This window comes from Equus quagga, chromosome 3 (assembly GCF_021613505.1).
Source record: "Equus quagga isolate Etosha38 chromosome 3, UCLA_HA_Equagga_1.0, whole genome shotgun sequence".
Lineage (NCBI taxonomy): Eukaryota > Metazoa > Chordata > Mammalia > Perissodactyla > Equidae > Equus > Equus quagga.
Window position 1 is genome coordinate 121645950 of NC_060269.1, and position 69186 is coordinate 121715135.

The following is a 69186-nucleotide window of genomic DNA, read 5'->3' on the forward strand; positions in this document are numbered from 1 at the left end:
ACATCCTCTGAAAGGGCTGGGTGGTGAATCTGTTCCAGGCCTCTCTCCTCGTTTTCAGGTGGTTTACGGGCAATCTTTGGCGTTCCTCTGCTTGTAGACACATCACCCCGAGCTCTGCCTTCATGCTCACATGGTGTTCTCCCTGTTTGCACATCTGTGTCCAAATTTTCCTTTTATATAAGGACATGAGTCATGTTGGATTGGGGGCTCCCCCTACTCCAATATGACCTCATCTTAACTAATTACATCTGCAAGACCCTATTTACAAATAAGTCACATTCTGAAGTACAAGAGGTTGGCACTTCAACATACTAATTTTGGGTGACATTAATTCAATCCATAACACCCTCATACTTGCTCAATATATAGACATACTCTACTATCTCCCTTCTTATAAATAAAACAAAAAAATAATAATAACATCTACTATGACCTTAATTCTTTCTTCCTTTTCACAGCCAGCTTCTCAAAAGAGCAATCTCTCTCTTTATTTCTCCACTCCTTTATTCCTAAACCCGCTTTAACCTGACCTGGCACCTAATGTTCTCAGCGAAGTCACCAACAACCATCTAACTTTTAAATCATCTAACTTTTTAATCCTGATCCTGCTAAACCTCTCTGTGGTTTTTGAAACTGTGAATCACGTCCTCCTTTGGGAACTGCATCCTTTCTTGTGTCAACATCACTACCTTGAGATTCTCCTCTTTCTTGCTCTCAGGTGCCCTCTGCCACATCCTCTGGAAGCATTCTGGGAATTCTGTTCTCATGCCACCTCTCTTCTCAAGGCTTTCCAGTCACTCATCCTTGCTTGCATCATCATCCATCTCCTGTCCACTGACGTCTCAAGCCCATGAATCTAGCACACATTTCCCCTCTGAGTTCTAGGACATCTTCAAGGACTTTACTTTCCACCTTCTTCTGTGTGTCCTCAGTCACCTAAAATTCAACATATCTAAATAGAAATGTTCCTCCTCCCGTGACCTCTACATTGAGGAATGGCACCAACCCTGAGCCAGGGGGCCTGCTCAGAAATCTGGGAGTCTCCATGCCTCTTGTTAACCACTCTTACCCCCAAACAGAAATTCACATGGAATTCTACCATGTCTTCCACAAAGGCCTTGGAAATGTAATGCACAATTCAGAACAGGGCTTAGAGAAGACTCCCTGGTAGCCTGAAATCTGGATTGTTCTCACAAGGACAAACAATAAATTTGAGCTGCTCAAGGCCACTCAGTGGAGTAGATGGCATGGTCCATCTTGCCTTTTAGAATCCTACTCCTCCATGCAGCTGTCCCCAAGCCCCGGCTCCTGCACCTCTGAGCTCCCACGTAGGTCCCAGGACAGCTCCTCCATTAGGCACGGTTAGCACAGTGCCGGGGCCATGATCCTTTCAGGTGCCCACAAAAATGTTTTAATTTCTTTTAAAATCAGAAGAAAAAAATAAATATAATCCACCCTGGATTATATTCACCTATATATCAACGCAATTATGAAATACAATTTTTTACTTTTTTTATGGAAGAAGGGGCCTACAAAGCAAAAGTTCTTCGGAGACAAAGCAGCCTGCCTGGGTCTGCCTCCCCTCTCTGACTATCTTGCCAGAGGCCCTTCTCTTAGCTACCAAGAAAAAGATACTTAAATTAATTCACACTACAGCACCAAGATTGATAATTTAACTGGGTAGCCATCCAAGGAAGATTTGCTTCTAATTTGTCTGAAGCCAAAGAGAAGAAACTTTTTTTTTTTTTAACATTTAATCCTCCTTTTTCCTTTAAGTGTAGAGGAAATACATGAGCATTTTAGAAATTTCAGAGAACTCACAAAAGTTTAAAGATAGAAACAAAAACAACCCATAACGCCAGAGATAATCACTATTAACATTTGTACTTATTTTCTCCCAGTATCCATGGGTGTGTATATAGATATACATATTTACTCTTAATCAAATTGAAATCATCTTTTCTATTTTAAAGATTGGCACCTGAGCTAACAACTGTTGCCAATCTTCTTTTCTTCTTCTTCTCCTCCTTCTCCCCAAAGCCCCCCAGTACATAATTGTATATTCTAGTTGTAGGTCCTTCTGGTTGTGCTATGTGGGATGCTGCCTCAGCATGGCCTGATGAGCGGTGCCATATCCCCGCCCATAATCCAAACCGGTGAAACCCTGGGCCACCGAAGCAGAGCACACAAACTTAACCACTTGGCCATGAGGCCGGCCCTGAAATAATCTTTTTTTACTTATAATTTTATCATGAGCAATTTCCTATAGCATTAAGTATTTATGATTTTTAATGCCATAATAATATTTTTGTACAAAAATTTTTGTCTACATTTCTAATTATTTCCTTAGGACAAATAGTTTAAGTAAAATTACTGGGTCAAAAGCTATAGACTTTTTTTTTTGTCTTGCTTTTTCTCCCCAAATCCCCCCAGTACATAGTTGTATATTTTTTTAGTTGTGGGTCCTTCTAGTTGTGGCATGTGGGACACCACCTCAACACAGCCTGATGAGCGCTGCCATGTTCATGCCCAGGATCTGAACCAGGGAAACCACAGGCCACCCAAGTGGAGTGCGCGAACCCAATCACTCAGCCACAGGGCCAGCCCCGCTATAGACATTTTAAAGTTTATGATGGATATTGCCAAATATTTTACCAGAAATGTTGGTGCCAATTTTCCTATACCCCAGGCAGGACTAGATATTATGTTTGATAATCTGTAAGAGTCTGATATGCAAAAAATGGAATTTATTTGTTTTGATATGCCTATATTTGATCACTCAGGACATTAAAGGTATTTTTTTAAACACTTACTAAACAATTCAGTGAAATTTCTGTTCATGAACTTAAACTGTGATATTGGGGTGATAGTATTTTCTACTCCTAAGGTTTCTCTATATAATAAAGACACTAACTTTTACATGATTGCACATTTTGGCCCAAGTGTATATGCCTTTCAGTTGAGTATTATATTTTTAATAATATAGAAGTTCCTAATTAAAATGTAATAAAATCAATCAACTGTTCTTGTTTCTCCTTCAGTGATGCTTTTAAAAGTCCTTTACCCTCCTAAGGTATTTATTTTCTTTCTAATATTTTATGGAGCTTTGTTTTACATTACAAAATCCTCTCCAAGTGAAGTTTATTTTTATATAAGCAGTGAGAAATATTTTTTCTTTTTTCCTAAGGAATTAGAAAATGATAACAAATTGTTTTTCTTTTTGGTGAGGAAGATCAGACCTGAGCTAACATCTGTTTCCAGTCTTCCTCTTTTTGCTTGAGGAAGATTGTCTCCAAGCTAACATCTGTGCCAATCTTCCTTCATTTTGTGTGTGGGACATCACCCACAGCATGGCTTGATGAGCAATGTGAAAGTCTGCGCCTGGGATGCGAACCCACAAACCCCAGGCCGCCAAAGCAGAGCACACGAACCTAACCACTACCCCACCAGGCCAGCCCCCTCAAATTATATTTTGAATAATCCAGCCCGTCACTCCCTGATTGATACTGCTTTTCTTTACTAAACTGGAAGTGAGTCTGTTTCTTGACCTCCAGGTCTGATTCATCATCTGCTGCCTAATTCCTGGCCAAGCACTGTTTTAATATTTGTATCCTTACAATACATTTTCAGATCTACTTTTTTGTAATTTTGTTGGCCACCCTAGTACTTTTTTTCTTTCAGATGAAGGAAGGGCAACATACAGAGAAAGAAAGAGAAAGTGGAGAGAGGACACTGAAGATGAACTGATTCTAGGTCTATTTTAGGCTCTTCAGCCTGATTTGCTCCAGCTGAAGAACTTCAGAATCCATCAACATTTAACGACCACATTGTGACCCAAGCACATTTAGATAAATTATGGAAGTTCCTTCCCCTTTAGTGTCAATATCTAACTTGTAATCAATTTCGATTGTTTTTACACTTTAAGGTGCAAAGAACATAGACTGGCCTTTTATGTTCTCAGGACTATGGAATAAATTTATTAGAGCGATGAACATTCTGAGGACTGATGTTCCTAGATTTCTTGATTTTATGAGGAGAAAAACTTTGACAAACGTATCTCACTATCAGGGATTCATATCCAGGGACACATTTTGCTGGCAAGCACTATTAATATTATCTTAGAGATATCAAAGTTCTGAGATTTTATTATGTAATTTAAAAAATCTATTTCAAATGGTAAATATTCATCCCCAAAAGAACCAAAAAATGCTGAAATGTTAAGGTTCCATAACCCAAAGCATTAGGAACAGTTTCTATGTGGTTACCATACAATGGGCCCAAGTAAAGATGTTTTCACAGACGGCGCAGAGGACATGAAATTTCTCTCTCGGCCTAGAAGATCTCTTCTGGATCTAGACTCCATCTAGAGTATTCCAGATAAACCACCTTTCCCATCCTGGGAGATGGCTCGGTGCAGAGGCAAGAGGGCCAGCCTTCAGGCCCACAGATCCACCTCCCAAGCTCAACTCTACCACTCCTTTGCTTTATGACACTGGGAAAATTGCTTTACTTTCCACACTTCAGTTTCCTTATTTATGAAATGGTCAAAATAATGCCAGGTTTGGGGCCACCACAGTGGCACATTGGTTGGGTTCATGTGCTCTGCTTTGGTGGCCTGGGGTTCATGGGTTCGGATCACGGGTACAGACCTACACACCACTTGTCAAGCCCTGCTGTGGCGGCATCCCACAAAGAAGAACTAGAAGGACTTACAACTAGGATATACAACTATGTACTGGGGCTCTGGGGAGGAAAATAATAGTAATAACAATAATGCCAGGTTTGGGGTGGTTGCAGGGAATAAAAGGGTTAATGCATGCAAAATGTTCAACATAGAGTCTAGCAGGGAACAGGCTTCCTATGAATAATGACATACTTTTACTGGGGTTTTGAGTTTTCAAGGATTTATATTATTTTAAATTAATCATATTAAAAACACAGACCCTAGCATATTGTTGTCACTCAATAAATGTCAGGCAACAACTTAATAAGGCAATACCTCTCAAGAATAATGAATTTAAAAATTCATGAAAACATCTTATAATATTAATTTTTAAAAATTCAAACATCAGATTTTCTTTTCCATTCACCAATGTAATGCAAAGGGAGAGAAGCAAAAAGGAAAATTCTATTAAAAATGATGCAAATCTACAGTGTATGTTTTTAAACCTGTTTTAAATTGTGTAGGCAATCCCTACCTTGACTACATACGTTCCTAAAGATGGATGTGAGCAATCCACCCATTTTGAACAGACTTCTATTCCCACACAACTAAAAAATATTATAAATTCCCTATATAATCCTCAGCTTTAATTTTTCCCTTTTCCTTTGCAGTTAACACAAAGGAACAATTCAACTGGCTTAAATGCAAATGGTCCATCTGAGGTTCAAATTGACTACCCCCTGCCTTCATAGTAGTTTCCATCTTTGTCCCAACGGAATAAAATTTATGAGATATTCATTTCTATCACTTTAATTTTTCCACTTTCTACTTGTTTTTATAAATATCACAGGCAACATAAAATAGTAATTTCCAGAAGTTTTTAAATAATGAGAAACTTTCTTAAAAAAATCTATCCAGAAACAAATATGTAAAATAGATCAAAGTGAGGCCGTCCTGGCTGAAGGGAGGTGTGAAATCTGGAGCCCACTCCCAGCCCAACAACTAAGGTCTCTGCCACTCCCAAGATCTCTTGAATAAAACGTAAGTTGGATCATGTCACAGATGGTGCTCAAGACCCTCCAATGGCTGCCCCTCACACAGAGTTTAAAACCCCAAGTCCACATCTTGCCCGACTTGTTCTGGTCTCTGAGCACCTCTCAGTCTACTATGTGCTAACACATTTTCCTTCCCATCCACCACCATCCCACCCTACCACCATCTGGATGCTCCATTCCACGACTACGACTGTCCTTGCTATTCCTTGAACAAGCCAAACATGCTGCTTCTCAGCTCCTTTGCATTTGCTATTCCCTCTGTAAAATGCAAAACCCCCACAAAATCACGTGGTTCCTTCCCTTATGTCTTTCAGATCTCTGCTAAAATGTTATCTCCTCAGAGCGGTCTTCTTGTCTGCCCTGTACAAAGCAGTATACTCCCACCCCCAACACTATCCCCTTTCATTTTTTTCTTCTTGGTGCGTACATTATTGACATATTTCTGTATTTATGTATATACTTATTTATTGCCTGTCTCTGAATTAAATGTGAGCTCATTAGGATAGGAAAATTTGTTTTGTTCACCTCAAGTCCTTAAAACAACACCTGACGCTCAATAAATACTTGCTGATTGAATGAATGAATGAGATACCTATGCATGGTTCATGAGGCAGTTTTAAACCTCTGCAATGTGTAAGTCAATACCATTCTATAGAAAAATATGGGAGCATTGTCAAAACTGGCATAAGAAAGGGACACTGAAGGTGTCACATTCATAACACCAAAAGTGTAAGCTGTTTTGACACCCAAATTTCAGGTCATAAGCCTAGATTCAGGAGAAGCAGGGGTGGGTTTGCAGATGGTGGAAATGAACCTATGAATGCAGATTATTTTTACTCACATGCTTCTTGGACTACCAAAAGGATATGAGAATTGCAGAGACAAAGGCTATTGCTGGATGTATCTTCCTGTCGTTCCTCAGGGTTGTGGTCCAGGATGTGTGAAAAATCCACCAGGTCCAAAGGTCTCCATACAAAAGGCAGTCCCTGGCTTCTTGGTTCTACCCACCCCCTTCCAGAAAAGTTACATCAGTTCCCAGAAACAGTTTATAGCCACGTAGAGGGCATTAACTGTGATTATCATGAAGCCACATCATCCAGGCCTGATGTCCAAGGTCTCCATACTGAAATTTTTGCTGCACCTTTCTTATGCAATGTCTTTTTTCTCCATCTGCACCTCACGACCCAGAGATTTCCCTACTATGTACACTTAGGGGCTTTCCATGAGCTGATCCAGCCTACCAAAGCACAAAGCTGACAACCACTTTGAAAATATACCAAGACCACGAAATTCCATGCCTTAAGCAAAAGACTAGACTCCAGAAATGATTTAAATAAACAAAACTAGACCCAAAAAACTGCTCAACCAAAGAGTCCTGGCATTCTCATCAATCCTCACTTAACACAGGTTTTACCAGAGCAGGAAGCAGGTGCAAAGAAACGTGTCCTGACTCACTGGGAATAAGATGGGCTATTTTGGATGTTACTACAACCCATGGATAAAGTGAAGTTAACATACTGCAGTCAGCCATTTTGCTATGGATAAATTAACATTTTACATATTTTATAGATCCCTGAAACCTTGATCTTAAGAAATTTTTTTTCTCTGCCTGGAACATTCTTCTCTTTACTCCTAGGTAACTCCTACCCATGTTTCAGATCTCCACTTCTCTCTCTGTTAGTCCCTCAGGGAGGCTGTCCCTGACCCCTTTCCCACAAGATAGGAGGCTGTCCCACTGGCCCCTCCCCATACAGTCTCAGAAAACCTGGACTTTTCCTTTAATGTTCTTAACTCACCTGTAATCAATGTCCATTTACCTGTTTAATATCTGTCTCCCTTAGTAGACCACAGATGAGCTCCAGGTGGGCAGAAACAATATTTGTATTGCTCACTGTCGTGTCCCCAACATGGAGTTGTGCTCAGTCAGTCAAATAAAGGAATGAAGGAATGGAACACAGCTTGACTTATGTGTTGACACTACTATGGATACTTGCAACAGCCCTGCTTTATTAGGGTAATAGGTTCCCCTACACAAAAAAAGTAGTGATCCTTGGATCAAGATGTGGATTATTTTCTCAGTTTCTTAGGTTGTAGATGACTGTCTTCTCCTTGTGTCTCTTCACGTCGTCTTTCCTGTGTGTGTCTGTCTCTGTGTTCAGACTTCCCCTTTTTATAAGGACACCAGTCATATTGGATCAGGGCCCACTTCTCAAGGCTTCCATTCCCAATCCTCCCTAACGGGGTAATTCAAATCCTTGCAAGTGCACCTACAGGATCAAGAAGCTCATGGTATCTTGGGCTTGAGTTCTGATCAAAACTTGACCTTAGGATTTTCCAAACATTAGCAGGAATGGTAGAAGTCAGATCAACTGTCATTCCAAAGCTTCAAGCAGACAATAAACAAACAAACAGCAACCAAAAAGAAAAACCTGAGCAGTGCTTTTCAGTGCCAAATGCAGCAATACCCTTGGCCCTGGGTCATTCCTCCACTTCTCAAGGTGGGAACTCCCTGGGCACCCAGAGAATCGGCAGCCTTGAGAGCATCAGGAAGCAGCAGCTCCCAGTGAACACTACCACCACTGAGGATGATGATGAGAGTCTTCCAGGAGGTGCCTTTGGCACTGGGGATCAACTAACAAGAGCCAAAGCATGCAAAAAATAACATGGCAGACACCAAATGGTGTCTATATCTGACATTCAAGTTGTGGGGCTCACCATTAAGGACTCTAAGAAATATCTGTTAGGCGAGGTGTTTTCAGGGTAAGAGACTCTTCAGTGCAAGTGAGGGTAAGAACAGGAAACCTAAATTGATGCTGTTGTGACTTCCTTTGTAAGGTGGTGTGCTTGGCAACCTTTTGATGATACTATTACACATTACGCATAAGGAGAAGGAAAAGAGAAGGAAATTCAGAACATTATGGGTAGGGAGTAAGGGGATGCTGGCATAAAAAAAAATCCCCCCGTTGGAGAGAGAGAGACAGCATTAGAATCGCCACTATGGGTTGCAAATGTTACAAAGGAGCAGGAACCAAGGAATGAATGCCAAGACAGGAAGCAAACACAGCATGACAACGATACCCAGAATGTCAAAGCCTTGGAAGTTTTCCTAATCCTTGTTTAATCTTCTGGGAGACTTTTTTTTTTTTCATAGAAATAAATGCATCTTTAATTTCATAATGAAAATCAAGAAGTAAATAGATTTGATTTTATAGCCAACTTACAAAAAGATATCTATTCCATTAATGAATGGACATCTGTATTTATAAAAAGAAGGGGTCCTAGACGATGATCATTTAGTCTCTGAGGAAATCGCCTTCAATTCATTCATTTGATGAATATCTATTGAGCCAGGCACTGTTCTAGGTGCTGGGGACACTGCAGTGAACAAAACTCTCTGTCCCCACTGGGTTTACATCCTAGCGAGGAGAAGCAGACCATAAGCGAAGGAAGCCAGCAGAAAGAGTATGAGTGAGAAAGTCTTTGGAGAGAAAGCAGGGAGAAGGGGAGTGTGGGGGAGGGGGGGTGGGCAGAGCAGGTGTCACTGAGAAGGTGAGATTTTGATCTCTCTCTCAGAACATGCCACTCACATTAAGAAGTTGGTCAAAGACTCAAAGAACCTGAAGGAGCAAGTCGTTTGGGTGTCGGGGGAAGAGAGTTCCAGGCAGAGGGAATAGCAAGCAGAAAAACCCTGAAATGGGGCTGCTCCTCAAGAGCCCTAGAAACAGCAGGGCTGGTGTGGATGGAGTGTGGTGATCGTGGGAGAGTGAGATCAGAGAGGTGGGACAAGAGGGGCAGATAATAAGGGCCTCTGCTGGGCCTGAGTGAGAGGGTCAACAAGTGCCAACCTGAGCAGAGAAGGGACATGACCCGACTTATCTTTAAAAAGCATCACTCTGGGCAACAGCAGTACAGGTACTGCATATATTTGACCTGAAGTCTCCGAAAAGATTAAGACTTAAACTTCCAGAGTTCCTACCTGTCCACCAACTCAACTTCAATATTCCCCCTGAGATTTTCAAAACTAGGCTGAGGGGTCATTTTGCAAAAATGCAGAAAACAGCAATTCTGTCATTCTAAACATACTACACACACACAGGGTAGTACAAGATGGAATAGAGTTGCATCTCCACAATGTCAGGTAATACACGCACCTGAGTCTACAGCTTCTGGACCATACTCAGAACTCAGTTTTGGTCCAGTCAGATGTTTGGGGGTACAGTGGCCAAGGGGAACATGAGGGGAGAAGAAAGCAAGAGACAAAAGGACTGCACCTGACCCAAGTGCTAAACTTCAGTCTTGAGGAAAGAACCAGGGATTGCTGCCGCCAGACTGAAGTATGCCCCATCTGCCAGGACCCACGCACTTCCATGAGAATGTTTGATGAGGACCTTTGGTACTAGAGATTCCAGGACAGTCATGATTTCATATCTTGTATCCCATTGGCCCCACAAATCATTAAAGTGTCCCTGAAGAACTTCCCACAAAGCTGCTAACAGAAAACATCAGGCGTTTCTGTCACAGAGAGATGAAAGAGAAGGGAAGGCTGGAGGAAGGGAGATTCTCCCAACTGGAACTAACTTTCAGGAGGGATGAGGAAGGGGAGAAGGGGAAGGTTCAAGCAGCGCACAGCTGTTGAATCCTGGGCTAGGACCACTATTCATTCCTACGTGCCTGGGTTCGTATCCCTGATTAAATGAAATAATGTGCATACAGCCCAGGCACTCAAAAAGGCCAATTCTCTTCCCTCTCCTGAGTCAGCCTACCATCTTTTAGGAAGGCAGGAGGAGAAAAGCAGGCTTTAGACAAGCTGTATGACATGATTTCATTTTTACTAAACATACAAACATACAGCACATACTAAAAAGGAGCAACCAGAAGAACGTAAGTCAGGTGCTTACAGTCATTATCTCTGGATAGTGTTATTATGGCTAATATTTTTGTTGTTGTTTATCCGTATTTTTTCCTTTTCCACAATAAACATGGATTACACGTATTTTTCTGAGACAGCGAAGTATGTATTATATTGTAGAAAGGTTTCCAATACAAATGATTCACATGACAAAGAAAGTCCCTGAAAAGCTAACATTTTGTCATCTAATCTACATACTCCTGGACATGCCTGGAAGTAGTTCCTCAATCACTGGTCAACAAATCCCAGTTTGGGTTCTGGAATATATGACCAGAGCATCATCCAACCGATAAACAGACTAGCTTGAGGATGGCATAGACGTTAGGATTGGAATATGTCTTCCACACCTCAATTAAATGTGCCATACCCGTTCTATCATTTAATTATAAGTCTGTCAATAAAACCACTTCAAATCAAGTGACTGGATTTTTGGAGGGGCTTTACTGCTAGGGAAAGGACTTCTTGTGACCTTTGTCTAGCAAGACACAGAAAAGGCTAAGCACGTGTGATTGCTGCATTTTGCTTTCCATCTTTCCCTTTTTCTAACTGGGAGTTTTTACTGCATTTATCCTTTTACTTCCATTATTATATACTGGGTATTTTGGAGGGGGTTAGTCATAGGTTGCCAGACTGTAAAGGGCCATGTTTGAACTTGACCTAGAGGAAAAGACATTGCACAGAAATGCTACCCTTGGATCTAGATGTAATAACTGGATGTGACATTAGGTTGCTTCTCTCAAAGGGAATATGTGAGTATATTTTGGCTGAACACGGGATAGTTATGATAAACGAAGGCATTCTTGTGATTGTATGATATATGTGTCAGGCAGCCAAGGGATGGACTGTCCTGTACTCCAGTGACAGCTATCTCATCCCTCTTCTCCTGGGAACACACTCTCTGCCCCTGCTTACAGTGGTAAGCATCAGACCCAGGTCAACCGATCATAATATCCATCCTTTGGAAACAGAGGTTGATTGGTCCAAGGGGTGGGCATATATCCCAAAGTAGAGTGAATCAGTTTTCTTGCCTGGGATTTATATATATGTACTGGACAAAAGAAGTTCTCTTTGCCTGGGTACTAAGCTGAGGCTGAGAGTGGCTGTATGCTCTGACATGTGGACAGGGTGGATCTTCAGTAAGAGAGAATGAGGAAGACTTGCAAAAAGAAACCGAGACAAGCAAGGATGAGGACTGGATGGGGAAGGAAGGAGTCCTGCCAGCACCAAATCCTTGATTCCAGTTGCTACAGCCTTGATTGCTGTAGCGTATCTGTTCCCCCTGTGACCTTCACAGCCACACCAGTCGATCCAGCCCTTGGCTCTTTCAGCTGGTCTGAATTGGGTTTACTGATAACATGTCTACCCAAGGATTCAGCTACAATAACTATTATCAAAGAGGCAGTGGATCCAAACCCATGTTTCTTTGTCATAAAAGAAGCTAACTAGTTTATTCTTCATTCAAATCTGTGCTGATCTTTCAGTTTCCTTTTCTTAGTTTACCTCCAATTGGTGTCAAAAGGCCTCAGGATTACAATGAGACATCAAATAAAGAATGTAAACATTTTGTCATCCGGCCACCCATTTCAACATTTCGCACAGCAACAACTGTTGTTAAGATAGACTTATGTTTCCTCTGTGGAATTCCCTGGCAACTGAACATAAATAAAGAAATCAGCCATGGGAAGGGGGCCCTCAGCACCAGGGGACAGCGCAGGGTGAGGATGGGCAGAGCTCGAGGCTCAGATGAGAACAATGTTTCGTGTGCTACCTCAAAGACCCGGCACTTAATGGGAGTGCAACCTTGACAAATATGCAGAGTGTAGTCTCTCACCATAGGAATTACCAAAGAAGCTAAAAACAGAAACATGCACTGCATAATCTCTAACCTCAGGGGACAACAAAAACAGAGAATTGCTGTGTCAATCTCATTTCCTTGTTAGGCACATTAACATAAGTGCAGGCCTTCCCTGCTGAATGCCACACTTCACTAACATTCACTCGGCTCTGGCTTCTAAAATATTTAATTCCAGAGTAATTTTGTTTTTTGCTTTTGATCCTTACTCTTTTGCTCATTTATCCATAAACATGAGCTACTGAACTGAGTTTAAGTAGCCAAGGTTAAACTTCAGGCCATCCAGATAGGACCAAACCAGTAGCCAAAGATGGGACCTCACTGTTGAAGGGAGTAATGATAATAATTAAAATTTTCTTTCTTTGGATACCTCCATGTGAGATTATTTGATGACGATTCATGTCTTGATTTATCCTGATGCTCTGGTTTAGGGAGGGAAGAGATTTATATGACAGGGATTTTCATGGGTGTGGATGGTAAGAGGAGTTCTCATAATGTGAATTTTATAAACCCTCTCCTTTTGTCAAGACACTCTCTTATAGGATGGTTCTGTGAAGAGGAATTGCTAAAACCACTCTGCAAAGCAGTACTTTGTATCACTTAACTAATTCTGAAAGTAGCTCATTCAACCAATTTTGGCAACTGAACTATTTTCTGAAATCCAGAATAGCAAAAACTTGAGAGTGAGACCGAGACAAAACAGGGGACTGTTAAAAACAAGTCACAGTGCATTGTAGGGTGCCTTCCATTTACCGAAACGTTAACAGTGGGGAGGATGGAGAATGCAGTGCATCTGAGCAGGTGGCTGCTCACGGATGCTGATCCTCAGACCTGGGGCAGCTGGCAGACGTGGTCTCTTTGATCTGCCCACCCAGCACAGGGGTGAGTTCAGCCCGATTATCTGGGTTTCACAAATGAGGAAAATGGAACTCAGAGGCATGCCTAATCTGCCCAGAGTCATACAACTTGCCCAACAGCTCAGAGCCAATGAGTGGTGGAAACTAAACTTGGGTCCAGGGTTGCTGGTCCAAGGTCTGTGCTCTTCACATGGTTTATAGAGAGGCCAGCAGAGGAGTCTATGCTCAAAGATCCCTCTCATGGGCAGTTGTTGGTTGGAATTAAGAGGTACACAAAGGACTTCATTTGATTGTATCTAATGATGATGAAGATGCTGATAAGAGCTAAGCTGTATCGAGTGTTTTCTGTGTGCCAGGCTCTGTTTATGTGCCATGTATTAATTCCTTTCATCCTCAGAACAATGCCGCCAAGTGGGCACTATTATTATTCTCATTTTACAAACGGGGAAACCAAGGTACTGAGGGTCAAGTAGCCGGTGCAAGGACACACAGCTGGTAAGTGGAAAAGCCAACCTAAACCCCAAGCTACCATTTCCAGTGCTCATACTCCTAACTTCTATGCTCCCCTACTTCTTGGACACACGGATAATGGACAGTTCAGCCCAGCCTACAACTTCGTAATTCTCCATTGTGCCACTCAGACTTTTGTTCAGAGCAACACTCATGCTACCCTTCTGCTGGCAAAAACGAGACACTTGGGACATGGAATAGCTTAAAAGTTCCTAAGAAAAAAATAGGATTTCTTTAAATTTACTCCATAGAAAAACAATCTATGCTTGAAACCATACGCGTTCTTGGAAATCCAAAACATCTATGATGGTCTCAACAGACTGAAAACACACATCTCACAGGTTCAAGATGGGGGCTCCCCAAGGCAGAAGTCACACCCATGGGTCTGTTCTTACCTTCTGAACATGTGGATGATCTTTCTTGGGAATATGGGAGTCGCACTCAGAGAAAAAACAGAACAAAACCACTAGCTCTTTCAGGAAAGGGAAAGTAATCTAAGTAACAGCTGTTGTCATGCATATTACAGAATATACATTACTTGCTTTACAGAGCAGAGTGTATCGGGAGCAAGTCAAGTTATTGTTTGCACAGGTATATCTGTCCATGGACAAACAACAAGTCCAGATCAATCCTCCTAAATTTCCCCAACTAAAGAGAGAGAGCAAAGCATAAAACCATCTGACTCTCGCTTTCGACATTCAAGATTGTCTTCCTTTGTCATTTCATTTTTCACTTACAATTCCAAAGACGGCTTCTTCTTTGATTTAGGGAACATTTTTACCCCGCAGAAATGGCTTTTATTAAAGGGTGAAAGAGAAGCTATTAGTTTACGCTCAAAGATGCAGTAGAGAGCAGTTGCTTTTGTCTGCCCAGCATCCCCTCCCCCATGTGTGGTTCCGGTGGGCAGCCCTGTGACCCAGGCCTAATCTGTAACAGAACTCTCTCTCCCAAGCAATAAAGACTGGTCCAAGGATGCCACGTGACAGCTGTCTTTCTGTTGTGGATTTTACGCTGGGAAGATGACACTTCGTGTCTGTTGGAGGCCATCTTTCCTGCAAGATGGAGAGCTGAGAATTAGAGGGAAAGAGAAAATTCTGGAATCAGTGAGCTACTTTTTGTAATCTCGAAGACTAATTCCTGCAGTCCTTTCTTCCTTCCTGGGAGATACCTTAGCGTCCTTCTGAGTTGAATGAGCCAATAAATTTCCCTTTGTGCTTAATTTGGCTTGAGTCAGATTTCTGTCTCTTGCAACCAAAAGAGTCATGACACAAAAGACTAAAAGTTTAAAGCACTACCTTGACCTCTCACAGAAGGTGCCTGCCTGAGCAGAATGTATTTCCCGCTCCTCCAAAGAATTGAGTGTCTTTTATACCCAATAAACTTGTCATCTTGGTAGTGTCAATCGTCTTCTGCATTCAATCATTTCTTTCTATTTCACTGCCCACTTAGCCCCGACTTAAGGCTGATGTGATTGCTCTCTGACTGCAGTAACTTAGTCTGTCTTTGGGGAAACAGAGTGTTACCCTTTTTGCTCATAAACAGCAAAATACTCAGGCATCCCAAAGTGTACTGGTCCTCTAAGTGGTTACCATGATACCATGTGTTCATTCCAGTCACTGCTATTGCTTCAAGCAGTGGTTCTCGAGACAGCTATATATTCAAATGATCAGAAGAGAATTTTATTTTATTTTACTTATTTTTTTTGAGGAAGATTAGCCCTGAGCTAACTACTGCCAGTCCTCCTCTTTTTTGCTGAGGAAGCCTGGCCCTGAGCTAACATCCATGCCCATCTTCCTCTACTCTATATGTGGAACGCCTATCACAGCATGGCGTGCCAAGCGGTGCTGTGTCCACACCCGGGATCCGAACTGGTGAACCCCGGGCTGCCGAGAAGTATAACGTACGCACTTAACTGCTGCACCACTGGGCCGGCCCCAGAAAAGAATTTTAAAACACCAACGCCAAGGTCTCACCTCAGAGATTCTGTTTTAATTGGTCTGGGGACAGGCCTGGGCATCAGTATTTTTCAAAATTCTCCCAGCCAAGGTTAAGTCAGCCAAGGTGAAGATTGGCTGACTAAAAGTATATTTATACATGTTTTTCATACTTTTTATGTTTGATTCAACTTGAATAACTTGTTCTCTGACCATGCTTTTGGGAGTGTGGTGGGAGAAGGCATGGAGGTGTTAGCCTTGGGTACCCTCCTTCAGCATTTCCTGAGATGTGCTTGAGTTCATTAAAACACTTTGGACATCTCCAGGAGTATGATGGGAATGATCAGAGGTCCCTGTTCTTAAAGTTGCTTACACATTGGCCCTGTGATCTACAGCCTCATAGGCACCCACTGTTTGTAGCCAAGTGTGCATATCTGTTGTGTGTATTTAAGTCTTCTGTCTATATATATTAAACCATACAAATTCTGGTAGACTTGTTTTAAAAAAATCAAACACTTGATCTTTCTGACATAACTCATTTTGGTTAATAGAGATTATCATATAACCTACCTACATGGCATATGTATTAATTTGCTAGGGCTGAGGTGAGAAAGAACCACAAACAGAAATTTGGACACAGAGGCAGGCACACGGAGAGAAAGCCAGGTGAAGATGAAGGCAGAGATGGGGTGATGCTTCTACAAGCCAGGGAACACCAGAGATTGCCAGCAAACCAACTACCAGAAGCTAGGGGAGAGTCATGGAACAGATTCTTCCTCACAGCCTTCAGAAGGAATCAAGCTGGCTGACACCTTCCTTGGACTTCTAGCCTCTAGAACTGTGAGAAAATAATTTTTGTGGTTTAAGCCACCCAGTTTCTGGAATGAACACATGGTATCAAGGTAACCACTTAGAGGACCAGTACACTTTGGGATGCCTGAGCATTTTGCTGTTTATGAGCAAAAAGGGTAACACTCTGTTTCCCCAAAGACAGACTAAGTTACTTTGTTATGACAGCCCTGGGAAACTAATATAGTTCCTTACAGAAAAGAAAAGTCTGTGATTCTGTAACCATTTACCTTTGACACTGTCTGGAGTGATGGGGGGAAAGACCCAGAAGTTTGAAGAACCTGAAAACAATAAGTTAAAAGGTCATTGTCGATTGCCATGCAACACACGAAGTTTATTACCAACTGCTTTTGAAGACAAAAGAGGAGGGGAAAAAACCCAAAACTTTCCTCATTTCTAGCCTAGAAAACAGTTCCAAAGAGCCCAGCTGCCTGAACATTATAGAAGTCAGTTAGAAAATTATCACATTTCTTGGAGCAAAAACATATTTCTATTGGTTTTCAAAAATGGATACTTACAGAAGCTTTGTTAGCAAAACATTAAATATTCTAGACAACCAGGACACCAGACAAATCAAGCTGCTTTCTTGGTTGGGGACATATGGCATGGATTAATTTGTAAAAATTCCTGTAAAGCATATAATGTGTGATGTTACAAAACCTCAATTTGCCAACATTTAAGATTGTATTTCATTGGCTCGTTTTAGAACCTTCTCCATGGAAGTTGGTCCTTCTGTGGTACTATGGAACAAAATATTGGCTTAAACTCTAATTAACATTATGAACTGATCATTTCCTATTGCAATACAATACTCATATAGAAAAACAAAGAGAGGGCAGAATGGAAATTGATCTTGCTGGTGGAGACTGCAAACTCTTCCTAAAAACTGAATCACCCACAGTTTGATTTGTTGTTACTACACCTCCTCAACTTTCTTTTTTTTGGTGAGGAAGATTGGCCCTGACATAACATTTGTTGCTAATCTTCTTCTTTTTTCTCCCTAAAAGCCCCTAGTATATAGTTGTATATCCTAGTTGTAAGCCCTTCTAGTTCTTCTATGTGGGATGCTGCCACAGCAGGGCTTGATGAGTGATGTATAGGTCCTTGATGAGCGGTACATAGGCCTGTGCTCAGGATCCAAACCAGCGAACCCTGGGCCGCCAAAGCAGAGTGTGCAAACTTAACCACTCAGCCACGGGGCTGGTGCCATCTCAGCTTTCTTTTAAAACCATTTTCCTCCTTTTTCCCTCCTGGTTTTAATATCCAACTTTATTCTCATAAGTATTTCAAGCTCATACTTCTGTCCAGGTGGGTGGTTTCAGTTCTTTGGGAGGAATGTTCTTTTAGAAATTGGAGGAAAGTGAAGAATAGAGAATAAAAGATTAAATTTACTAAGTTTGACAAGGTATATTTGCTACTTTGATTAAACAGAAGAATCTTGACTTGAGTTAAATTCTTCAATGATTTGCTCTGTGACTTTGGGGAAATTTCTTTAATTCCTGTTCTTTAGTTCTCTTCACTTTATGGAAATAGCCCCGATATCATAACACTGGAAGAATCAATGAAAAAATAAACTAATTCATTATCAAGACCCAATTAGACAATGATGGTAAATTCTGGTACTTTTGCTGGAGCCGATGGGAAAGAGGTGCTCTCTTCCCACACAGGTTCCAACTGCTGGCGACCAGATGAACACCACAAAGAAGGAGCCTGTCAGAGAATGAATTAACACAAAGAAAATCATAGGCAAGAAATAGAGAGGCAGATTCCTAATAACACCATGTGAGCATCCATGCCCACTCTACACCAGCTATACCTCTAGTCTTCAGGGTCGTGTGAGCCACAAGCATCTTTATGGTTAATCCATTTATGCTGGGTTTCTGTCACTTGCTACCAAGAGTCCTAATGAATACAGAACCCTATTAGTGAGAAAAACAGTAATTAGATCAAAGATGACTGTCCTTTTCTACTCTTTAAAAGGATGTACCCACTGCAAAAAGGTCCTAGAAACCATCATAGAAAGGAAAGAAAAAACTGCTGTAGATTTCATTCTAAAGAGAGGCTGGGAGGTGATTACATTTCCTCTGAATAGCCCCAAGGGCCAAAAGTTGGAAGGAGCAAAAAAGCAAATTTGGGTTCAAAGCAAGGAAAACGTTCTGCTGTTTAGAGCTGTGTAAAATGGAATGGACTACCTCTTGAATATGTTCTGCATATGTCTACTTTCTTCCACTGTCACTACTGCTACACTCGTCCAAACAGTCCTAGCTCTCACCTGAACTACTGCCAGAGCCTCCTAAAGTCATTCATACGTTTAACAAATGTTTACTGAGCCTTTACTCTGTGCTAGGCACTATTCTAGATGCTGAGGACTCGGGAGGAAACAGAATGGACAAAAACCCCTGCCCTCAAGGAATCTGCATTCTAGTCAGGGGAAACAAGCAATAAACAAGTACAATACGAAGCATGACAGATGGCAATAGGTGCTACATACGAAAGGAGATAGGGGGCATGTTGAGGGGAGGGAGGAAGGGGACTAGGTTGCGATAGTAAACAGTGACTAGTGAGGGCCTCACTGATCAACTTGAAAAGCAAATTTGCCAGTTAGTTATTGTACTCTCAAAATGAGTTTACTGGAGAATAGACTAAAGAGTAGCAATTCGGGATGTGCGTGCTATGGTGAAGCATAAGCAAATCTGGAGAACAAAGACGGGGGAGCAAAAGTGGGAGTAGCGAGGGGCTGTTCTAAAGGGAAGTCCATTGGAGAAAAGTAACAGTTTAGGGTGATAATGGCTTCTCATTGGCTGAGCTGAAGCATTTCTCATTGGCTGGGCTGTTGCCCAGCAGGGGAGAGAAATCTTCCTTCAGTAGTAGAGTAGTTGAATTTCCTGTTGGAGATGTAAGCATATGTTTCTTCCTGTTTGGAGTAATTGATGATGCATGATAGGATGTGAGAGCTCCCTCTACAGGCCCTCCTGACTCCAACGTAGTTGAGGTTTCTCTTCTTCATCTCACACTGAAAAAGAGACAATTAGAGCTAATACTAGAAGGAGATAAGGCAGGGGGTTATGTAGACATCTGGGGAAAGACCATTTTAAGCAGAAGGAATATTGAGAGAAAGAATCCTGAGGAAGGATATTTTGGGCCCATTCAAGACCAGTGAGGCTGGAGTGGAGTGAAGGAGGGTGGGAGAGGGTAGAAAGGGCAAAGGATTGCTGTAGATCACAAGAGGCTTTAAGTTGGCAATTATATGAACTCTGGATTTTACTCTATGGCGGAGGAAGATGATGGAAGGCAGTGGAGAGACATGATTATATTTTAAAAGGGTCAGTCAGGCACTGTTTGGAAAATAATTGTCTCCCTGCATCCAATCTGATCCTCTACAGTCCATCGTCCACAAAGCAGAATGAATCTTTTAAAACACTGTAGAATAACCCAGCAATTCACTCCTGGACATTTACTCCCAGAGAAATAAAACTTACATCCACCCAAAAACCTGCACATGACTTTTCAGAGCAGCTTTATAAACAAGAACCCCAAACTGAAAACAACCATAATGTCCTACAATAGGGGAATGGCTAAACAAACTGTGGGACATCCATACCAAGAAATACTGCTCAGCAATAAAAAGGGACAAACTAGAGTTGTTCCTCAGTATTAGAGGGGTGTTGGTTCCAGGAACCCCCATGGATAGCAACATCCGTGGATGCTCAAGTCCCTTATATAAAACAGTGTAGTACAATGAATACAGTTGGCCCTCTGCATCTGCGGGTTTCAGGCATCCCCTGAATACAGGGCCAACTGTATTGATACACACGACAACATGGATGGATCTCAAGGGCATTAAACTTAAGTGGGAAATCTCAGAAGATCATATATTGCATGATCCAATTTATATAACTAGAGTTACATAAAATGTACCCATTGGAGGAAATGGATGAAGGGTACCCAGGACCTCTCTGCACTATCCTTGTAGCATCCTGAGAAGCTGTACTTCAAAATAAAGTTTTTTTTTAAAAAAAAGCATTGTAGAAAAGAAATTGTGTTCCAATGGAAAACTATGCATTGTCTGCATACAGCACACCTTCCCAGTTATCTGATCCTACTCTTTCACTGTCTTTGAACTATTTTTACAACTTTGAAAGTTTAGATAACTGATAGACATGCAAACTGTCGTGTCTGGTAGAGGTTCCCTTCCCCACTCACCCACACCCCCCATGGAAAAAACAGTTTACACATGGAAAAACCATTTACACATTCAACTCATCATTCCTTTAGTCCATATCAAATTTGTGCTTTTTTGATTTACCCTCTGAACATTATGAGGGAAATGAGCAAGTTAAATAAATTCTTTAAATCTGATCATTCTGATGTCTGTATGAGAGTCATTATTTTACCCTTTCTGAAAATTACCTTTTAAAAACATAAGTCTGGTTGTGTCACTCCCCAGCTTAACTGCCTCCAGGCTTCCCAGTGCATTTAGAATAAATTCCAAATGTTTCCCCAGGTATATAAGACCCCGCACAGCCTGGGCCCAACCTGCCCCTTGGGCCTCATCTCCTCACTCTGCCCCTTGCCAGGACACCCCGACTACTTGCCCTTCTTTCAGCTGCCTGACAACATCAAGCTTGTTCCAGCCTTAATGCTCCTATATCTGTTGTCCCTCAACCTGGATTCCTCTTCTCACAGATGGCTGTTTCAAGAGTAAATTCTCAGCTCAATTTTTGCACCTCAGAGAGGCCTTCTCAAACCACTCTATCAAAACTAACATCCTCATCCTATTTTTTTCATCATAGTTATTTCTATCTGAAATAACTAGTATATAGTTAATAAATAACTACTATATATGATACATAATAACATACTATATTTATTATATATTATATAAATATATACTTATTATATATTATGATAATATTGTTCAGTTAGTTACTAGCTTGTTTATTATCTGCCCACCTCAATTCCATAACAGTAGGATCCTGGAATCTGGTTCCATTATATCCCCAGTGTTTAGAAAGGTACCTACCACACAATAGACACTCAATAAACATTTGTTGAATAAATCCCTGGGTGAATGATGCTTCTGCAAGTAGTAAAGTCCCCATCACCGGAGGTATTTAAGCATTTCTACAACCACTTGACAGGGTCACAGAAAAGCTATGAGTAAAGGCTCAGTCACAAGAATAAAAGACCATAACAGTCCCTTCTAGTACTATGACCCTCTGATTCTCTGGCCACCACGCCCTTTCTGCTGTGCAACGGGAAGAGCCAAGGAGTATTCCTCAGTCATTTCCACCAAATGACAGTATGCACACCCCTGTTCCTGCTGCAATATCATCTCAGCATTAAAATGTTGAAGCTAATCAGACATTTAATTTCAAAGTGGAAGGTCATTATCTTGTCACAAAATTTTATTCCAATTACTTTTTTTTCCTATTATACAAAATGAATTAAAAGTAGCACAAAACACTGGGAGATCAAACAGTCAATCAGAAGCTCATTAAATATCATTGAAATTGGTGCAATAAAAAGCATTTCCCATGGCTGACTTATTATTTAAAAGCTATATTCTGGATGGCTCAAGGAATTGACATGCTGCCAATCAAAAAATCACCCTGTCCATAAATAGCCACTTGGCTTTTAAAAGTTCACTATCTGCTTCTTTTTTTTGAGATAAGAGTAAACACCTAAAAAGATTTAAAGCATGGGTGTAATTACCATCCTATCAGCCCTTATGAGACTCTAAAGAGAAGATATCAGCAAAGTCACTATCTGATAATTCCGACTATAATTTACAGAAAGATGTTTACCAAGTGCTACCAGTGATTTTATAAACACTTCAATATACTACAGCACATTTATATATAATACTCAGCAGAGGACAAGCCCAGGCTTGTACAAGCAGGGATCAGTGGTCAGTTACAATTTTAAAATTGAGTTCAACTCCACACTTGGAATAAACGCCCATTTTATTTTCTAAAGAGTGATTATTAAGCACTTCATTTTTCTATGGACCCAGACATACGTGACTACTAGCAAGAGGATCTGAAACCTGATCATTTTTAAATTTCTACTATTTTTCCTCTAGGAACCCTCCCCGACTCCTATTTTTTTTAAAGCTAAACCAATAATTTTAGTATTTAGTTTTATAGAAACAATTATGTTTTGATGTATGTGATGGCAGGTCCTTTTAGTTGGTAAAACACAACAACAGAAGTACTGTTCCCAGTCTCTTAAGGTGTTTAACTTGTAAGGATGATACAAATTAAAAATACATAAGCAAAAAAGAAAACTCCCAGGTATAGGAAATTACTTCTTCAGTAGAAAGACTCAAGAATTTCTCCCCTCTAGACCCACATGCACACTGCCACCACCCCAATTTCTTTTCAAAAGCCAGACTTATTGGCAAATTATCTGGGAGTAAAGTGGGAGGGAAACATTTCAATGCAAAATTCAGAATTGCTTTATAGAAAGAAAAGTATGGGGAGGTTTGTTATCATTTATTTCCTCCAGTATATCATTCAATTTCAGCTGTCTCACATCTCACAAGAAGCTTCCATTTCTCACTTATGTGCCTAAGAAACATCTCCCTGGCATCTCATTCTCTCTCTCTGTCTTTTACCAGCATTTCATTATTTCTTAACTGTCCCTCACACGCTTGTCTCCCTTTTTCCTAGTGATCCACGTGTCCTCATTTAGCAGTTTTCAGAAGCCAGGGAGAAACGCTGCAAATAATGTTAAATATGATTAATATCTTGAATTCCTTGAAATATGACATGCATGAGTTACAATGAAACCTCTTTTATTTCCCCATGAAATGCTTTTGCATAATGAGAAAGAAAATGTCCTCTATGCCCTAATCAGCCCTGACAGTTCCTGGACTCCCAAATACTTTTATTTATGGCATTATTTATTTCATCTCTAATAAATGGAGAGGGGGGAACCACAGCAGGATCTGAGGAGGCTGCAGGAGAGAGGGAGACTATCTAGGGTGGAGAAACACAGAAGCTAAACCAGCAAAGAAAAGGCTTCCAAAGGAAAGGAGATCTGGGAAATGAGAGGCCAAGGACCTGAACCCCCAGAAAAAGAAAAGGAGTCACTTTCCCAAGACTCAAAGGAAAGCTTTGAAAAGGAATGTAACTTCAGAGTGCAGAGATAAGGGTCACACATCAAGGAGCTGCAAGAAGAATTCTAAGCGGGAGAAGGAAGACTGAAGGCTGGAAACCAAATCTGGGAGGGAGTACGCTGGTAGAGAGTTGGCCTAGGAGTGGGGTGATTTGCTCCAAAGATTGGCTGAGAGGCCAGGACACTCCTCTAGAGGTGAAGACATCTCTACCCCATAGGGATCCTCCTCCAAACCACAGAGGCTCTTCTGTCACTCAAACAACTACTGAAACTGTGTGTCGTCCAGAAACCCTGGCCTGGCAGCCCCAGATGCAGCGAGGAGCTGGGAGTTCTCTGGCCACACTGGTCCTACAAGCGTATCAAATGACGTTGCCGAAGGAGCTAATCACCACCCCAAAGGGAGGTATCAGGTCATATTTTTCCCTCAATTGCACAGTCTACCTGCAATGAGAAGAAAGTGATTTTGAATTCAAATGACCTGGATGCATCTGCGCAAATCAGCCATACACTCCTGACTGTGGGCAATTTCCTCGTGGAACCTCGACTTTCTCATCTGTAGAATGGGGGAAATGATTCTATTATGCACTCTCAGGGCCCCTACAGGGAACTAAAGAAATAATGTTAAAGTCCGACGTCCTGTGCGCTCTTAGGATCAGCAGGAACTCGAAAGCCTCGTGCTGGGCATGAGCAAAACCCCAGCGCGCAGCGAGCTGGGTCAAGACCTCCAAGAAGGTTGGGGGAGCAATTCCCGAGTCGCAGAAGAACTGGCTGTAATACATTCCCCGGGCACAGACGCACTCGAGCTACCCCGCCCCGCCCCGCCCCAACTACTACCAGACCCTCTCTGCACCCCCGAGAGTTTCGGGTCACTTAGGGGGCGCCAGGAGCTCGCTTCCGAAGCCGGACCCCGCCTGCGGCAGCAGAAGCCTCAACTCCACAACTGGGGCTCCGAAGTCTCGCCCTGGCCGGAACCTCCTCCTGTGACCAGGGCGCCCTCCAGGTCTGGGCTCTCCCGTTCCCTCCCCCCGTCGGAGGCACACATCCCGCGGGCCGACCCGGAGGGCGGTGGCGGCGCCAGGCCCCGCCCCGCCCCCATTATCATTAGCAGATATTACCCTAAACACTTGCTCTTTACCTCCTTTCTCCCTCCAGGCATTGGCGAGGCGGCCTGTCAATCAGCACTCGGGCGGCAGCCCCCCGCGCGGGGGCTCAGCGATGCCAGCCTTAGCGACAGGCGGCAGTGGCGGCGGCGACCACGGCGCAGACACACACCATCCCACAAGCGCGCATACGGCCCGAGCCGGCGGGCAGGCGGCGGAGACACCCTCGGAGCCCGGCGCCCGGCGGGGAGGGGGCGCGCGAGCCGGGACCGGCCCCGAGGCGCAGCATGGAGGAGGAGATGCAGCCGGCGGAGGAGGGGCCCAGCGTCCCCAAAATCTACAAGCAGCGCAGCCCCTACAGCGTCCTCAAGACGTTCCCCAGCAAGCGACCGGCGCTGGCCAAGCGCTACGACCGACCCACCCTGGTGGAGCTGCCGCACGTCCGGCCGCCCCCGCCGCCCTTCGCGCCGCACGCCGCCGTCTCCATCAGCAGCAGCGAGCCGCCGCCGCCGCCGCAGCCGTTCCAGGCGCAGAGCTCCTACCCCTCTGGGCCCGGGCGGGCCGCCGCCGCCGCGGCCGCCTCGTCGTCGTCTCCGTCCTGCACGTCCGCCGCGTCCCAGGGCCACCTGAGGACTTCGGCGCCGCCGCCCGCGGCCCCCGCCGCCGCCTCATCCTCGTCTTTCGCCGCCGTCGTCAGGTACGGCCCGGGCCCGGCGGCCGCCGCGGGCAGTAGCGGCGCGGGCAGCGACGGCGCCAGCCTGGAGCTCAGCGCAGGTACCAACTCGGGCGCAACTTTCCTCCCCGCCTCGGCCGGGGGCGGGGTGGGGACCGGGAGGCAGAGGCTGGGGACGGCGGACACCCCCCCGCGCGCCGGGCCTGGCGGGAGGGGCGCGAGGGGCGAGCGGCGGGCGCGCACACCCCGCTGAGGCAGAGTCGGGGCGTCGGAGCGCACCCCGGAGGCCTCCAGCGCGGGCAGCAACTTCTGGAGGATTCCGCGCCGCCGCCGCGTCCGGGGCTTCCGACGGCGCGCGCGCCTCCTAACAGGTGGCTCCGCCGCTCGGATCCGGCTTGGCGCCCAAGAAGCGCCCGCCGTGGTCAGTCAGCAGCGGCGACCGTTCGGGCGGGGGCCGGGGAAGCAGCCTAGCGTGACACCCGCCGCCGCTCCCGCAGAAGCTGGAAGTGCCCTGGCGGCTCTCGGGGACGCCCTGCCGTGACCCTCCGCAGCTTCACTTGTTTCCTTCCACTTCTTGCCTTTACTTCCCTCTCTCCTCGTTTGTTTTTCCTTCTCTCTCTCCACCCCCATTGCCTTCTGGTCCCCTTTTCTCCACCTCTTTGATGCACTCTCACTCTCGCGGTCCGCTCGGCTGGCTCTCGGGCTCTTTCCTTCCCCGTGCGCTTCTGTTTCTCGTGCGCGCGTTGTCTCGGCCCGTCTCTCTGTGCCTCTGTTTCCCCACCCACCCCCGAGTGAGTCCCAGCCGGTGGGCGCCTTGCCCCAGCCACGCGGTGGAACTGCCGCTCGTCCCTGCGGCCGACTCCGGGGAAGGCGGCATCCCGCCCCTCCCCCCCGGCCCGGAGAGCCCCAGGCGCGCCGGCCCGCCGCCCACGCTCCTCCTGCCGCTGGGACACTGCTGCCCCGCGGGGTCCCGAGCGTCTGGGCCCGGGTCCTGCGGAAATGCCTCGTGGGGAGCACCCACCCCAGGGGGCGAGACTCCTGTCCTTGACCAGGAGCCTGCAGGCGGCCGCCTGGGAAAAGCCAGCTCTCCTGCCGGGCTGCGGGGAGGAGGGAGGGCTGGTGGAAAGGCCACAGCCTGGGGCCTGCGCTCTGCGCCCTGCGCCCAAGGGCGCTCCCCGTTCCCTGAGGGCGCGTGGCCACGTTTATCCCCTCGTCTGAGCTAAAAGTTCCTCCTCAGGCCTTTTATGGCACTTTGGAGTGCATTTTGAGCCCCCAAAATTGTGCATATCGGTGAATCAAGGCTTTTTTTTGTAGTGGAAATATGAGCATTGTCTCTAAATGAGTTATAGATGCCTACGCTAATGTTCTGTTGTTTGTCAATATTTTGACACATGAAGGATTGGTTTTGAGAAAGAAAATCTAATTACAGGTTATAGTGAAGACTTGTTCTGTCACATCCCTCACTGATTTGAAGATGTTTGACGGCTCTGAGTGGGGTTCTCCTGTTGGTGTCCTTATTGTCTGTGGGTGTGTTTTTCTTCAGTTGCTCTTGGCCCAGCATTCTATTGTATTTTTATGTTTATTGTTAGGCTACTCACTCACTTCCATTTTCCTCCTTATTTTTTTCTGTTTTCTCCCCTTCTTAAGAGCTTTGTGTTCTTTCTTTCCAGGTTTGGGTTCTTCTTTTCTTCTATACTACTTCTTGCACATGCCTATGTTTATTTTTCGACTCTGTTCTTCATTTTTATCTTGTTTTTCAGAAGTTTGAGTCCTTTTCCCATTTTCTGTATTTTGCTTACTCCTTTGCATAACCTCAGTTCCACCCTGTTCCTTGGGGATTTTCCCCCTTTTTATCTGTCCAGTTCCGTCTTCAGTCTCATCCTGCTTTCTCCTTTCAGTCTTTGCTCTCTTGCAATCTTTTACTTCCTTTTGTACACTATAAATCCGCCCCCTCTCATTTTCTTTTTTATCCATAGTTTATCCCTTCCTGTTTTTCCTGTATTTTTTCTTTTTTCTGCACCAGTCACTTGCTGTCCTTTCTGTGGTCCCTCCTACTCTGGCAGTTTCTCTGCTCTTTCGTTCATAGGAGTATGTTTGTTTGGTTTTGTTCCTTCTCACCTTCTTCTAAATGTTCTCTTTCAGTGTGTCTTCTGATGTCCTGTCTAGTTTATTTTATCCCTGGCCCAGGTGGAAATCACATCACTGACTCCACAGGAGTGAAAAGGGCCTTGCTGATGCCCCTCAAACTTCCTATTTTTATTTCCTTTATTCTCAAGGCTGCTGCTTCTGTCTTCTTTTTAAGAGAGATCGTAGAGAAGTAATAAGCTTGATAGCACCAAGGGCAGGATGCCATGTCCTTGCTGGAAGGATAGGAATTGGATGGTAGGTGTCTTCCATGCACTGAGGAAAATGGTCTGGGGCAAAAATAAAAGGTCATAGTACTAGCCATCATCAATTGTGGCTATAATATTAATCATTGGTGAACAAAGCCATCTCTTAACAGGCACAGTGATGTGAGTGGCCATCAGAGGGACAGTCACCTGAAGAGCTGATTGGCTCTTTGAGGAACTAGTGGTTCCACTTTGAACCAATGAGCATGTGAGCACAGCCAGCCAGCCTTTAGGCATACTGGGTGGGGGTGGGGGTGATGATTGGTTTGTTGCACTCTCACAAAAGTGTTCCTGCAAAGTCTCAGGCCGCCTAGTAAACTGAAAATTGTCAAAAACATCGATGGGTGATGCAATGAGTCAACTATAGAAGAAGACAGGTAACTGAGTATCCAGAGGAAATGCAGTGAACAAATGAAAGGGTTGAAGGGAAATCTTATTTGCCATTAAGGGCCATGAACCTTTGAGAGGAGAAATATGTGCTTAAAAATACATTTTTTCAACATTCTTAAAAAATTCCATGAAGAATATAATTTTCCTTAAAAGGGGTAGTATAACATGGTTTTAAAAGCATATTTTTCCTCTGTGGGAGGCTTAGAGTTAAAACCCACATAGATCTTGATATGCAGCCTAAATTTGGCATCAGGAAATGGGAAATTGCATCTTTAAGCAGAGTACAATCAAAAATGAATTACAATAAATCCTATATAATTGCATAGGTCATTCTCTTTAATGAGATTTTATTAACCTGACTGTCAAGCTTTTGAGTCAGGCAGATATTTTATCTTCTTCAACTGATAAAAGTGTCAGCTATAAACCACCATATAAATATTCATAAATCTACACATCTGTGGCAGCCTATCAGCATCATTCTTTTGGACATTAAAAGCATTCTAATTACTTTCTGTCTAGCAGAGCTGAAATGCTGCCTGTTATAGTATGTGCTTGGCAGGCATGATTGCTTTTGTTTGCCATCACAAATAGCAGCATCCTATTTTATATACCGATGGTCCAGAAAATATTCAGGGATTGACTGAGCAGGATGAATATTAGGAAGCACCATCTGGTTTTGATAGCACCAAGTATATTAACTCATCTGTTAATTTTTGACACATCATTGATTTATTTATTTAGAAAAATTGCATCCTGTTTTGCTGTGTTGATGTTTGCCATTAGGAAAAAAAAATTGGGTGGCTTTTTTTTAAAAGACATAGTTCATTGATTTAAGACAAGGGTGATGCTCCCAAAGATGCTTTCATTTTCTGACTTCTATTTTCTCTGCCATGAAGTCCTCTCTTAAAAAGAAGTTATATTAATGTTTTAAGGAAATAATCTATTTTGAATGAGCTGGAAATCCTTTTAGTAGATATATGGATCCATGATAGTAGGTCGCAAAAATTTTTTTCTGCTTCTGCATTTTTAATATTAATATATTTCACCCTTCACTGGGCTAAAATCAAAAGGTTACCACTAATCTCGACTACTGTGATCTCCTTCATAGAAACGGAATACTCTTGGGGATATGCTGTGATGGGCAAATTCCATTCAAGGCTTTACTCACAAAGAAGGACGTTAAAGTGGGGAGCCTGTGTTTGATTGCTGAGTTCCATCCCTCTTCTTATTCACTTATCAGATTTAGGTTAGATTAAACCACTTAAATTCAGCAGAATTTCTAGAAATGAATTTTTTAATTAAAAAAATAATCATGGGTTCAGATTTTAGAATCAGACTAGGCACAATTTGCAGCATGATATTATGTCCTACCAGGCTGCTCAATAAAGCAAAATAAATTAGAGAGAAGTGGTCATTTTAGAGTGCTTTGTGATTGTGATTTATTCACATTTGATGGTGTTTAATTTTAGAGAGGTTAGGGGTAAAGTAGGTAGGTTAAAGCCCCACTTTAAACTGTTGACTCGACTCTCTTGCCATCATATGAGTGGAGCGTTCTGTGACTAGGAAAAAAAACAGTTTAAAAATTTCAAAATACATGTTCACACTTTGCTCAGTTAAGAATCATGGATCAGTGGCCATTCAATTGTGTTCATATGAAGACAGAACTTTTCTCCATTTCTTAGCGATAATGGGCATCGCACAGTACTTGCATTTCTAATTAGATTCTGTCTGGAAAGTTAAAGTATTACTGGCTGCAATATGTATTAAGTGAAAAGATTTGCTATTTTCCACCAAGTGTAGTAGTAATATTTTTCATCATACTCTTCAATGTATTGATATTAAAATATTATTCAGATATTTTAAAGTACTGAAAAGAGGAGAAATTCAACTTTAATGGTTACCGTTGCTATTTTTGCACATATCAATTCTGAGAACATTCAGAATGAAGCATTCTAAAAAACTGCAGGCAAGAACTGTTTTATGATTGTAGCTGTTCTCCAATATTCTGAGTGCAGTTTAATACATTATCTTTGTAATGTGTAGTATATTACGTAATGATTTTTTTCTCAGCATATTACGAGTTTATCCTTCAATTAAGAAAACAAATCATGCTTGTCCCTAAGTTAGATTTTTTCCCTTAAAATCTATACCCTAATGTGATTTATCAATATGATTAAAACTACTGAATGTTCTTTAGGACATTGAACAAATATATTTGAGCAATTCTGTTTTAGCCTTTCCTTTCATATGTTGTTCCTTTCATCAAGGTTATGTTAAAGATATATCGGCTGCAAATCAGTTGGGACCATGCTGATTAAAATGCAAACAGTAAATACAACTTCAGGTCTAGAATGGGATTATAGGATTAAAATGAATGAAAACTGTTAGTGTGCTAGAATTGAAAATTCTCAATCAATATCATCCTTTGATTATACTAATAAAAGAAGCAAAATCCGGAAGTCAAGAAATGAGAAGGCAACATCTTAAATCTCCCCACTTGTATGGTTCAACCATTTACTTTCTTGTTTATTTGGTTTCAGTCATTGTAAAGAAATGATACCCAAATATTTGAGGTCTTTCCTCATTAAGTTTTGGGTTAAATCGTGAGCTCAGTTCTTCCCTTCTACCTGACAGGGGGGCAGAGGCATCATCAATTCCAGTGTTTGGTGTGTAAAAGATATTCCCACATCCACATCCCTTTTTCTTCAAGGTAGCAAGCCGGACTTTATCTTAGCTGTTCTTCAGCCCATCAATCAGTTCTAGCCTGAAACTATACCTGGCTTCTGGGTCTTTCTTCAGCACTCAAAATAATTGTGTAAAAAACAGGCCTGTGCCTAATATTTGTGGAATTTAGGACAAGAGTACAAATGCAGGCCCACATACCATGTATCTAAATGATTAAAAGGTATGAATCTAGCTAACAAAATGTTAAATAAGATGTGTTCTTTCCACCTCACTGATAAATACACCTTCATAATGACCAAGTTTGACTTTGGCGTTTTTAGCCAGCCCATGGCCTTCCCTTCCCACTCCTGCTTCATCCTCCTCCAGGAGGGACTGCACATGCGCACGTATGGATGCCCCAGTCCAGACTGCCTAGCTCTGGCATCGTGGTCTTTCTTGGGGAGGATGGCTCCAGGAAGAGACTGACACAGGCCCTTGAAGCAATTTGAGCAGGGAATTCCTGGGTTTTGAGTCCTCACCATGGGGAAAGGGTGGGCTGGAGGAGGAGGGGCCCTCCTACCTGTCTAAGGATAGTACTGCTCCTAAGAGTGAGGAAGCTCTCTGCTAGGAGAAGACAGTCCTGTGGACTCTTAGCCTGCCTAGCGTGGTCTTACCACCCCCACCCCAGCCAAGTAAATTTGAAGATGCTGTATACTGAGATCTGCTCTTTATTTACAAGAGTTCCTGCATGTGTTCAGTAAGTATTTCCTGAGGTACTGTGCTGGCCCTGAAACCCCAGTGCACTCAGACCCACTGGCCTCATGGAATGTGTGGTCTATAATCCTCTTCTGTACTGGAGAGAACTGGCCTCTGTGTTCTGACTTGCAATTTTTTGGAGAGATTTAGGGACAGTAGCGTTTTATAGATTTGGGAGGTGTAAGGGGTGCTCCCTGTGTGCCAGGCACTGTGCGCTCTGGGCTTTACATATGTATTCTTCTGAAACAGTTTATTTCTATTAAATTAAATAGAAAAAGGAGACTTGGACCCCCCCCCCATACCTTAATTACTTCAGGAAAGAATAGTAAGAGAAAAGAAGACAATGGAGTGTAAAGTACTGCATGGAGGTTTCTGAAGTGTGGTTTCATTAGTCATACATCCTGGATTTTCTGGAGAAATCGATTTCTCATCTCAACTATTCTCATTCGTTGTCGCCATAGAAACCCTCAAGCATCTCACCATTTTTCATTTTTAAAGTTTTTTGTTTTTTGAGTCTTCTTCTGAAGAAGATACAGCTAGTCAAAATTTTCAGAGATGCAAGTAGCTAGTTATGTTTCTATCACAAATAATAGTTACTGGCATCTAAAATTGACAGTATTTTGTTTCTTGCCATTATTCTGGGTATTGGGGAAAGGAAATAAGAGGCATCTTCATACCACTATGTAAGTCCTAAAATGTATCTCTGTGTATTTATAAAGAGCCCATTCTGGGTGGTGGTCAGGAAAGAAGAGACTGTACCTTGTGACATTATATTTAGGGTAAATTTTCAAGACACTTAGACTGACAACATTAAATCCCATTTTCACAATTTGGGAGGGTTTTTTCCCTCTGTTTTTGCAGTGAATTGATTGCTTTCCATTTGTTTTTTGCTTTTTGCTGATTGACAATTGACAGTTCATTTGCTTTAGAGTACGTTTACGTGAACTAACTGGCACTCTCGGCACTTGCCATTTTAAGAGATTTGGCAATCAAATGGAAGAGGCTCTAAGAAGAGGCACTTCTGCTTTTCAGATGATACTGATATACTCAGCCTCAACATTGGCCTTGACAAAACCAAGTTAGCAGATAAGTGAAAAGAAAGAATAGTGAACACAGATGTTGGATGACACGTACAGTTTTGCTTTTGGGTCCATCATCATTTGCCTTGTAGGCCCCCTCTTTGTTTTCCGTTAGATGTCTTAGAGCTCTTCAAAAAGACTTTATCTTTCCTCTCCAGTTTGCATCTGGGAGCAACGTCCTCTCAGCAGGGATCGTATCAGCTGATTAATAGCAAGGGCATGAGGGCACTCCAGAAATAGAAGTAATGATTGCTGTAAGCCCTCCTATCAATGAGGAATTGAGTCTGCAGTGGCTGACTCGATTCATTAGAGTAAGGATATTAATGAAGCAAAAGGTGTGAGTGACTTCAGACCTGTGCCGGCCAGTTAAGGCCACCGAGAGGGAAATTTCTATACAGTGCCCAGAGTCGCAGACTGGCTGTTTCCCAGAGTGAGGGGCTGGGGATAGCTCATCAGGCACCCCCCAGTCGCAGAACAACAGGAAGCTATGCATCCTGTTAAAAGTGGATTCACCGTGTCACCTCAGTTTCTGACAAAGAGTAGAAATACATATTTTTAATGTTTTGGAATATTGAACTCAAAATTGAGGACCTTACTTATCTCTTGTCTTTGGCTGTCGGTCTCTGATGTGTCTTTTCATGTGTTTCAGAGAGTCGTATGATCTTGGATGCCTTTGCCCAGCAGTGCAGTCGAGTTCTTAGCCTCTTAAATTGTGGAGGAAAACTTCTGGACTCCAACCATTCTCAATCCATGATTTCTTGCGTAAAGCAGGAAGGCTCAAGTTATCCCGAAAGACAGGAGCAATGTCACGTTGGGAAAGCAGTCCACAATCAGACCTCAGACAGTGTAGACATAGAGATGCAATATATGCAAAGGAAACAACAAACTTCTGCCTTTTTGAGAGTTTTCACTGACTCCCTACAAAATTATCTGCTCTCGGGAAGCTTTCCCACTCCAAACACCTCATCAGTCAGTGAGTATGGCCATCTGGCCGACATGGATCCTCTGTCAACCTCCCCTGTGCATACACTAGGTGGCTGGACCTCTCCAGCAACGTCTGAATCCCATGGTCACCCATCCTCTTCTACACTGCCAGAGGAGGATGAGGAGGAAGAAGAGGAAGGCTACTGTCCTAGATGCCAAGAGCTGGAGCAGGAGGTTATTTCCCTGCAACAAGAAAATGAAGAGCTCAGAAGAAAATTAGAGAGCATCCCAGGTACCCTGCCTTATTACTTGCAAGCCAACCGCAACTCATTCCTTTGTATTGTCTCATCTGTATGCATGCATGCATGTATATATAGTTTTTTATTTTTGGCCAGTGAGGTGGAAAATTTGGAGAAACAGGCATGCACAGAGTGCCCTTAGCCTGCCAGTGCCAAAAAGGAATTTCAGGATGAGCCACTAGCCTTGTCCTGTGTTTAAGCTGCAGTTTTCTTGAGTATAGGCCTCAAGACCATAGTCCTATTAAAAGATGTCATTATCCATATAAAAGTGGTTTTTAGATGTGGTACAATTAGACTGAAATAGGCCAAGTGCTGTGAACCTGAGTTTTCTTCAAAAAGTGGCCCTGTTCCTTTAAAATGGCTTTTGTATTTTTAAAGACTTTGATATATGTGTTTTATTAGTCTGTGATAGAAATTAAAATGAAATGATGCCTTCGGAGGCAGGCCCCTAGTAGTACTGAACAAATGATCTCTTCTATTCCAGTAATTTGTCGCCTTTCTTGTTAAGTTTCAATCGGCATAGTCTGTTTTTAGCATGCAAACTCCCCCTTAAAGTTAATGAGCAACTGTAAACTAAAAGGAGTAGATCAAAGACAGACCAGTGATTAAGCTGATCCCAAACTGTCTGTGCCCCTGGTGAAACAGGAGGCATTGCCTGCCTCTTAGAGACACTGGATTTGCAGAGTACTAAAGTCATCTTTAGGGCAAGATCTTCTCTGGGTTCCAAAGCCATTTTTTCACTATTTGAAAAGGTACTGATTTTGCTTACATCTTTGAATTCATTCCTGCATTGCTGTGGCTTACAAAAGATATTAAGATCTTTACCTGGAACAATATTTTCAAACTTTTTAGTCATACAGCCCACTGATAAAAATTTTTGAGCATGTCTCCACCAGTGTGCACATTTATTGGTTCATTACATACGTGTTCTACTATATTAATACATTCAAAATACAGCATACATAATAAACTTAAAGGTTTTAAGGCTGATAGATAAATATAAATAGAAGTCATATTCTTTTCCTAACTCAGTGTCTTTGCACCACCCAATTTGGCCGCTGATCCAAAAAGAAGAAAATATTGAAGAAAGTTACCCACTTGGTTCATTAATATACATAGGAAGCAAAAACAAAACCCAGTGTTTAACAGTTGCCAAATCAGAAATTTATTTTCCTTCTGTTCTTTCATTTGAAAGAATTCCCCAGGGCCAGCCCCAGTGGCCTAGTGTTTAAGTTCAGCGCGCTCTGCTTCAGCAGCACAGGTTCAGTTCCTGGACAGGGGCCTACAACACTCGTCAGTGGCCACACTGGAGGGGTGGCTCACATACAAGAAGAGGAAGATTGGCAACAGATGTTAGCTCAGGGCAAATCTTCCTCAGCAAAAAAATAAATAAATAAATAAAAGAATTCCCCAAATAGACCTGAAGTTTGGTTCAGAATATTTTGGAATTAGATTTACTGCAGTTATCTTGTTGGGGAGAAGCAAGAGGTGAAGTAAATCTGTTTTCTCTTTTTGCGTTTGAGCCATGCGTCAGATGCAGTCATGGGGTCTTCCGAAGCCAGGCAGGCACTGGCTGCAGCAGAGAGAGTGGGTAGAACTCCAAAGAATGCAATGGAACCAGAGTGCTACTAGTTTCTCCAAGTCAGAGAGAGATGGGTGCGGCTAACACACTGTAGGATTTTATAGCTTTCACAGTTCTGTAAATTATGGTTGATTAACTGTGGGTTTTATCCCCAAAGGGGTATTTTCTATCTAACTTCCCATTCTTCTCTTTCTTTGGGGGAGAAAATAGTGTCCTGGAGATCAACCAACTGCAGATACTTACATCAGCTGTTCAGAACTGTGGGTAAGAATTTCAGAGTACAAGGACAGGTGACACAAATGTCCAGAGTAGTATTGTCTAGTTCCTAATCCTAAATATTTGGCAAGCCATCTGTCCTCAGTGAGTCCTAAGCAACTTTGAAGTTCAGACCACCTCTTGTTTCCTGAATCCATACCAGGTGAAATATCTGTGTCAGAAATAACTCATCACTGGCCTGCCTGTAATCATTGTCTTTCTCTTCTTCCCAGAAAGATGAAAACGCTGCAATTTCTTGAGCCCTCTTGATGGCCAGACATTGAATGATATTGGTTGAAATTAGGATAATTACTTTTACCATAAACATTTCAGCCCTGTTGACAATCCCTTCGATGAACTTGAACCAAGAGCCATTTTACATGGAGAACCACGTTGCTTTTAATGATCCATACTGAAACCCAACTACATAGGTGAAAACCAGTGTGTCAGTTATGAATAGGAAAAAATTAGTGTAAAGTGCAGGAAAATATTAGCTTATTTGTGATTACTTAACACATAGTCTCATTACCTAAGGACTACCTTAGTATTGGGCATCAGGTGGAAAGTGTCACCTGAGATGAAAACTTGAATCAAAAGGAGACATCACTGCCCTCTTTACCCTCACCCCCCCAGCCTCCATCTTTGGCTAAACAGCAAACCATGCTGTGAGTGACCACCTAAGAATCTACTTTTCACTCCATTAGCTATGGATTTAGGGGGGAAGGGGAGGATGGCTATTTTGAGATGCCCATTTGAAGAAAAATGTAAGTAATACTCTGATTTTGCATGTAACAAGAGTATTTTGCAAGCAGCACCTCTCGTATGTAATTTGGGATCGATTTTCCCTAAGCGATGTCACTGTTTCCTGGTGGCCCCAGTAGGTCTCTTGTCCTAGAGGCCCACACATTTCTGTGGAAGGACCTGGCGCTTTCTTCTAGTAGAATCTACACTTACATTGTGGGATCACTCTCTTTAGAGCCAAGCAGGGTGGATGAGTGCAAAGGAGAAAGTGACGTGCAGCAGTTAGCAGGGGAAATAAGGATAGCAAGGAGATGGGGGCACCAGCCACAGGTCAGAACCAAGAAAGCCTTTCTCGGTCACGTCTCTGCCACACCAGAGTCATGCTGTTGAGCAACTCTGAGATTCTTGTTTCTTTTTTTTCCCCTAAAATAAAGCATTTATAGCCAGGAGCCATTCTTGAAGTAAGAGTTCAAAAGAAATGAGCCTGTTACTCTACATGAAAAAATGATTTCACTTGAGCCACTATAAAGAGGAGGGAGAAGGTGTTAGACCTTACCAAAAAGAAAGGTTGGGGAGAAGTGTTCTTTCCAGCGCCACCTGAGAGGGCCTGTGTTATTGTATTGCTTGTGAAACATTCAACAAAGTCTTATTCATTATCAACTACATGCAAGCAAGGAGCTTCTGGAAAGGACTCTCTAACTTCCAGTTACTTGCAGATGTAGGCAATTAGATATCTTTTTAATCCCAAGGAAATGGCATTAGCACATTTTATTTTTATTAGATTATCACACTAGAACTTAGAAAGTCTGTTTAAAAGTTATATTTTTTGAAAGAAAGTGAAAATAGGTTAAAAGAAAAAAGCCACAAAAGGAAAAGAGAGTTGGATCAGGAATACGAAGAGCAGAGAGGTTATTGAAAGAAGGAAGATGATGGCGAAAGTTCTCAGTGGAGAGCGTGTCAGGTTAGAACAGTCACATTTATGTACAAAGCTTACACTGCACTAGGGGAAGAGAACTCATAAAGAAAGGTGGATATAAAATACTGTATTTTATCTCGTTTAAGACCCATTGAATGTAACACATACCAATGCTTTATGTTCCACTAAGAAAGAAGAAAAAACACTGCAAATCATAATTTCATATTATAGTTACCTTTCAACACCAAGTTTAGAGATTTTAAAATTTGAAAAGATGTGGGTCTTAGAGTCATAACACATGGTCATTTAAAAAAATAACTTCCAAAGTAAAATAATTATGATACATTTAAAATACCTTGAAATTTTCTAAGTGCCAGATATGGGGAAGGTACACCTATTGTTGATATTATTAAAAAACTGTCTACTTTTTAAAGTCTACTTATGATCGTCTCAGTTTATCCTAACTCCAAACAAATATTAATATTCCAGTTTTACAGCCAAAGAGTTGAAACCTGGACAAGGTGAAGTCTGTGGCAGACCTAGGATTATAATCCAGGGCTCTTGGCTCCAGATCTGTCCTCGTTATTTGTTGTAGTTGTGTTATGTAAAGTCAATGTGAGCACTGAGTTAGCAAATATGGAAGCGTTACTTCTCAGGGAGTTACAGAGCTAAGTTCCTGAGCCTCTGGTCATATTTTCATCAACTGATCAACACATAACCTTGTTTTATGTGTGTTTTTATTTAGAGAGACCTTACTTAGTATATAGTGTAGGTTGAATAACATTGACTTCACTGCCAACAGCACTGTAACTCATGCTTTGAAGGAAGTTTATCTAACGCCTTTTCTCCATAAAGCACATCACAGCCTTTTTGCTCTTAGGAACACTAGACAGCACTTCAGCTCTTCTTTTGGGGTCCCTTTTAAACAGTGAAATCTCCAACAAAAAGCACATAAATGCGAAAAATGTGGCACTAACTAGACCCTGAAAAGAACACTTGTTACAGTCTGAGAGCTGAGATAAGCAGCCTGAGCATTAGCTCATTCAACCTCAGCTGGGAACGTGTGTCTCAGGCAGCTCAGGGTTTTCAGCGATCTGCAGAAGTCCGCAAATGGCCACCAGGGCACCACAATGTGGATTTGACCATTACAAGTACATTTTAGCAAGTAGGCCAATTCGCACATATAGAATCTGCAAATAATGAGGATCAACAGTACTAACGCTGGGCTACAAACTAAAGAACTAACCTTGGATTGTGCAGTTCTGATCCTTAGTCCACAGTTGTCGTTTTCTAAGTAAGAAGGTTAAAAAAAGGTAAATCAATAATGTCAGCTTTTGGATAACTAATTTTGCAAGAAAAGCCTTTGCAGTAAATGCAGTGTAGATATGCTAGGACACTACGTTCAGCGCTCTGACCACTCTGCAAACTTGCATATGCCCAGGAGTGCCTGTGGGAAATTGCTCAGGTCAGCTTCTGGCTCTGAGAAATAGATTGATCATGTTTGATGTGGGGGTTCTAATGTAGGAGAAAGAAGAGATGGAAGTATATTCTGAGTAAAAAATTAGAGCAAATGATAGGAACAGAGAGGAATAAGGGATTGAGTTCTTAGAATATGGTCAAAGCCATCACAACTCTTGCTATAGCTATAAGGGAGATTGGGGGTACAGAGAATGGATTTGGAGTCATACCTGCGTCTGGATTTCTGCTCCTGCTACTTGCTTGCTGTGATTTTTGGCAAATCACTTAACCATTCTGAACTTCAGTTTCCTCTCTCTCTAAAGTGAGGCTATTAACTAGAGGAACGTTGAAGTATTAAGTTCATTTAGTAGCAGCCAAGTGCTACTAGGTCTTCCAGTGAGCACTCAATAAATAGCAACGTGAAGAAACAGAGGGAAACTGTGCCTAGTAATGCAGAAATCTTCAGTGATTTTCTTAGATTATAAATGGTGTTCTTGTGAAGAGGTCAACATTCAATTGGTTACCCAGGTTAGGACGCTCAGATTCATCCATAGTGCATCTCTCACCTGCTTCATGTCAGTCTCCTCTCCTCTGGGTTCCACCTCTTACACGTCCATCAGTTTGGGTTCCTCCCCTCTCTCCCCATTGCTTTAATCTGGGCTTATCTCACAACATGGACTATTGCAGTAGCCACTCAACTCCCCCCCTAACTCCAGGCCCTCTCCCCTGAAAAAGACCCAGATCACTCACTGTTGAAGAGCTCTAAAGGCTTCATGTGGTCTCTGGAGTAAATTCCAGCACCCTCAGTGTGGCACGTGAGGTTCTTCACGACCTGAATCTTCTATTCATTTTTGGAGACTCGACCCTCCGTTCCCACCATACACCAATTGTTCCAACCCCTTTGGACAGTTTGTGATTCCTGAGCAGCCATATACTTGCTTGTGGTCTTCCCTTACTCCTGCTGCTCCTTCCAATCTAAGAACATATTCTCCTTTTCCCCACTTGAGAAACTCCTATTCCTCCTTCAGTACCCAGTTCAAGTGACATTATCCTCTGTAACAAACCCTTCCCCAGGTCCCAGGCAGAATTAACCACTTTCCATAGCACATGCACACTTCTGTTTACAGCCAGTATTAGGGGAACTTTTTGCTCTTTGGGTGTCTGTCCCTCCTGGTGTCCTGACACTAGGAGGGCAGGCCATGTAACGTGTTTGAGGGCCCAGACTAAGTGAACGTCATCTTTGTATCCCCACTTCCTAGCCCAGCGTCAGGCATGTTGTAGCGTCTACACATGTCAATTAGATTAAACGGAGACAGGACATTGTCATTATCAAAAGCATGACTATGCATCCTTAGGCTGAGTAATACTTAAAGCTCATCGTTTATTTCTAGATGTGTATGATTGAGGAGCTTATACTTTACAGAGACGATATGAATAGGACACTTAAAGATGATATAAGCACCCAGAGGGCATGATCGTCAAGACAGTAAGTAATTTCAATCTCCCCATAAAATTATGTATGGTATATTTTGAGATAAATTTTTTAAGTCTTTCTTTTTTTCAAAGATTGGCACCTGAGCTAGCAACTGTTGCCAATCTTTTTTGTTTTCTGCTTTTTCTCCCCAAATCCCCCCAGTACATAGTTGCATATTTTATTTGTGGGTCCTTCTAGTTGTGGCATGTGGGACGCTGCCTCAACGTGGCCTAATGAGCGGTGCCATGTCCGAGCCCAGAATCTGAACTGGTGAAACCCTGGGCCGCCGAAGCGGAGTGTGGGAACTTAACCACTTGGCCGCGGGGCCAGCCCTGAGTCTTTAAAAACAATAATATAGCAAGGTAGATTTAATAATACTTGCAGAAGGAGAATAGAAACTCTGATCAAGATTTTAATGTAGTGATCTGCAGTGAGACGTACATACTTGAGACCTGAGCACCTTTAATATGAGCAAAAACAGAGCAGTTTTCCTTAGAAGAGCTTTACCTAACAGTCGCTCAGACAATACACAGCCAAGTCAGCAGAGTCAAGTAAGTGGCCTCTGGGAGGAAACTCGCTTTGCTAGACTCCTATTTGGGAAAAATAACAATGGCTTATATTAGACGGTGTTTCCTGGGTGCCTTCTGCTTTACATGTACGATTTCAGTTACTCCTCACAATAACCGCATGCAGTAGGAAATATCCCTGTTTTACGGATGAGATAACAGAGGCTAAGAGAGGTTCAGGAACTTGCCTAGGATCTCACAGTTCATAAGTGCCAGAGTCAGTACATTAAGAAAAAAAATAGTACCCAAGAATTACTCTAGGACCAATTCCCAAGCAGTCTTGTCAGTTAACTGTGAAGTGCTAGTATTATTTTGGAATGTGTTGAAGACCGTGTCTGTGGTTTAACGGATTTACCATGACCACGACGGAAACAAGCCATCCCGGCTCGGGGGTCTCTTTGTTCTTGAGAGCAACACATTCATCTCCATGTCTGTCTCAGATACCTGATGGACTGTTTGTAACCCATTCTTCTAAATTTTTACTTTGTTGACACAAAAGATCTTCCAAATTTGCTTTTTTCTTCCCAGGTATTTTACTCTTTCCAGGATTGTCTGATATGCACTTTAAAATGCTATTAGATAGAGGGGAGCAGAATTATAAATAACAATATCAGGATAGGTACTAGGGTCATTTGAGGTACCTTTATGTCCTCCCTTCCCTTTAATAAAAGTTCCTCCGGTTTTTGGGCCCTCATTTATTTTCTCATTAGACCTAAAGATGCATCTGACTTTCTTTTGCAGAATGAGTAAGTGAATAAATAAAACCTTCCCAGTGGCTGGTCTACGGGGATAGCTTCTTCATAGAAAGAGAGACTTGCTTAAAATTCAGAGTTGGCACCAGGAGGCAATTAGGTGGGAAGGCCTCTGGGGCATCATCGGCTCCTTGAGGATCCCGCTGATCTTTTTGCTGCTGTGAGCACTGGCCTCACTCTCTCTTCCCTTGGAGGCCAAGGAGCAATGTCTGGCCTGGACTACAAGAACCTCGCGTGCCACGCTGGCCCTTTTCCCCATCTGCAAGGGCCCCATTTCCTCTCTGTGAAATTCCGCGGTGTGTCCACAGCACTGTAGGGTAACGGAACAGGGGAAAGAAGATGGGGGTTTTCCCGGGTTCCCTTTTCAGTGCCGCGTGCTTCTCCTGGGCAGACAGCACAGTGGAGCTGTGGGTCAGGATAATACGTTTCCTTCCCCTTTCATCCCTCCTTTAGTAGACACAGCTATCTCCACTTTCCAGACTGACCAATTGTTTTTTTTACCGAAAATATTTCACTTGATTCTACAGCTTCGCTGTGTAAATCTAGGCAGCTCCCCAAAGAGCCGCTGGCAGGAGTGATGTTCCATAAGAGCAGGGGCACATTCTGGCCCTGGGCTGGATGCCTCATAAGGATCAGGCCCCGGAGTTCATCAGGAAGGGGCCGGAGGGGAGGGGGTTACTCAGAGGGCCAAGGGCATGGCTGTTTCAGTCTTTTAACAGTTGGCTCAGTTGGCTAAATATGAGCCTCATCTTCAGTTTTCCTGGCCTTCAGGCTTGTGCCCGGGTATCAACCTTCAGGACCCACTTGCCTTAAATAGAGCCCCCTGCAGCCAAGAAATGCATGTGAAATTCTGTTTTCTTCCAACATGTTTGAATCAGCTGGTCCTGCTCTTAACTGAGCTGCTGCCTAAATATTGGGGGTGTAGAGAATGGGAGAGTTGGCCTCCAAGCCCTTCCAGGGCTATATAAGCAACACTGAAACTGATATATAGCAAGGGATGGGGGGAGACAGTTACACAGACATTCTTCAAACAACTTCTAAATTATTATAATATATGCCCACAGTAGAAATTTTTTACAACTGGTTTTTACAAGGATGATAGAGGTAATTAGTAACTACCCTAATCCTGCTACTAAAACATGATTGTTAATTATTAACACTTTTGTTTATTTCCTTCCAGTCTCTTCTCTTTGCACATAATTATTTTTAGCAACGTTGAGGTCATGCAGAATATTCAGTTTTGTAAGCATTTTTGTGCTTCATTTAAACATTTTTTCATAAACATCTTAATGACTGTAAAATATGAGTAAGGGATCAAAAGAAGTTTCATTCAAATCCTAATGAGTCTATAAGTATTTACAGATTTTACTGAAACTTTCAAACTAAGTCCAGAGTCATACTTCGCTCCTGTCACTTGACAAAGCAGTGATGTATGTAGAGTTGTGTTTGATTCTGATCACAAACTGTGGAGGACACAGTGCTGCTATTAGGGTCCTCATACTCAAGCCTGGCTTTGATGCAGATGTAAGTGAAGTCCCAAAGGCCACACAGTGAAAACCTTGAACTCAACCGCAAACCTGCTCCTGTCTTCGTGAGCTTCTCAAGCCACCTTCTTTTTCCCCCTAAGAATGGCTGTTGCCAGGAGGTTCATTCTCACTGGCTATGGCATCAGTAAAGCGGTTAGAGTTTATTTATTTATTTATTTATTTTTTGAGGAAGATTGGCCCCCAGCTAACATCTGTGCCCATCTTCCTCTATTTTCTATGTGGGATGCTGCCCCAGCATGGCTTGATAAGCAGTGCATAGGTCCGCACCCAGCGTCTAAACTGGTGAACCCTAGGCCACCAAAGTAGAATGTGTGAACTTAACCACTACGCCACCGGGCCGGCCCCTACTGGTTAGATTTTTAAGTTAATTAAAGGCTGGTGAAATTAGAAGTACTTGACAGGTTTTATTAAACTTTGGTTTAATAAAAGGCCAAATTCAAACTGATACACCCATGCCTTCCTTTGGTTGACTTTTGTGGTTGTTCAGCAAATGCTGCTTCAATTTGAAGACTATGTTCAAATGACTCTTCAAGGGTGGCCTGTGACAAGGTCTATAAGGGTGGTTATTTAAGAAAATGCTTTTGGCAAGAAGAAGAATTTCCTAACCTAATTCTACTTCTAGCTGTTCAGAGTCTTCAAAAGGATGTTGATGTAGTTTTTGATATGTTATGTTCCACTGTGATGTCACCTGAAAAGCCAAAGTGTTAGCAGTGGATAAAGATGATGCCCTCTGTTTGCTATCTTAAAAAAAAAAAAAGTGGTGAGAAAAACCAAAGTGAAGAACACTCAGTGGTGATACTTTAAAATTGGAGCTTAGGTTAAATATTTATTATTTTCCTAATGTGACAAAAACATCCTAGGCAGACACACAGCTAAGACAGATAGTGGCAATAATTTTGATAAATTAGGTTATTAACTAAACTACCAAGACCTTTAAAAGCAATTAGTTAATACTCCTGAAAGGTCTCTAATATAAGTCTTAAGATGTAGGAATTATTTATATGATGGTACAAAAAATGTCAGGCTCTATGTTGGGCCAATATCTGTTCAGTTTTATTGTAATTATTCAGTGATTCTTTAAGACTAAGCCTCAAAAAAAAATAGTGCAACGGCTAATGAAATACGTAATAACCGAATCTTAATTGGACTAGAGCAATTGAGTTTCTTGAGAAGAGAGAGAATTGGGACCCCTACAGTAAGAACTGCATGGCCAGATGTATTGGGTTTGGGAAGCAAGTCTGAATTGCCTGGAATTCCTGCTAACTGAAGAACTAGGAGTGAATCTGTCATTAAAAATGAGTATTATATTATTGATTAAAAACAAGTGAAACTGTAGTTTTCAGTACTTTCATTTTAAAAAGCATCATTGGGTGCTAATGCTGCAACTTGAGTCAAAGAAGACAAGACACATCTCTTCTGTGAGTTGTTCATTGATCATCGTTGTTGACCCAAATTCATCTTAGAGTAAGTTTGACTTGAAAGTTTTCAGTGAATTGTGCTGAGCCTAAAAATTCTCCCCAAACAGAAGCATCTGTTCTATATTTACAAACGGAAATAACTACGGATGTCAAATGAAAGAAGCATCTATTTCCTTTAGGAAATGTCTTTTTTTTTTTCTTTTAGAAATTTACATCAAAAATCTTTTTAAACCTTCAAGCTTTTTATTTTCTTGTCACAGGATAGCTAATGTGTAATCGTTGCAATTTCTTCCATGCAGTGCCCTGCCAGACTGTTTTAGATTACTTGAAGACGGTGCTGCAACACCACAACCAACTCATGATCCCACAGCCAGCTGACCAGCCGACCGAGGTAGGTCTCTAGTAACAAGTGTTGTTCCGTTTGGAATTTCCTTAAGCTGAAGCCTCTTGATAGCTTACCTGTGTATACCAGAACAGACTGGCTAGAAAAATGCATATTTGACTCTCTGAGGCTTATGGGTCTGTTACCTTTGAGTATTTATACAGTGGAGAAAGATCATGCCTTTCAAAGGTCATGTATCATGAAGATTCAACTCTATACTCTTGAGAGGGAAAAAAGAAATAAATAGTGAGGGCAAGTCTTCCACCATTCTTTTGGCACAGATGTCCCTGAAATGAAAGACACCAACCTGTCCTTCCCTCAGGCAGAGCTAGTGTTCCAGAATGCCCCTTGCCTGGGGTGTCTCCCACACTGAGTAAAATTCTCCAGTGTTTAGATAGGTGTTTTCCAGACATTAGGGCCCCTAACATGAGAGTTCTCTTCCTCTGGACTTCAGCAGAAGAAATCACAGGCACTTCCAGTGTGTAGGAGAAGTGGTCTGTTTTGATGATAGTGGTTTATCTGTTAAAACATGGTTCATTTTTACAGGATTTTCAAGGCTCAGTTTTGAGTATATGTTATTTTTGTCTTAGGGACTTTAGAACCTAAATCTAGTAGAATAAGGAATTGCACTGCACCTTACCAGGCTTATAAATGTCTTAGATTCATAACTATAGATAATACTCTGTTGACGTAAATTTTCTTCACTTGGCAAGGTGGGTCGTTTGTGCTAGCGATAGGATGTTGACCCTCTCATCTCGTCATCACATATCCGTTGACGTTAACTGCATCTAGTTAAAATAACCTTAAAATTCCATCCTCGTGCTTACACTTGGTAGATCCAGTTGCACACTTGTTGACTTGTTTGCACCCTGATCCCATGCCTCTGCTGAAGAAATATGAGGACATACTACTTTGCAGTTCTCTGCACATCAGAGAGACCAGAGGATGAAAAACGTGGAGTTGGCCTAGTGCAGATTGAAACTGTCACCTCCGGGGGTGGCCTGAGACTTGTTTGGCAGTTGCTCCCTTTCCCTGTAATTGAGAGGAGCTACGTCAAAGGTCTGCTGCTTTCCTTAGGCCCCCAGCCCATGCCTAGTCCCACCACCCTCCCCATCTTGAATTCAGCACAAATGTAAGGGACACCAAGTTGAATTCAGTCCACTGAATCCCACCACACTCATTTCTACCTTCATGCATCCCCTGCGTCCCCGAGGCAGCACTGCCCCTCCACCTTGCCATTGCTGACAGGTCCCCACCTGGCACTGCCCTCCTCCTTCCAGGACTTCGTGCCATCAGTTATTCCTTGTCTTATGCCCTGATTTCTCCCTGTTACTGGGTCATTAGCCAGCCCTGGTGATCTAGTAGTTAAGATTCCCGGGTTCATTTTCCCGTCAGGGAACCATACCACCCATCTCTCAGTTGTCATACTGTGATTGTTCCATGTTGCTGTGATGCTGAAAGCTATGCCACTGGTATTTCAAATAGCAGAAGGGTCACCCATGGTGGACAGGTTTCAGCGAAGCTTCCAGACTAAGACAGAATAAGAAGAAGGACCTGGCCACTCACTTCTGAAAAAAATTGGCCTTGAAAACCCTATGAATAGCAGCGGACAACTGTCTGATATAGCACCGGAAGATGAGAAGATGGCGCAAAAGGATTGGGTGGTTTCCGCTCTGCTGTCCACAGGGTGGCTGGTGGTCGGAAGCGACTCAATGGCGCTAACAGCACTTGGGTCATTCTCCTGAGTATCAACACACTCAAGTCTTCCCACTCTGAAAATAAGCCCTCCTTTGATTCTCCCTCCCTGTCTCCATTCCTATCCTTTCTTTCTCCTTCCATCACCCAAAGCATCCTCTGTCAACACCCTCATTCTACACCACCACACGTCTCGCTCCTTAAATCTTAGGCTCAGCTCACATCCCCGTCAGCTCCCCAGTGCCTGTCATGGAAGACACCTGCAGAGTGGTGACCTCATGTTTTTCATTATTAAACACTTGAAAAACTAGTATCCGTTATCTCCACTCTCTTAGTTTCCGTTTTCTCTTCCAACCCTGTAACCTGGCTCTACCTCCACTACTTAGCAGAATGCCCAGCAAGAGGGCCCTGGTGCTTGCCCAACTGTCCAGTCCAGGGACCCTTTTTCCAGCCCTTGTCTCATCCGCAGGACCTTACCCCTCCTCCTTGCTCTCTCTCTGTCTCTTTCTCTTGTTCTTAGTGTCAGGACTCTCTTCTGGTTCCCTATCTTTTTCTTTGTCTTTTCTTTTGATGAGGAAGACTGGCCCTGAGCTAACATCTGTGCCAATCTGCCTCTATTTTGTATGTGGGACACCACCACAGCATGGCTTGATGAGCGATGTGTAGGTCTGTGCCCAGGATCTGAACCCACGAACCCTGGGCCCCCAAAGCAGAGTGTGCGAACTTAACAGCTACTCCACCAGGACAGCCCCAACCCTGTCCTTTTCTTATTATCCTTTACAAAGTTTTCCATCCACTGTTCTCCAGATTTCCATCCTTTACTCCTCTTACTCTCCAATGCCTTCCTCTGGTCAGTTATCTTCTCTCTCTGAACACCAGCTACGTGTAGACTAACAAGTCCCTAATCTAGATCTAGTCCACCAGTCCCCAGGGCTCAGCTCTAGACCAGTGTGCACCTTTAAACTCACGACCTCCTCTGAATACTCATCTTTACTCCTGTTTTCTCTTCAGTAAAGGCAGCACTGACCTGGGGCAGAAGTTTCTGAGGCATCACCAGCTCTTTTCCTCTTCCTCATTCCTGACGTCCATTCATTTTACAGCCACGCTAGTCTGTCTTCTCTCTAATTCACTTGTATCACTTTTCACCTGGACTGTGGCAGCTGGTTCTTCTCCATTCTCCACACTGGAAAGGTATTTTTCTAAAATGCAGATCCACACTTAAGTGTCACACGCTTAAAATCCTTTGCTCTCTAGAATAGGATCAGCCTTTCTTAACTTGACATTTCTGGTATGTATACAAAAAGCACTTCTGCAAAGCCCACTTCCTCCAAGAAGCTCTCCCTGATTGCCACACCCCCTCTGTGCTCATAGAGCATGTTGCTCGTAAGACTAATTCAGAACTTACTTAAAAGTTAAGTAACTGTGTCTTCCACTTGATTATGAGCCTGTGACAACATTGAGGGCTGTTGATCTTGTTTTTTTCAAAGTGACCCAACAATAGGTCAGAGGTTAGCAACCTATTGGTGGCTAATTGAGAATATGCAAGCAGAATATTAAAAAATAAAAATAGGGGGAATATCTACATTTCCTCTGGATAGGACTATTTAAACTTTGATTACCCATCATCGTCATTATTACTGTACTATTTTTATTGTCATTTCAGTCATGTGAGCATTTTCTTACTAGTATTATTTATCACATTTTATTCCTATTAACTATGCTAAAACAGTCTGATAAATCTCATTCACAACACAGAAAGCATTCTGAGTTGTTTGGGGCTGTAAATTACTTTCTCTCTTTTCTTTTTTTTTTTTTTTTTTTTTGAAGAAAATTACCTCCAAATGGTATTTCGACATTTTATGAGAACTGCATCTTATGGAGAGCTGCTGCGTTTTAGAAGAGCTGTTGAGCTCTTCTGTATGAGTGTGTTTTTTTAAGAGTTAGAGAAGGTCCTTCCTTGGATTGGCAGCTCCCTCTTCTCACGTACCTCCCATCTTGAAATAGACTCGGCTCTGGTTTTAGGGGGGACTCCAAATTCAGGGATAGGTTCCTGGCTCTGCCTTTCGGCTTGGGGGACCCTGGGAAAAGATTTAACCTCCTTGGCCAAACAGCTGTGGGAGCCCTGGCTTCCCAGGTAAGCTCGCACACCAGAGGGGAAAGCTGGTTTTCAAACGCGTACAGCATTAAATAAGTGAAGGGTTTAAAAACGAGCCACACAGTCTCCTTTTCTAAGGCTGATAAGTGCAGTTACAGGGACCATAACCAAGAGGATGATTTTAAATTAAGGATGGTAGAAGTCCGCTGTCCCCAGTAGCTCTTTTTAATGGCTCCTTGTCTTTGCCGCTCTCCTTAAAGTGTTTAACTTTGCCAATTTATATTCCTCAGAAGCTCTTCAGATATCCCAGTGCCACAGCAGTTAAAAACAAAGTCCGAAGTCTTCATTGCAGCCACCATTCTCGGGTGTCCACTTTGTGCCAGCTACGCTGGTGTTTACTGCATCAGTCATTAGACAAACGCCTTCTGCACCTCCTGTGTGTCAGGCACTGTTCTTGGCCCTGGAAGCAAGTAGAAAGCCCACCTTCCTGGGCTTCTTATCTTCAGGTGAAGAGATTGGTGGATTCCTCACCACAAACCTGCAAGTTGGATTATCTTTATTTTGACTGAAGAGAGCTGAAGTTTAGAGCCGATAAGTCATCTGCCCGAGGCCTGCCCCAGAGCCCAGCTCTGTCATCACCCCAGCACCACCGCCTGTGAGGGGCAAAGAGGCCAGGGGTAGAGTGTGGGGGGTAGCCTCAGGCTGCTCATCGACCACGCAGTGAATGGTGCCAGTTACTAGCAAGGTTCTTCCACAGAAATACTTCTCACACAATTCATAGTTTGAGGCAACCCGCCCTGGCTCCCAACTGCCCCAGACCCCACGCGGCTTCCTGAGGGCTGAGGGGTCAACAATAGGAACTCTTGTAATCCCTTCTCACCCTGTGCATGGGAAGCAGTGGAATTCTCCTCCTTGCCATCGGCCTCCTCCTCTGCCCAGCCATCGCCCCCTCTTCCTTATCCTTGTGAAGGACACCACCATTTCTCCTGGGAATCGTCTTCACTCTTCAATCTACCACACCCTGGCTCAGTGAAGTGGTTGCCTAACACACTTCATTCTCCATCTTCCATCCTCGCTCCTCTGTCAGCACTGCCAGATTCCAGTCATCCTTCCATCTCTCACCTCCTGCCATGAAACAGCAGCCTGGGCTGAGGAAACCTCTGGGGCCTTTGGGCTCCTGCCCATCTTCTGAACATCTGTAATCCACAGAGCCAAGGGTTGGCGTATGCTCCCAAATACCTCCTGAACCCGTGATGATTTAGTTCTTCCTGTTTTACAAGGTGGGGAAACTTTGGTCCAACAAGTTGAGGTAACTTGCTCAGGAAACACAACAGATAAGACCCAGAACCAAGATTCAGGGCAAACCCAAGCTGATTCTAAATTCAAAGCACAAACCACGTGCCTCAGCTGCCTCCCTAAAAGGAAACAGTCACACTGTTGTGTTCAAGGGAGACCCAATGCCATGGAGATGAGTGCCCGTGCGTGTCATCCAGTGGAGGTTTCGTAGCCACATCTGGCTGCCTCTTTCCTGTTGGCTCCTATGCCATTTGCCCATCTTGGTGCCTAATTGAACAGAGCACTTTTTGAGATAAAACCCTATCAGACCCAAACAGTGCCAAATTTATAACCTGTAGTAAATTTGCAGAGTTGTAAAACTGAATGAGTTTTCCCTTCTTTATTTTGTACACCTTAATTACTGGGGAAGGACTACATTAAAACTGAGATCATGGGTTAATCAATTTGTCCTGGACTGTAGAATTTTATGGACAGCCAGAACTAACGTAATGGTTGTGTAGGTGCAGTCGACTAAACATGGCTTATAAATGTTGCAGAAATCCCTGTAATTAGTCCCTCCGTAGCTATTTAGCCTGGGAATTTTATAGCAGACATAAATTATGAAGGTGAAAAGTAAGAAAAATTTTGAGTTGACATAGTGGCATTTGCAGAAGCTGTAATTTGAGGAAATCTGTTTTGCATTATGTTTAATAATTATTTTTTTCAGTTTCCACAATTCCCCCTTTTTTAAATTCACTTTCTAATGTCGTTTCCACTGTAATGCGGAGGGCTATCAAGTGTTAGGTGCATTAAACACGAGTAATACCTTATGAAGATAGACCACCAGCATCGTTTCTAAAAGTACTTAACCGCCAACCAAAGGAGGAAGGGACCTGTTTGATCACACTCTTCAAAGTCATTTTTGCATATTTTCATAGATTGAAAAGGAAAGTTACAGGTTCTATTTAAATAGTGTTTCCTGTCATTGGATCTTGACACATTTTAACCTACCTGTTAAAATGCAAGTTATAAATAGCTCCTCTTTCAAAGGTGTTCATTGTACCTCATTGGCTCTTCTTATAGAAAATGCAAATGTAATTTGAAAAGTGCCCGTTCTGAGAGTGAGCAATTACTCGAGCTCTTCGATACCCAATTCATTGTCAGCAGAGCCGCTTGGTTAAAAAGCAGGTTTGCCTTTGAAATGGAGATCGCCTCGGCTTCTGGCTGGCAGGCTACGTAGGTAATGAGAAAATATTTCGCTTTTCCAGGGGAGCAAGCAGCTGTTGAACAACTATCCTGTCTACATAACGAGCAAACAGTGGGACGAGGCTGTAAATTCCTCAAAGAAAGACGGGAGGCGGCTCCTTCGATACCTCATCAGATTTGTTTTCACAACCGATGAGCTTAAGTACTCATGCGGCCTTGGGAAAAGGAAAAGGTCAGTGCAGTCAGGAGAGACAGGTCCTGAAAGACGCCCTCTGGATCCAGTTAAAGTAACATGCCTCCGAGGTACTGCATCCTTCCGCTCAGTGTCGCCATCTGTGATCTCATTTCACCGCATTGGCTGTGGCTCCCCCGTGCAAGTGTTCAGCCTTTACTGTATTTTGGTTTTTTTCCTCTGAGACCTTTTAGGCTTCATGTGGCCCATCTACTTGGTATCGAGAAATTCTTTAAAAATTCTTCGTTTGCTTTAGCCTTGGTGTTCTCACTTAATGGCACATAAGCATCGCATAGCACCTCATGTTTCACGCTTTAAATTCAGATTTTCTTTGCTACCAGAGAAGACCACCTCCAGCAAAACTGGCGCGTTGGGAAATCACAGAGGAAGGGAAGACATGGAATAAAAAAAAAATTAGTAAAATGATTTCCTTTTGCAGCCTATGGCCCGCCCCCTGTCCCTCCCCATCTAGCTACCTTCTCAAGAATACTTGCCCCCAAGTTTATTTAGAATTTAATTTTCCTTAGTGCCTAAAGTATACCTTGCCGAAACTTTATCAGTTTTTAAAAAGTTCCTGTATTAAAAATACTGCTTAGATAATAGCATTTCATCAATATTAACAGCTGATTACTTTGCAGCTAGGGTGAGGAGGAGAATCAAGAGGTACACAGTTGATTTAGCAGGTGCAAATAAGCACAGACTTAGACAAGTAGAAAGATTACAGTGCCCACAAAAACACTGTTCATACCTGAAAAATCCATATCAGAAAGCTCAAATATTAACCTGTGTAGTTCAACAGCAATTTTATTGGTTGGAAAGACCTAATCTTGACTTACTCTGGACAGGGATCAAGATATTTTCTGGCGAGGACATCACAGTGAAAAACGTTATCAGTGAGAAGGCCTTACTTATCAAAAAGGACACTCCCTCCTGGGATGCCCGAGTGATTCGGCAGTGTTAGCGTGTCTAAGACGCAGATGTAGTATTTGTTAGCAGTGGAGATTCTGCAGGTCCACACTGAGCTGCTGATTCAGCTGGCCTGGGGCCGGGCTGCGGGAGGCGTGGATTGTTGCGCTTCACGGCCGCCCCAGGTGATTCTGATGCAGGTGCCTCATACTTGAGAAAACCACTGAGAATGAAAACGCCAGTATTAACAAGGCACAGGTGCTCCAGAGCCCACCCCGTTGGCCAGTCTGAAAATTCCGCTTACTCAGAGTGACTGGCTGATGGAAATTTTCAGTCTGTCTTAGCAAACTAGCTGCAGTTTCCTTTATTGCCCACTGTCATCAGAGCTGGCGGAATTACTCACCACAAGTAACGAGAAGCAGTGGTGAGCTTGGGAGCTTTCCTGAGAGTGCTTTCTGTGTGTACCTGGGGACGTTTCTCTGAGGCTTCTTAGGGAGTCAGGATAAGGGGCCTCACGCAGTATCCCTTTCCAGAAATTTGTATTAAACGTTTTACATTTTAACTGGCAAGTCAGTGAAACTGAGGGATTGACACACCTTCCAAAGCACTAATGCCACTGCCCTCAGAATGCTCCTGGACTTACTGTGACTGACACAGTCCAGGCTGCCTAACCAGCATCTCCATTCTCTAGCTCATTCCTCACTTAGGGACACGACTCACAGGCTTCCACCCAGCCCTTGGGTAGAGAATACACAGGCAAGAAGTGGTGATCGTCTGTTTCATGGCAGCCGGTTAGAGCATTTATATGTCTGTCCCAAGGCCTTAAATCCTAGGACCTTCCTGTGACACAGCTGGGATGCCCTTTCTAAAAGTTTATGCCTGGTGACTCTCCAGGTGGACATCCTTGTGATGAGCCAGATTAGAATGGCCTACAAAGCCTCAGACCCTTAGTGATGGAAAGCAGGGTGCCTTGGGGATGGAATAAAATTCCAGGCTGACCGCCCCGTCGGTTTGTCCCTAGAGGTGAGAGGGGCTGTAAAGATGCTTCCGATGTGTGTAACAGAATAAGCTCGACTTTCAGCTTTTAACAGTCTTTGCCACAATATTAGGGAAAGCCCTGTCTCAGCAGTACATACTGAGGAGGGGGAAGGGTGAGAGGTCACAGAGCAGCACATTCATAGAGTTGCAGGGTTGCAGCATCCTCATCCCTTAGCCTGGATTTCCTCCCATGACCGAAGCCAATAAGGCTCTCACCTCAGGCACAGAATTGCAGGGGATGCCTCTGCTTCTCTGCGAAGCTAGACTTTCCTGGGATGGGCACAGTTCAGTTCATGAGATTGTTCTGATCCAGGTACTTGAAAGTGTCAGCTTCTCCTAAAGGCAAATAGGGGCAGGATTTCACCAAGAAATTTCAGACAAATCCAGCCCTACACCCAGAGCTATTGTAGGGAAAGCAGTGCTGGAGAAGAAATGGTGTGCAACTAATAGTCACCTTGAACTTGCAATCAGCTATGCAAAAAAACACAGTTTGGGTCCGGCCTTGTGGTCTAGTGGTTAAGTTTGGTGTGCTCTGCTCCAGCAGCCCAGGTTCAGTTCCCAGGCATGCCCTACACCACTCATTGGCGGCCATGCTGTGGCGGCAACCCACATACAAAATAGAGGAAGATTGGCACAGATGTTAGCTCAGAGCAAATCTTCCTCAGCAAAAAAGAAAACCATAATTTGACCTGGAACTTTTTCCAAAATGCTCACTTCAGTTTATAGGTGTTCATATTAAAATAGCTACATAGAAATTATGTATGTGCCTTGACCTCCTGAGAAAACAGAGGAAGGGTTAATTTGAGCTCAACCTAAGGGAAGCTGAGTTTGTTTCAGTGGAGTCTTAGCTACTTTTGATATATTTACTCTTCCAGGCATGCTAATTGCTTTCTGGTGAAATTAAATATTTAGAGGAAATCTCATTTAAAAAACAACTTGTACATGTATAGATATCACCATTAGAGAAATAAGTATAGCCAATGATACATTTTAAGAATGTGGAAACCTCTTCTGAACTAAAACTTCAGCGGTTTCTCTCTCATTGAGATTTTGTTATTTTATTGAACATAATCTACAGATTGGTAGCTGGTTAAAGAATACCATGCTAATGATATTTGCTGTGCTTCTGGAGAAGGTTAACGTTCTAAAAAGGTGAGCAGGTAACAACATGGGTTTTGAAATGTACGCAATAACTTTACCAGGTATGGTGCCTCACACATCACACAAATCAAATTTACACTTCATTTCAGTAGCAAATGTTCCTTAGAGGGACCACCCTCTCACTTACGTGATTTTTACTTCAGCACATGAGTAGAAAATGTGTATGGAATAAGTTGAGTCTAAAGAATGGCATCATCATGGCATTACATTGGATTTCCCATAAAGCTTTTCTTATAGAGCATCTGTCAAAGTTTGAGCAGACTGTCCTCTCATTTCCGCAAAAATCAGCTGTTTTTCTCTCTCTTTTTTTTATCGTTGTGTATCTTCCCACAGAATTCATTAGGATGCACTGTACCTCCAACCCCGACTGGTGGATGCCCTCGGAGGAACAAATCAACAAAGTCTTCAGCGATGCTGTGGGTCACGCCCGGCAGGGGCGGGCGGTAGGGACTTTCCTGCACAACGGTGGCTCGTTTTATGAAGGGATCGATCACCAGGCTTCCCAGGATGAAGTCTTCAATAAAAATTCCCAGGATGGGTCTGGGGATTAGTGGACACTCTTTCCACTGTAGCAGCTGGTCCTCTCAAGAGTTCCAATTGTGAACGTCCTGTTACCGTCACCTTGGAGTCCAAAGCATGTCATGCTGTCAGACTTTACACATCCTAAACCTTAACTCTCTTGATCCACTGCCACTGTTCCCAAATAGAAATCCATTTTAGGGTTGTTTGGGAAGTCTGTGAAGCCTACAACAGACTCTCAGAATATTATATTATAAAAAGGAAAAACCACGATTGATTTTAGATGATTACGAGCTAGACCGTGAGGGTGAAAAATAGAGGTGAGCTCCTGGTCACCTGTCTGAAATCTTCAAATAAGCTCTTCTCCCTGAGCAGAGCTGGTCCCCAGGAAGATTGGGTTAGTGTCCCTGTCCGTGGGAGAAAGTAGAGACATGGAGTTGTTTTAAGGAACAAGGAACGAGCATTCTCTGAATTCTAATAAGTTGTCTTTATGGTTTCCAAAGACTTGAATTCATACTTCTCAGCAAAGACATAGGAGAGGTGACGTCTGTCTCTATTGTCAAAGCCTGTTGTTAAAAAGAGGCCAGCTAACAGAGGCCACCTCCAGACAGTGATTAATTGGAAGTCAGCTGTTTTTCTCCGTTATTTTTACCAAAAAAAAATTCTACCATGTTGATCCAGAAGACACTATGTGATCTCTGGAGTTTACAAACAGTAAGTTTTCAGTATTTCAGTCAAGAAACATCCAAAGATCCAAAACCATTTTCAAATGCTTGATTTTGTAGGTTCATAGATCCACAGTTTCCATAGCGTTAAATCAGGCTTTGTTGACACAATGCCAAAGTGATGGGTTGAGCAATGAGAATTTCAGTCAGTTGTTTGGTGCACTGAAGACCCAACAAGTGGTGTGACTCATGGTATTCCCTGAATTGACCAGATGTTCTGGAATCGTGTACACACAGCTTCAGGGCCATTCTGACAACTATGCAATGGGCTTGTCTATAATTTCTCTGAAATTTGAGGTCTTTCTGTGCTGAGCTGATCTTTAGAATTTGCATAAAACTTTGTTTTTTGTTGTCATTGATGAAAATGTTTCATCCCGCTGTCGTGTGCCTCCTTGCCCCAAGTATTCCCTTGAACTACAAGTTCTGGCTAAGTTAACACTGAATCACTCCCACTCATTTCCCCCTGGTTAATTTCTTGGGCTCCATCTGTGAAATTTGTAGTGACTTTGGTATCGTTTCTCATGAATGAATGCTGTAGAGTTGCTAGGATCTGTTTCTGAAACTTTGGAAGGCAGGAGCAGCTTACTTTGTCACACCGATCCGGATGACTGCGTTCTGTGTAGAGCAAAGGGCTAAATGGGCAGCATTTATTGAAGGCTGTTAACATCTTCTACAAACATGACTAAGGGTTTTCAAAATTGGTTGGAAATTCATTTAAAATTTATGAGCATCCATTTATAAAGAGGATTTTTTTTGTCATTATTTGTCAAAGTAAAATAATAAATTATCCTTTACCTTCAGTAATTAGTTAGCACCAACTGTATGCACAGCCCTAGAAATAGGTCCTTTAGCTTTTGTTATGGTTATTAGTTTCATCCATTGGAAAGTTTAATGTTTATAGAGATGGTCATTTGTCAAATCTGTTCAATGGTGTGGGGATAACTAATACTTCGATCCTATTTTGGGCAAGGTAGCTAAAATTTGGAAGTAAAAGAATTGATAAGGGCAAATGCGATGTTACTTATGGGAACCATGAGACTAATATCTTTGGCTATCCGAGCAAGAAAGATCTTTCTTCAAGAGTTTTTAGAGGTGTAGGAAGTCAATATCTTCTAAGATTCTTTGGTGACATGCAGTCTTGGCCAGAAGAAAAATACCACCATAACCTCAACTGTCTTTGCATCTTACTTTTTCATTTTTTGCACTGGGCTTTGGATATCCTTACTGCAGAGTACAGTGTCCTTTTTTCTATTGCAGCAATATTTGACCACTGCTTTGAAAAAAAACCCTTCCAATCCTTATCATTTTCCTGCAAGCTTGAGAATTCCTCAAGTCTTCACATCTGAACATCATCTTAGAACCCTTTGTTGTGGTCTTCACTTAGGATGATGATGAGATCATTTCTGCACTCACTCTCCACAGCCTTATGTGTTGGCATGCTTAAAGAAAAAGATGAAGTGCTTGCACACTGCTCTGAGAGAGGGTGACAGGAACCTTCACTTTGGCTGTAACTGTCACCTCAGAAGGCTGCTAGGGTGGCCTCCCAAGCCTCGTGGTTGCACACACCTTTTGCTCCAAAGGCACATCTGACCTCTTTCCCCCACCCCCATCTGGGTGAATTATTTCTCTGTCAGCTGTTTTCCAGTCCTTCACAGATTCCGATTCCAAAATGGTGGGACTCCATGTTGGCCATCTCTTATACACATGAGGAAACCAAACTCAGAAAGGTGAATGGCTTCTTCAACATCCCTCAGCCAGTTCTAATGCCTCTCCAGGGTCTAGGACCTAGGATCCTGCCCCCTGTCAGAGGTTCCATTACACTCTCATTGTTTGGATGGTCACTGTATTCCCTTAGCCTCGCCCACTGCCTGACCCAGGCACTAACAGCCACTTGGGCTCTGACACAGCATCTGCTTAGATGTTCTGCTGTCTCCCCATGCCACCATTTGAGTTTCACCTTTAAGGCTGATCTGTTACCTGATTCATGGTGGTTGCCTGTATTGTCACCTGATTTTTAAATCAGGGCGTGCAAAGAGTGTTCATCTATTTTGTGGTAAGACCAGCGTGGTCTCTATGTAGCAAGGTTAAAAGTTCACCACTAGGAAGATTGGATGCTATCATTGCTCTGTCAGCCTTTCAGTTGATGTCTTTGGATACCAGAAGATGTTGCTTATTTTCTGGATTTGATTTTCTTAACGTCTTTGTCTCACGACAAGAAGCTTAGACTCACATCAGCTCTTAGAATCCTTCTTGAGTCCTTTTAGCATTGGTATAAAAATGGATTGAATTAAACCAGCTCAGGATGTAGCTGTGCTCCACTTCATTGGTGAGAGAAGGAGATCGCAGGGCTGGCCTGTCACCAAAGACTAAATTTGGCATTCTTGTCAGTGCCCAGGTGTGGTCTCTAACCCAGCTGTCAGAAGAGTCCATACCTACCAACAGTGATGATGTCTTGAGGTGTCCTGTGTTTCCCCACATTACAATCATATCACAAAGAGCGTGCCTGCTTTGCACAGTGAACCGAAGCCCCCAGTGCAGTTTCCCTGGGCTCCGGATAACCCTCCAGTCATCTGCATGGGAGGATGTAGGCCAGGAACCTGTGGAGGGAAGCAGTATTCTGCCAGCAGTTACTAAAGTCACATTTCTCACTGTCTCCTTGGAAGGTACATGGTGCAGAATCTCGTGCTGTAACCGCCATGTTAAATGCTTATGGAGAAAAACTATAAATATGAGTTTGTACCTTCCCTTTTTCACTTGAAAATGTTTCATCCAGCTCTTGGATCCAGACATCACTCTCAGTTTTCCTCATTTCCACCACAGTATTTAGGTTACTGTCCCCGTTTGTGTTTCATACGGCGTCACTAGGAATGTAGAGCATAATATTCGAGTGTCTGCAGAAAATTGCTATCATCTCCTTTGGTAGGGGAATTGAGAGATACGTGTAGCTACTTCACAGCTGCAGAGCAAGTGGGTGATTTTACATTCTGGATTTTTCTTAGCCCTTCATCAGTCATAAACACATTGACCGAAGAGATTTCTTCATCAGAATTATAAGGATATATTACAATATATGATTGGATCCAACTACTTCATATATCAGATGTCGATGGAATGTTTTTTTTAAGTCCAGTAACTATTCTTGTAATATCAAATGTTTTCCTAAAACCTAGACAAAAATACAAACTTGGGGATCTACATTTTCCTGCCACTTTAATGGCTTGTCCTCCATCTGTTACTATCAGAAAGTGGATAGAGCATAATGGAAGGTGAAACATGCACTATTTTCAGAAAAACAACCATACATTGCCCTCATCTGGATTCCGTCATTCAGCATATGCTCTGGAATCTACACTTAATACCCACGGACTACCTCCTTAGTTTTTTCTTAGATTTCAGTCATTTTTTAAAATCTCATTCTTGGATAACTTCATTTTTACGAAAGATTTAAAGTGTATAACTTTTCTCATTCAGTGCTATGTCATTTTACAGTACAGATCTGTGTAATTTTTGACAGCTCTTATATACAAATTTTAGAAATGTAATAGAAAATGATTTTGCACATATGGTGCCAGTCTCGCTGGTGTATGTTTAATGTGACGACAGTTGCCAGAACTGCTTGGCAAAACATGTCAAATAGAGTGCTTGAGTCAGAACTCTAATGTAAATGTGTCTAAACAGCAGTCTGTATCATTATGAATATTTTTCTAAACATAATGATGGCTTCTTTCAGTGGTATAAGTACTGAATAAAAATAACCACTTCGCTTGGAATAATTCAAGAAAATGTCACCCAGCTGATGGCCCTCTGCAGAGTTCCTTGCATTGTCAGCCAGTGGTGTTGGTTCTTCTATTTGTGTTGTTTTTTTAGAGGAGAGTGAAGAATTGATACGAGACACCATGGAGTGCAAAAATAATAACCCATTGATACTTCCCTTCTAACTTCTAAAATTCAAAACTGTAACTGATAGATTTACACATTAGAGACCACCTTTTCCCTCCATAGTATTCAATTGCAAGAAGCATTGAGAGGACTGGACTTTGCTCTTCTAATGACCAAACGTGGTCAGTTTGGCTATTGAAAGCACTAAATGACCAAATTTTTGCAGTAAAAGTGACCAGATTAATTTTACTCGTGACCACCCATAGCTGGCTAATATAAGGGCTAGGTTTTCATTGAATCACGAGTCCCCAAATTGCAGTGAAAATACATCTGCTAAAAAGACTTGTTCAAAAGCTTGTTCATTCTCAGAATAACTGCACCAACACGAGTGGCCAGATGGGTCTTGGCCATGTTAGAAAACTGTTTCGGCCCATCCAGAACCACTAACAGCAACAACAATAGTAACGATAGCGAATATCTGTTGAGTTCTTGTGTGCCAGGTACTTTGCTAAGCACTTTAATGCATCCTCTCATTTTAATCCTCACAACCACCCTCTGAGGGTGTTAACTGTTGTTATCCCCATTGTATTGATAAGAACATGCCCAGGGTAGTCAGCTAATAAGAGGATCTCTTTGGGCTTAGTAAGTAGAGTGGCTAGTTCAGTTTTCCCCAGTAGTCAAAGTTCCCAAAGCCCATCAAGACTTTGGAATGGATTTGTTGTTTAATTTATGCCATTGAGGAAAAGTTGATACTTGTGTTGTTAAAAGCCACCTTTAAAGTATGTTGATGCTTAAGTAGGAGCATATGAACCACGTATCTTCTGGGAACTGCCAAGGTTTCTGCATAAGGCTTGACTTACGTAAGATCCTATGACGAAGACTAGGAAAAATTTTAAAGTAGTGAATAAATTAAAATCCCTTACTTGTTCACATTTATTTCAGAGGTTTCCAGTACAAAAACGCAGGGATGGAAAAGCAAAAATCTGAACTCAGAGAAGTGATGTTCCTTGGGAACTCCTAGATGTTAGAAATGGCACTGGGCATCAGTCAGCCAAATGCTCCGTTCACTTTTCCCATCTGTTGTATTCGTAGCCTTTGAATTGATGAGTCTGCTTTGGAGAGGGTTTTAATTTATGATGTCTCTGTGAGAACTGTTGTGAAGGTTTTGTAGGAAAATACAGTGATCTGTTGATTCTTTTCTGTAATTTTGGCTTTAACATCTCTTTGGCTGTGTTTAAGATCAAGAGCATGCCAAGGCCGTGAGGGCCTGGCTTGTGTTTCTTGGGAACAGGACATGCCAGACCATGAGGTGGGTCCTGAAGCTTTCAAGGTCACTGGTCCAGCAGGCCCCTGCCCAGTGTGAGCTTTGCCTTTACGTCTCTCCTCTCTGAAACTTCATGTAGCAGCCTAACCCGGGGGCCACTTGCCTTTACTCTGTTTTCTATGATGAACACTTGTGGAGAAACTGTGACAAATCCATCGATCCTAATATTTTTATTGTTGGAGTCTTGTTGATTCTCTATGAATAATTTCTATTTGATTGTACTGTGTAGAGTTAATACCCACTAGGGATATGTTAATAAAACTATAAATGCATAGTGTAATATAGAATAGCAAGATTTTTTTGTGAACAATTTATATAGAAGAGTAAGTTGTTTTTTAAGTGTTAGGCACATTTCTTTTAGGAACTTAAAATGTTATAAGAGTTTTTTAAACATTCAATATTTTTAATTATGAGAAACATTTGTTACCGAAGCCAGTTATTTCAGGTGTTCTAATTGGAGTATTGATTTTATTACCTCATATACCTCTAGAATGCCACATGTTCTGTTGGAGATAAAGTTGCACAATAAATGTCAAGTCTCTGTTAAGTGTTTGAATTTGCTTTTTGCATCTTTCTCCAATTCGTTGAAGAAGCTTTTCTGGTTTTTTTGAAAAGAGAACTTTTTTCTCCCTGACGCTAAGGCTTTTCTGCTTATCTCTGAATGCCAAGAAAATGGTATATGCTTAATACCCAAATAAACGGTACTCCTTTGTGCCAGGGAACTGACCAAAAATCACCCAAAAAATTTGTTTCCAAATAAATGAAAGGGACATCCAATAATGATCTAAGAGTGACAGGGAATCCAGGAGGATTTTCATTCAGTATTTTATACATTCACACATTAAACATACATGCTTCCTTCTCACAGCACTGTTCCATCAAGGAGGAAAAAAAACCCCACAGCTGCTACTCATGACCTTTAAAAATGAACAAATGTTGCTCATCTATGGTTTTCAAACATGATCTGAGTACAAAAGCAAAGTAGCTATGGCTAAATAAGGTTGCATGGCTGTGGCTTCCCACTTCCAGTTATTGCATAAAATAGAAATCTGACATACCCATTATAGAATAGCAAAATTGAATACATGTCATTTTGTAAATCAGACTCAGTAAAAACTAAGACAAAACGTATCATTTCATTTTTAGGGAAAATAAAAATGTTTTATTTTTGTACTAGAAGATACAGTGTTTTAACCAGCAGTTTGGGATGAGAAAGTCATAATTTAGTCCAAATAATTTGGGTTTGAATGAGGATATCAGTTAAAATGAAATTTAAATTATTTTGTTATTCTAAAGCATTAAATGAGGAATATTAAGTAACTTGGGTTTTTAAATATTTTGTAGCAGGATGCACAGGGTAAAGCTACAGATCAAAAAAGTAGTAGGAACAAATTCAGCATGTCGCAGGATACAAGATCAATTTAATCAATTGTATTTCTACACATTAGCAATGAACAACCTGAAAATGAAATTAAGAAAGCAATTCCATTTATAATAATTAGAAATAATAATGTATTTAAGAATAAATTTAGCAAAATAAGTGCCAGACTTGTACACTGAAACCTTGAAAGAAATATTAAAAGGTCTAAATAATGTAAAGATACCCCATAATAATGGGGTGGAAAACTTAATATTGTTAAGATGGCAATACTCCTGAAACTTATCTACAGATTATTGCAATTCCTTTCTAAATCTCAGTGACTTCTTTGCAGAAATTGACATGCTGATCCTAAAATACATATGGACATGCAGGAGCCCAGATAGCCAACAGAAATAAATCTTTACGTTTGTGGTCAGTTCATTTTTAGCAAGGGTGCGAAGACAATTGAATGGAGAAAGAATAGTCTTCTCAGCAAATGGTGCTGGGACAATAGGATATCCACATCCTATCCTAAGAATGAAGTTGGACCCCTACCTCAACACCATATGCAAAAAATTACTCAGATTGGAGCCCTAAATGTAAGAGCTAAAATTATAAAAGTCTCAGAAGAAAACATATGATTAAATCTTTATGATATTGGATTACGCAGTGGCTTCAATATGACACCCCAAAACATCAGCAACAAAAGAAAACAATGAATTAATTAGTCTTCATTACTTTTGTGCTTCAAAGAACACCATGAAGAACAAAGAGACAACCCACAGAATGGGAGAAAATATTCGCAAGTCATATTTCTGGTAAGAGAATTGTAGCCAGAATATTTAGAACTCGACAATAAAGACAAATAGCCCAACTAAAAGTGATCAAAGGATCTGAATATGATTTCTCCAAGGAAGATATTCAAATAGCCAATAAGCACATGAAAAGACGCTCAACATCATTAGTCGTTAGGGAAATGCAAATCAAACTACAATGAAAATACCACTAGGATGGCTAAAATGAAAAAGACACAATAACAAATGTTGGCAAGAATCTGGAGACATTGAAACCATCGTTGCTGGTAAGAATATAAAATGGTGCAGTCATTTTGAAAAACATTTTGGCATTTCCTTAAAAAGCTAAATATAGAGTTATCATATGACCCAGAAATTCAACTCAGGTATATACCCAAGAGAACTGAAAACACGTATGTACACAAAAACGTGTACACAAGTGTTCATAGGAGCATTATTTGTAATGGCCAAAAAGTGGAAACAACCCAAATTTCCATCAATTGATGACTGGATAAACAAAATGTGGTATAGCCACACAATGGAATATTCTTTTGCCATAAAAAAAGGAAGGAAACACTGATGTATACCATGACATGAATGAACTTTGAAAACATTATGCTAAATGAAAGAATCCAGACAAAAAGGGCCACGTATTGTATGGTCTCATTTATATAAAACATCCTGAATAGTCAATACTAGGTAGGCAAATTTTGGAGAATGTTGCTCAGTTCACACAGTTAAGGGACCAAATGTATTATGATACAATCCCTTTAAATTTGATCACATTCAGGCAACATATTGACAGCTTGATGTGCCTGGCACTACATCATGCAGCATGATGGTTACCAAGAACCAAAGCAGTAGCCAATGGCTGGGTAACCATTTGGAGAAAAATGACAAAGACCTATTATAAATTATGAGAAAATCCCAAGTTCCACTGAGCAACTTGTTCCCCCAAATAAAGCTATCTTCAAAAGCTGAATCAGGTATAGAGAAAATTCGGTGCCACTGAGTCTGTGTCTCTGTCACACCCAGACAGTTAAGTTTGACCACCTCAGCCACAGTACATGTCAGTTCGGGGAAAGAATTACTCATATATGATTTGGTGTACTCCCAAATCCTAGTTGAATCATTCTTTTTTCTCCTCCTCTTGAAGTTGACATTCAGACCTCACTTAGACACAGTGATACGCACGCGGTGTTTCAGCCACTCTGTCAGGAAACAGGTGGCACAGTCAACTTGAAAAGAGTTTAATAGAGACACTTGGTACAAAGGTGTGGGCTGGGGCTGGCCCCGTGGCCAAGTGGTTAAGTTTGCGTGCTCCACTTCAGCGGCCCAGGGTTTCGCCAGTTCCGATCCTGGGCGCGCACATGGCACCGCTCATCAGGCCATGCTGGGGTGGCATCCCACACAGCATGACCAGAGGCACTCACAACTACAATATACAACTATGTACTAGGGGACCTTAGGGAGAAGAAGAAGAAAAAAAAGATGGGCAACAGATGTTAGCTCAGGTGCCAATCATTAAAAAAAGAACACGTGTACTGTCCCAATAAAACTTTAAAAAAAAAAGGTGTGGGCAAAGTGGACTGGAACTACTAGGGAGATTGTAGTACCCAGAACTAGTACCGCCAGGGCGCTGTCGTCAGCCTGAAGGCATGAGGCGAGTGAGTGGGTGGCGGCACAGGCATCAGCAGGGCTGTGTGGAGAGGGCTACCAGCCAGGCCCCAGGGTCTCCACATGAGGAACACGGTTAGACTTCGCACAGCCTGCAGGGAAGGAGCCCCGAAAATCAACACACTGACCTCTCTCCTCCCTCCGTCTCCTTCTGATGCTCCCTTCTAGCTGAAAGCAGCTGAAAACCAGAGGGCAGGAGAAGCCATTGATGTCCATACAGGTCAGCCTCCTGGGGCACAGAGGGAGGTGGAGAAGGGATCAAGGGCAGATATTCAGCACAATCAGTAATGGAGATGAGTCCGTTCAAAGCTCTCTTTGGTTTCACCTCATTGATCCCCAGAGTTGACTTCTTTACACTAATGACCTCCTAAGGCTTAATAATTTGAAAAGTTAACATTTATTAAATCAGTAGTTTAAGTGCTTTGCTATCATTATTGCATTGAATCTTAACGAGCCTATGAGGTAAACTAATGTTATCCCCACTCTCCAGAGGAGTAAACTGATGCTTGGAGAGATTGCCCAAGGTCGCAGAGCTAGTAGTGGCAAAGTAGTGAAGCCAAGATACTAATCCAGGTGGTCCAACTCCAGGTGAAAACCACTCCAATAAAAGTGATCTTTGAAGGTAGCATCTATAAGACTTTCAAGACTGAGAAAAAAGTGGCACCAATTAGGCTAGTAAAACAGTAACTACCTTTAAAGTCCACCCAGCTCTGGCTGATCAAACTATAATTCATCCCTCAATTTGGCCTGAAAAAAAGCACCGATGAATATTGGTGCACTTCCTGGGTTCCAGGTGAGTCTTGGTTCTGATTCAGTCCTAGGGCTCCATAGACACACAGTCTCAATGCTTCAGCAACAGCCCCCTGAAATCCTTGGTCCTGCGATTTAAGAAACATGCTTGCTGCTAAACCTAAATAAAGTGGGGTAAAATACATCTAAAATAGAAACATGCTGGCTGCAATAAAGAAGTAAACCAACACGGTGAGATGAAATACATCTCAAATGGAATATCTTGGTCCTCGTTCTTATCAATCGTGAAATTTGAATAAAATGGGTTAGAACATGGTTTGGAAATATAGCCTTAAGACAAACATTCATTCTTATTGCACACAAATGTTACGGACCAGATTAATCCTGAATTTTTTTTTTTTTTTTTACCTTTTAGTATTAAAATCAAAATTCATGAGGGAACAAGAATGTTTAAGCCTACCACTAATGGAAATGAAATAGAAACAGTAGGCTGCGTGGCTGAATAGAAGTAGAGGGACCAGTAAATGTAACTATAAATATAGACATTTTTTAAAACCCAGGGTCCACCCACCAACAGCAAGTCAGATCACAGACAGACTCTTCACTGTCCACCAGATTCCAGGGAGAAATTCAGGGCCTGTCGAGATACGCGGACCGGGGGATGAAAATGTCTTCTAGTCTGTCTCTTCTGTTGTACCAGTGGCAATGACTCTTTCTCCTTCCTGGCAACACGCAAGCATTTTCAATTCAATTGAAAAAACATAATAAATGTGTTTGATTGTGCCTTGTGTTGTGTTTTCTATTAACATTTTGTGCTAAATAGTTACCCTTTCAGTTTCTGGTGTATTTTTGGATAGACTGTTTTTCTGTGACTGTAGAAGAATGTCAAAGCCAAAACCAGGCACGTGATGTGTGAAATACATGACAGCTTTAAAATTGATAAAGATGGGAGAATTCTGTCACATTTCTCCTTAAGGAGACTTAATGGGGAAAATCCTCATGAATCCATGGGGAACTATAAACATTTGTTTAATGAAGAGGTGGATAATCCAGGTGAAAGCTATAGAAGAAGCCCTTTCTTTGGTGTCATTAGTAATTGAGACGTTATGGGGCCTGTCCGGTGGCGCCACAGTTAAGTTGTCGCACATCGGCCAGGGGTTTGCTGGTTTGGATCCCTGGCGTGGACCTACGCATCGCTTATCAAGCCACACTGTGGCAGGCATCCCATGTATAAAGTAGAGGAAGATGGGCACAGATGTTAGCTCAGGGCTAATCTTCCTCCAATAATAATAATAATAATAATTGAGAAGCTATGGATAGAAGGAATTTAGAGATCTTCTTATTCAGCAGGCAATTACCATCACTTAGAGGAAAATTCTAGTAACGTGCTCAAGTTCATGCAGCTATTTACTAGCAGTGCCTAAATGAATATCGAAATAATACAGTCCCCTAGAACCATCAGGTTTTTACAACCACTTGTCCAAGTTTCTTATCGTTGTCTCCTTTTTTTCCTTGGCTGCCAGGAAGCCCAATGTTAAGTTATACCTCAGTATTCCCTTAGCTCAGCTTTTCTGGTATGCTTATTCTCTACCACCATCCACCATCTTTCTCTGTTCTTTTCTTTGCATTTATCTTTGAAAGTTTTTTGTAACAGTGCTTTATTATTGTAAGCTGTCTATTTCTACGTGGAAATAGGTGAAGTCAGATAATAAGCATATTAGAATGCTTGCTGGAAGGTAAATTGTAGTGTTCAAAACCTAACCTCAGAAATAAGACATTTCCTTCACCCCTCTCTGCCACCCACTCTCCCCCTTCCTCGACACTAACAAAAACATTACAAACTATTTCTTCCAACTTATCCATGTGGAATCTACTCGACCTTGCTGTCACTTCCCCACAGGGATTCTGTCCCCTCTTTGTCTGCAAGGAGGATAGAATCTGATGGGTAAACAGAAGGGAGGAACTTGCCCAGAGGTAAGGACATGTGATGTCCAGGGACCTGATCCCTCCCTTTCTGGGGTCCTGTGTAGGAGTCTTTGAGCAGCGCAAGCTCTGAACTCAGATATCTTGTCTGACAGCAGTTGAAAGTAACTTAAGGAGTGAGAAGCAACTGTGGATTTAAGCCACTGAGGTCTCCGGGTTAATTTGTTACTGCAGCATAACTTTAGTCTGTCTTGACTCATATAACAAGAGTGATTCTGACTCTGGGGTCAAGACCACTCTGAGAATTTTATAAAACTAGGGACTCTCTCCCTAGATGAACATATACTCAGGATTTTCCAGCAAATTCCAAGGGGTTCTTGAATCCCCTAAAGGTTACCCATAGTTCCCATGTTAAGGACCCCTAATCTAGAACCTTCTCCTCTGCTCAGAATCACTTTTTCCCTGACAGCTCATCTTATGGGGATTTTTTTTTTGTTTCTTCTCATAGATCTTCTTGGCTACATAGAAAGGCTTTGGAGGAAAATATATTGTTCTAAAATGTTAAAATGAAGTGCCCAAATTAATAGTCTGGAAAGAGGGTATTAGAAAGACAAGTGGATGAGCCTGTTCCAAAAGTGAAAATTCCAATTTTAAAAAAGCACTGTGCTATGGTCATTACTGAAACAAAGCAGCTTTGTGCCCGCCCCCAAATTCCCTAAAAACTAATCATATACCTTCTGAAAATTATGCCAAGCCTTAATCTGGGGGATTCTGTAATATTAAAAACGTTATGGCACACTAATAAAAATATTTATAAGGAAACCTTTATTAAGGACAATTATTCCGTGCTAGACACACTCCTTCCCTTAGTTAGCCAGACAAGCTTGCCCGCTTATGTTGCAGGCTGGCCCACCCTGCAGACTCCGCCACCCACAGCATTCCCTGCATGTCACTGCCCCCTCCCCACTTTGCTCTAATCAGAACAGCGACTGGAACTGTCTGCGCGCCTCTGCTCTGGGCAATGATCTCTGTTCCGCGAGCAGGTGTTTCTATTGCCTGGGTTCCAAGAGCCCAACCCTGAAAATACTTGGGGAGAACATTTAAAATCTGGTCATTTAAATTTATTCCTAAAATAAAGCTACTTTTACAAACGAGTAACCAGATAACGATGCAATGCTGCTGTAAAGTACCTTTAAAGTCATTGTTTCTTGTCTCTTCCTGCCCTGCTTCTTACAACAACTAACAGAAATTAACTTCAGCTCCATCTCCCTTTTGAGCTATCTGAAGCGAAACACTCATTTTATTTTATATTTCCTTTTCTTTCTCTCTCTTTTCTTTTCTTTTTAAAGTATTATTGAGTGTTAAGTATGTGCTGGGCGCTATGCCAGTGGTCAGTCCTGGGTCTGCCCTTGGTCTCCAGTTCCCCATCGCCAGAAAAAGGTGGGATGTGGAGGAAGAGTATGTGATCTTTTCAAAACGACACAGGGGCACCTTTCACACCAGCTGCGGC

The 69186-nt window shown here is 42.3% G+C and overlaps 1 protein-coding gene across 1 annotated transcript; it reads left to right on the plus strand.

Moving 5' to 3' along the window:
• Positions 1–25016: 25016 nt before the first annotated feature.
• On the plus strand, positions 25017–55635 carry LOC124236645 (BEN domain-containing protein 4). The gene is made up of 5 exons (XM_046655578.1): positions 25017–25625; positions 33453–34019; positions 45035–45126; positions 51451–51691; positions 55059–55635. Exons 1-5 carry the CDS (start codon positions 25139–25141, stop codon positions 55274–55276), a joined length of 1605 nt encoding a protein of 534 aa, XP_046511534.1. The 5' UTR covers positions 25017–25138; the 3' UTR covers positions 55277–55635.
• The last annotated feature ends 13551 nt before the right edge of the window (positions 55636–69186 follow it).

What these genes read in the sequence shown, in the direction of transcription:
- LOC124236645 (XM_046655578.1), top strand. Translation starts at nt 25,139, where the DNA reads ATGGAGGAGGAGATGCAGCCGGCGGAGGAGGGGCCCAGCGTCCCCAAA. An exon ending in CAGCTGACCAGCCGACCGAG is followed by an intron (nt 45,127 to 51,450) that starts GTAGGTCTCTAG and finishes TCGCTTTTCCAG; the next exon opens with GGGAGCAAGCAGCTGTTGAA. An exon ending in TAAAGTAACATGCCTCCGAG is followed by an intron (nt 51,692 to 55,058) that starts GTACTGCATCCT and finishes ATCTTCCCACAG; the next exon opens with AATTCATTAGGATGCACTGT.